The 72,089-nt window shown below is 37.8% G+C and overlaps 1 protein-coding gene across 1 annotated transcript; it reads left to right on the top strand.

Annotated features, from left to right (window-relative positions):
* The first annotated feature begins 12,933 nt into the window (after window positions 1-12,933).
* Window positions 12,934-41,861, top strand: LOC139713420 (protein maelstrom homolog). Its single transcript, XM_071625154.1, has 13 exons — window positions 12,934-13,068; window positions 16,340-16,456; window positions 18,118-18,202; window positions 19,192-19,377; window positions 20,453-20,583; window positions 21,270-21,324; window positions 27,591-27,735; window positions 30,389-30,457; window positions 33,511-33,757; window positions 34,774-34,828; window positions 37,461-37,532; window positions 39,140-39,247; window positions 41,409-41,861. The coding sequence occupies exons 1-13, from the start codon at window positions 12,934-12,936 to the stop codon at window positions 41,597-41,599; spliced, it is 1,596 nt and encodes a 531-aa protein (XP_071481255.1). The 3' UTR covers window positions 41,600-41,861.
* Window positions 41,862-72,089: the final 30,228 nt, after the last annotated feature.

Consider the following 72,089-nt stretch of genomic DNA (forward strand, 5'->3'; position numbering starts at 1 on the left):
GTATAAAATCAATGCTGCCAGAACCAGGGGTGCGAATTGTTTTTGCCGACGATTGTGTGTGTGTGTGTGTGTGTGTGTGTGTGTGTGTCCCTGGTGCAGACTGATTTTTTTTTTTTTTTTTTTTTTTTTAGGATCTGAAGGGGGGTGCGTTCGCACCCAACGCACCCCCCCTGGTGACGCCCATGGAATACGTTCAGTTGCATGAGACCCTTCTTTCTATAACTTGATAGCAGCTAGTGAATAAAAAGAAACAGATGATTAGCAACGTGCTCTTCCGATCAGTTCTTGTCTTCATAATATCGTGTCCCTCTCGTGGAAACATTGCGGCAACTGACTTAACTTAAAAATATTCTACGATATTGTTTATTTCTTCATCTCACACATATGATAATCACCAAGATAATAACATCGGGATATGTATGAACCCACACAAGAAAAATGAAGTACACTTGCATGTATAGGTGAGCTGGGGTATTGTGGCCCCTCAACATAAGATGTCTTCATACACCATCTTCTATCCCTTGAAATAGCCCGCTTGATAGCCGTACAAGGTCACTTCTTACCACTATATGCTCCAACATCCATTCATTTAGCAATTATAGCATCTATAGGGGGACCAGTTTTTAAAAGAACGCGCGATAAGAGCCACATCTATTCATTTTCAATTTATTTTTCATAAAGTCACTTGATGATAAAAACCTTGTCTGAAGTGGTTATGTATAGTGAAACAAATAATTAACAAGATATTTCTTTGACAGAAGGCCATTGTTTGAAGCATGATGCGCTTCGGGGCAATTATGCCCCCCCCCCCCCCTTAAAAAGTCTTGTTTTGCTAAGAACATCCATGGGTAAATATGCAAGAAAGAATACTAATTATTTAGTTTAAGTCGCAATTAACATGGTTCATTGCTGGCATATATCAAGTGGACGTATACAGTGCAATCATAATGAATTATCATTGCAGCTTTGTTTTGGATATTTTCAGCTGAAAGACTTCATTTCCCAAGGTCATCATGCAAAAAAAAAAAAAATAACGGCCAAACGTTACAAACAATAATAGACTCTGACTTACAGTTTTTTGTATTCACATAATTAAGATATGACAAGCTCTATCATTTGATATAGATTTGTCCATGTAACTCATATATTTTTTCAGCTTATTGCAGATTTTCACTTGTATATAGGAAAGTATCAGTTTTGTGGAATATTTTGCCTCAATTCAAATTCTCAAAAGATGCTCATGTACTTTTTTTTCATTGTTTTTCATATGCTCAGAGACCCGTCCATATTAGTTAATCATAATAAACTTTCTATAAAAGAAACAGGTGCCAAGTTTATGACAAATGATATGTTTAGAGACAATTATCACCCCATCGTAAGACTATTAATTGTTTTTTTTTTATTTCTATATATAAGAAGCAACGCAAGTTGGCTGCTTTTATTACCTCATTCAATGCAAAATGAAAATTGAGTGTAGATAAGTAGAGAACAGAAATAAGTTCGGTACTATATGGCACACCACAACCAATTATTAATTTTGGTCTCCATCCTGTAATTTTTGCTTTTTAATCCCTCGACGACAAACTTCTCCATTTCACCATATGCATGTCTTTAGGTGATATGCTCCTTGGACCTTATAGGATGTAAGCATGTAGGCCATATAGGTGGTATTACCAGGGAGGTGGGAAAACCGAGCACTTGTGTGACCTTTTGTAAATATTGATGTTGTTACATTCCTGATTCCGATTTATTGAATGGTGAATGTGGCAAAGAATGGTTCATCCCGATGACGATGTTGGCTATAGAGTATATGGGAAAGGTGGGATACGGAGGAAGAAGAGGAAATATTCGTTTTCTATCAATAATGCAATCCAAAATTCCAATTGTATTCCAGCGCTCTTCCCTTAAATTTCATTGCGTAATATTCTATATCTTAACAATAACAACACCGCATTTCGCTGAAAAATAAAACATATTTTATTTTCGGAATTACGAATTCTATTTCATCACCAGATTGACGCGCCTTTGGAATAACGACCCTTCATTCATTTTGCGATAAACGAAACTTTGGAATAAAGAACCCTATTAAGTTTTTCGGAATAAGGAACATTATTCAATATCATCTGATGATATTGAATAATGTTCGTCATTCCGAAAAACATGATCTGATCAACAAACCTTCTGAAGAATTACGACTCTGCATTCATTTTGGGATTAATCATAAATTTTTTAATTCACGAAACTTATTACATTTTAGCACTGACAAACTTTCGGAATAATGAACTTAATCATTCGCATTAGCGAACTTTGTTCGGAACGTAACGAATCATAACAATGAGAATTATACGTATGAAAGCATTGACAAAAATTGAAAGAATATGATATGTCCAATTCAGATACTTTTAGCTTGAATAATTTTTTTAAATATTTTTCCCGTGCACAGGCCATATTGAATCATAGCTCTTCTCCGAATATTAGCCTGCCTTATGCAATAATAATAGCTTGTCATCAACATATTTTACAGAGCATGTGGAAGCACTATGCTTTTCAGATGGAGAAATTGTGTGTGTTTTTGTAATGTATCTCATCATTCTGACTCTTAAGTATGAGTTTAACGTTATACGAACAAATACAGCGGAAGGCGTTGTGCATCAATCAATATCGCCACAATCAAGTCTATTATACTCGCAGGGTTTTGTTGTTGTTGTTGTTGTTGCTGTTTTGCTTTTTTAGAGGGCCTAGTCAATTTTTTCATCCACAAAGATGCCTGATTTTGAAACTCACAATTCCGGATACCTGATTTGGGAAACCTCTTTAGAGTTTTCATTATTTGTCGAAAATGATCATTGATATCATGAGAACAATAATTATATCTCTCTAAGATTTATAATGTTTGTTTTTTGTTAAGTGCTGTCTGGGGCAAATTATTTGTATCGGGCCCCATTTTCTCTCTCTCTCTTCTTTCGTTCTTTAAAACAACAACAACAACAACAACAACAACAATAATGTCTACATGAATTGTTAACTTGTTTCTCTCTGAAAAACCCCAAACCATCTCCCCTCCCCCCCCAAAAAAAAGCAACAAATTAAAATACTTCACTGTTGATGCTGTTCATTTGGATATTTGAGCACCAATTCGTACATTGATGAATGTCGGGAAGATTTGGGACTTCAGATAATGTTCATTTACATTGAGCTGATGATTGCATTCCACGTCTATAACACCTATAAAGGGACTGTACAGTACTTGTTGAGGTGGGCATTCATCTTTTGAACATTCCTAAGCGAGATAATGAAAAGCCTCTTCATATGAAATATGAAAGAGCTCAAAGAAGGATTCAATGTTTATTTGATGAAAATTGGTTTTCAAATGGCTGAGATATCCAAAAAAAAAGTGCTAATAATAAAAGGCGACATGCCACAACTTTATTAGGATCTCTTTGTTTCACCTTGTTTTTGGTTATCTCGGCCATTTCAAAACCGATTTTCATCGAATAAACTTTTGATACCCCTTATAGAACTTAGAAGGTTTCTGAATATCTCGCAAAACGTTCAGAGCTATATCCTCACCACAACCTGAACTGTACACACCCTTTAAGATTAAATCATTGAAGTGAACTCAATATCACATATAGAAAAAAAAAATGTGTATCTGAAATTGCCAGTTTCTATCAAAATATGCATCCATTTTGTGTTTTTTCATTGGTCAAAGATCCGTGAATTTTTGCTTTATTTGTAGGACTCAGTATACTAGTAGTCAAATTAGACCGGTTTTTACATTCATACTCATAAGGCCTACTAAAAAAAAAAAGGTAAAAAAAAAAGGTTGCTGGTTTTCCCCAAGTCGAGCCTACAAAAGAAATCCATTAGACAACATAGTGGAAACGAGAAAACGACCCAGATGGTTATGCATTAAAATACTGTGATTGAGATACTTTGCAAAGGAAGGAAGGGAAATGTGGTTCGCATTTACTGATTGTATTGCACTATAGGCCCTACATTAGTTGAAAAAAAAAACCCAGCACACATGAAGAAACAAAAAAAAATCTTCCTTGGACACCTATTCCTTATTGAGCTTATAACATAAATAACAAGGATATGTGATTTTTGATTTCGTCGATAGACACAATGGTCTGCTTTAATTTTATTGGAAACATAGTTCACTTGACCATTGTGCGCATCTATAGTAGTAAACAGGAAAAAACGTGAGTAACAATCAAAAACATAGCAAACTTTTAGGAATACACATCATGGAGTACACACTGTCTACGATTGCCGATTCTTCCATCCGACCTTACTTTCGATCTTAGAAAAGTCCGAATGTTCGTGTGCAGGGAGGTAGAATATACGCCTCCCTGAATGTGCCTGTATACCATCACCCTCATCCTGCATACTACAGTATACAGCATCCACACCATTGGTACACACACGCCGCAATGCCAACACACAGGTAGTAGGGAGAGTCCTCCACCACCCGGCTCTGATAACACGCTGAGCAGGATAATTCGAATTTCGCGCTTCAGAGGACGGGAGCGCTGACAGATTTATGGATTCCGCCCAAAATCGGGCGGAATCCATTAACTCCAAGACGAATGCTTCCAGACCCTCTGCGCGAGAAAATCAACTTAAACTATACTAATTTTCGACGTTGAGGGCGTCAATATCATGGATAGCGAAATAGTATGGGCAGAGGGTCTGGAAGCCAGACTACTAGGATGTATGCAAACTCGACGTCGTCATCAATATCTTGAAAGCGTAAATTGGAAATCTAATTGAAGCTTGGAATAAATCATAATCAAAGTATCATATATACGTAGCGACACGTAGCGGTACCTATATAGTGAAGCAACCTTCTTTGTCAAATTTGTAATCTGCTATTTACATGTAGATTAACGTCTGTATATCTTTTCATTTTACTCATGTTTGTATTCCAATATACACTATAATCTTGTATATCTTTTGTGTCATGTGTAATCTTTGAGTATTGTATTCACTGGTTTGTTATATTGTTATTTATACTCTTTGTTTGCTACTCTCATACCCCGAGAGGAGGTCGAAAGAGTCAATAAAATTCACAAAATTCACAAATATTTAGGTCTGCAGCGATTGCTATTGTTAACATTGATCATGTTTATTAAGCCCCACAAAATCAGATTCGAAGAGGGCATTTGGTCTTGGGTAACATGGATGAACTCCTGGGTTAATTTGGGTTTATCCTCCAACTTCACAATGATTCAGAAAGGCGTAGTATAGGCTCCTTTTTAGTTCAGGTTCATATAATTGTATCAAGGTATATGATTACATTTTCATGCAATAACATCCATGATGAAGATGGGGGAGGGAAGAGAAACTGCGGGAGGGGGAGCTAGTAATCATCGATTTTGATCGATGAAATCTCTCTATACATATTTTGATTTAATCAGCTTTAAAAAGGCATTTTGGATCGGCATTTAAAAATCAAAAGATGTGCTATTTCCATCAAAATCGATTCATTTTCCCAGTCCATACATGTGCAAACTATAGTATCACGGCTTGAATTGCTCTATCAATAAGTTTTTGATGTTCACTTTATCATTGCCAACCCTATCTATAGTCCGTCTAATCACTTACCATCGTCACCTCTGCCATCACGACTATCATTGAAGGAAACCAAAACCCAAAAAGAAATGTGGATTGAGTGAAAGCAGCAACATTAGTAGAACACATCGGTGAAAGTTTAAGGAAAATCGGGCAATCGATGCAAAAGTTATGAATTTTTAAAGTTTGGATGTTGGAACCACTGGATGCATGACATCATGTGTGGGCAACAACATAAAGACAATATAAAGAAAACAAACATGTTTTCACTTTTCTTGAGTAATGGAAGAGCATTTGATTAACCACTTTCAGAAAGTAGGGGGAATGATTACTACACTTAACATAAATTATGTCAGTGTCAATTAAGTTGATGGAATGTATAATTTTATCGATTTTTTTTGGTGGAATTCTCTTCATATCTTCTTTACATTGTTGCCCATCATGGTCTCTGTAGTCTCTTTATTCAGTGATTACAACACAAAGAATATAAAAACGAAAAACTTTGCATCGATTGCCCGATTTTTCCTCAACTTTCACTGATGTATAATCCTAATGTTGCTGCGTTCACTCACTCCATATTGATCTTTGGGTTTTGGTTTCCTTTAATATCAACCAATCATCACTACCATCATTGCTTTTATTAGATTACCATGCACGACCATAAACATCATAACTACTTGTATCATTTCACAACTGGATATCATCTTATCACCACGATTATCACTCGTATTACCATCGTATATCACCACAAGCAATATATCTTCCACCACTATCAATACTTTTTTCCATGTCATCAATCCATCAACAACAACTTCACGAAATCTCTATCAAAGTTTTCAGCATCATCATCATTATCATCAGTCTAAATAAGCATTGCGACTGGCAATATATTCATACTCGATCCCTCCCTCCAATGCGCACATGGCCTAGCACCTGTAATTGAAATGATGAAGAGAAACGATTGGATATTAAAACACTGATTTGTTTGTTTGTTTGTTTGTTTGTTTGTTTGTAAGAACACTAGCCGCATTCACACGTACAAAATAGCTTGTTATACTCGCAACTTTTAACTTCATGATCGATATATTATAGAAACAAACACCTGGCTTTAACTGGTATCAGATTCCCAGGTGGGTTCATGACTTTAAATGTGTATAAACCATTTATTGTCGACTGTCACCCAAAAAGGGAAGCCATGCGTGATTTGTTGTCTCGAAGTCGTGCAGTATCGTACACATAAAAAGTGATGAGATATTAGAGCTGTGATAGAAGTTTACCACAGTATATGAAGTTTATCAATATCAGCATAGCCATTATGTTCACTATGTGAGAGAGTAAAACACATTTGTAGAAGAGATTTGAAACGATCGTTTTATAATGTGTTATTTGGCACAAAATAATTTCACTTATTTACAATAATATTAATCGATAACCAAATGAAAATCAATTTGCCCGATATCAGCCAAATTTAAGATCTTTTCATTAAGTTGGAGCAACGAGATGGTTACAGTTCGTTATTGAGAAGGTTCTTTATTCCGAAGGTTCGTTATTCCGAAGTTTCGTTTTCCAGAGGTTCGTTAATCCGAAACTGAAACAAAGCTCGTTATTCCGAAGGTTCGTTTCGGACCCAATTTAATTGTCGGATCAATGAACCTTCGGAATAACGAACCCTATTTCATTTTCGAATAAACGAGCCTTCAGAAAGCGAACCCTATTTTTTCGGATAAACGAACCTTCGGAATAACTAACCTGCGGAATATCGCCACAAATGTTCGGAATAACATACCCTATTTGATTTTCGGATTAACGAACCTTCGGAATAACGAATATCCGAAACACACAAATTCCCTATATACTTACAGGTTTGTTAACCCTAAATTCAAGAAAGGTTCGTTAATCCGAACATTTGTGACGTTATTCCGAAGGTTCGTTAGTCCGAAAATAAAGCAGGGTTCGCTATTCCAAAAGGTCGTTTATTCGAAAATGAAATAGGGTTCGTTATTCCGAGATTGGTTAATCCCCAAATCAAGCAAGGTTCTGGAAGGGGTCATATGACTTTTTTTGAATGTTCTTAAAACGTTTTTAAATGTTCTAGAGGGTTTTCAAAAGTTATCTGGATGTCTATAACGTCCAAACGTTTTTCTGTCGGTCCTTAAAACGTTAGATTTTTTTTTTTAGTGTTATCTTACCGTTTAAAAAAAACGTTTCTATAACGTCCAATTGAAACGTTTAAATACGTCGAAAACCTTCCACAAGAAGACGTTCTGAAAAAGTTTTGACAAAACGTTCAAATAAACGAACTTGGAATGTTTCAAGAACGTTTAGAAAACGTCTTTGTGATAGCTGGGTAAAGACGTAAAATTCAAGTCAGTTTTGAGACGTATTTTTATCACTTCATATTTACGACGTATTAGTGAGATGAAATGTACTTTGCTTTGCAATCTATCTACCACGTCATATTAATGACGTGACGTTAAATTTACGTCAGTTTTGCGACGTCTTTTTGACTTCATATAATAAGGCCTACGAATTATAACTTTATAGAGTTATATCAGTTTGCGACATACTGTCGTCAGAACGACGACAATTTCACGTCAGTCAACTGTCAAAAATAAGATTCTTTTTTGCTCAAATGGAAGACATAGAGAGACGTCATTATCTAGACTTTAGAAAGGCGTAGTAACTGTCGTTTGTTTGCGGTAAATAAGCAAAGAAAAAAGAAGCTATTTGGACGTCTCAAACTGACGCCAATAAGTCGTATTGTTGTTTGAAGATATCTAAAAGACGTCATATTTGTGACGTCTTTCTGACGCCTGGTTGGTAATACGAAGACGTTGTAAAGACGTGTAGATTACTAATTTAAAGTCTTATAGACGAAGATAAACACAGATACTTGACATCATATAAACGTTTCAAACTGACGTGAATATGTCGTATTTTTCAAACTGACGTCAATATGTCGTATTTTTGTTCAAATGGAAGTTGTCCCAAAGATGTCATTAGTGGTCATTAGATTCGTCTAAATGACGTGTAAATCACAATTCTAAAGACAAGATTTACGTCAGAATAACGTCATGAGCACGTCATCTACACGTTAATTCATGCCTTTTTGATGTGTATTGGAAAAGAAAAAAAGGAAGACGTCTGAAACACGCCATTTTCACGAAAACTACGTAAACAAGAAAAATGGACGTGATTTTGACGTCATATTTAGATCGTGGGCGGTCAAGGTCTAATAAAGCGCACGTGAGTACCTCAAAGCACAACCATGATACAAATCTGGGTCCTAGCTGACATTTGGACGTTTCTAAACGTTCTTGAAACGTTCCAAGTTCGTTATTTGGACGTTTTGTCAAAACGTTTTCAGAACATCATTAAATTTTTCTGGAAGGTTTTCGACGTATTCAAAACGTTTCAATTGTACGTCATAAAAACGTTTTTTTAACGTTAAAATTACAAGAAACCTTTCTAATCTTTTAAGGACCGACAGAAAAACGTTTGGACGTTATAGACATCCAGATAACTTTTGAACAAAAAAGTCTTAGGCAGCCTATGACCCATTCCGGAACCCTGTTTGATTTTCGGACTAACGAACCTTCGGAATAACGTCACAAATTAATGTTCGGATTAACGAACCTTTCTTGAATTTAGGGTTAACAAACCTCTAAGTATAGGGAATTTGTGTGTTTCGGATATTCGTTATTCCTAAGGTTCGTTAATCCGAAAATCAAAAAGGGTATGTTAATCCGAACATTTGTGGCGTTATTCCGCAGGTTAGTTATTCCGAAGATTCGTTATCCGAAAAAATAGGGTTCGCTTTCTGAAGGCTCGTTTATTCGAAAATGAAATAGGGTTTGTTATTCCGAAGGTTCGCCAATCCGTAAATAACATAGGGTTCGTTATTCCAAAGGTTCATTGATCCGACAATGAAATAGGGTCCATAACGATCCTTCGGAATAACGAACCTTTGGAAAACGAACCTTCGGAATAACGAACCTTCTGAATAAAGAACCTTCGGAATAACGAATATTTGGAATAACGAACGTTCGGAATAAAGAACCTTTTGAATAACGAACCTTCTCAATAACGAAATGTAACCATGATATTTTGGGTGCTATCATCGTTCAAAGTTTCCTATGAATGTATTTCATAAAAACTCGAAAGTAGCCTCTGTGACTCTGAACTAATGCTCATTGCTCCAACTTAATGAAAAGATCTTACATTTGGCTAATATCGGGCAAATTGATTTTTATTTGGTTATCGATTAATATTAAAAATATCGATTTTATTTGGGTGTATATTGATGTGTTAAATATTCTTTTTTTTTTCTTATGAAGCACTGTTATGCTGAAAGTACAGCTCCATTTAATATAAATATTCTTTTTTTATGAATGCACTGTCATGCTTATAAGGACAGCTCCATTTGATTTTAATGAAAGTAAGTAAGCAGTGTATGTTTTGTTTTTATTTTTGTTTTTCGGTGCATTGTATATTCTTTACGAATGCACTGTTTCTGCTGAAAGTAGAGCTTGGTTTGATTTCATTATAATTGTGTTTTGTTGAATCGTGGATTCTGTAATACATGTGATTCGATTTATTATGAAATTGTATTGAATATGGAATCAATAAAAGATTATGGAAAAAAAATAAGTGAAATTATTTTGTGCCAAATAACACACTATAAAACGATCGTTTCAAATCTCTTCTACAAACGTGTTTTACTTGAGAATCGGAGCTGTGGGTTAGATTTTTTTTTCTCTCTCTCTCTCACACATAGTAAACATATGGCTATGCTGATATTGATAAACTTCATATTATACTGTGGTAAACTTCTATCACAGCTCTAATATCTCATCATTTTTTATGTGTACGATACTGCACGACTTCAAGACAACAAATCACGCATGGCTTCCCTTTTTGGGTGTCAGTGGACAACAAATGGTTTATACACATTTAAAGTCATGAACCCACATGGGAATCTGATACCAGTTAAAGCCAGGTGTTTGTTTCTATAATATATCGATCATGAAGTTAAAAGTTGCGAGTATAACAAGAACTCTCGAGTTTTGGAGCGCGCTCGGTAACCAGCTATTCTGTACGTGTGAATGCGGCTAGTGTTCTTACAAACAAACAAACAAACAAACAAACAAATCAGTGTTTTAATATTCAATCGTTTCTCTTCATCATTTCAATTACATGTGCTAGGCCATGTGCGCATTGGAGGGAGGGATCGAGTATGAATATATTGCCAGTCCCAATGCTTATTTAGACTGATGATAATGATGATGATGCTGAAAACTTTGATAGAGATTTCGTGAAGTTGTTGTTGATGGATTGATGACATGGAAAAAAGTATTGATAGTGGTGGAAGATATATTGCTTGTGGTGATATACGATGGTAATACGAGTGATAATCGTGGTGATAAGATGATATCCAGTTGTGAAATGATACAAGTAGTAATGATGTTTATGGTCGTGCATGGTAATCTAATAAAAGCAATGATGGTAGTGATGATTGGTTGATATTAAAGGAAACCAAAACCCAAAGATCAATATGGAGTGAGTGAACGCAGCAACATTAGGATTATACATCAGTGAAAGTTGAGGAAAAATCGGGCAATCGATGCAAAGTTTTTCGTTTTTATATTCTTTGTGTTGTAATCACTGAATAAAGAGACTACAGAGACCATGATGGGCAACAATGTAAAGAAGATATGAAGAGAATTCCACCAAAAAAAAAAAAAAATCGATAAAATTATACATTCCATCAACTTAATTGACACTAACATAATTCATGTTAAGTGGAAGTAATCATTCCCCCTACTTTCTGAAAGTGGTTAATCAAATGCTCTTCCATTACTCAAGAAAAGTGAAAACATGTTTGTTCTCTTTATATTTTCTTTATGTTAGTTGCCTTACAAATTTAATAAACTTTAAAAATTCATAACTTTTGCATCGATTGCCCAATAAACTTACAAAATTCATAACTTTTTGCATTGATTGCCCCAATTTTCCTTAAACTTTCACTGATGTGTTCTACTAGTGTTGCTGCTTTCACTCAATCCACATTTCTTTTGGGGTTTTTGGTTTCCTTCAATGATGGTCGTGATGGTAGAGGTGACGATGGTAAGTGATGAGACGGACCTATAGGGTTGGCAATGATAAAGTGAACATCAAAAACTTATTGATAGAGCAATTCAAACCGTGATACTAGAGCAATTTTGCACATGTATGGACTGGGAAAATGAACTGATTATGATGGAAATAGCACATCTTTTGATTTTTTAAATGCCGATCCAAAATGCCTTTTTTAAAGCTGATTAAATTAAAATATGTATAGAGAGATTTCATAGATCAAAATCGATGATTAGCTCCCCCCTCCCGCAGTTTCTCTTCCCTCCCCCATCTTCATCATGGATGTTATTGCATGAGAATGTAATCATATACCTTGATACAATTATATGAACCTGAACTAAAAAGGAGCCTTTTCTGAATCATTGTGAAGTTGGAGGATAAACCCAAATTAACCCAGGAGTTCATCCATGTTACCCAAGACCAAATGCCCTCTTCGAATCTGATTTTGTGGGGCTTAATAAACATGATCAATGTTAACAATAGCAATCGCTGCAGACCTAAATATTTGTGAATTTTGTGAATTTTATTGACTTTCATCTTCCAACCAAAATTCAGTTTGTAGAGGAATTCATACTCAAATATCTACAGCTATTCAGTTTTTTGCCAAACTACATCATTGATTTTTATTTAATTTTTTTCTTCATTTATTTTGGTATCTTTGGTACGAATTTGTGAAGGGGTCTGGGACAGTCCATTTTTATTTACATGTGTGAGCCCAGTAACGCAAGTCTCGCGAGACGCCAGGAAAAGTGTCAGCAGACGGCTAACAAATCTACAGAAATACCACCTAAGGCAAAGCCGAACGCGATGGCGATGGCATGTGAAGTGGAAACACACCACACACACACACACACACACACACACACACACACACACACTCACACACACGCGCATTCACATACCCATACACACAAACCCGCTGTTATGTTTCTGTTTTGAAGGACGGCGTCCCATTCTCACATTGTAATCTGATTCTTGTGGTTAGCAGACGACCATGCCAATGGTACTCTGTATATGTGCATGGGTCCATGATACTGTGTAACAGTACGAACTCAACGCCTAAACTGCCAAGTCCACGCACATGCGTACAAAAACCAACTTGTACACTGATAGTCTTTGCTCAAGTGACACAATTGGCAATTTCGACGCGTTAGGGTTACGGAAAAAAAAAAATCGCCTCCGGCTGTGTACGAGCTGCGAGGGTGACCAAACGCAACGAAAATGCCTCCCAAGAAGAAAAAGCAACAATACAATGGATTTTATATGTTTATGCTGGAAATGCAAGCCCAGATGAAGAAGCAAGGGCAGAAGATAAGCATGGCCAATATGGTACCGATTGCACATCCAAAATGGAAAGTAAGTAACAAATTCAACCCAAATAAGCATGCCACCATAACACGAGCACGTCGTCATCTCTGTACCCTCAGTCCCATACGTTCGATTTTGTACACGTATTGTGACCTGTAATCAATGTAGGCTTCTATAGAAGTAGGTAGCCTACGTAGTGGTTGTACTTGTAGTATTAATGTGTTAGAAAACTGAAATTGCTTGTTCTCATGCTTTGGTGGTCCTGACATATTATTGGAGATGGAAAATTTTGCTCTAAAACGGAATGACATTTCAATTTTATGAAATTGATTAATAATGAATGTGAAGCAGTCTATCTAGAGCTAGACCCTATTTTTAGTATTAAGTTTTAACGTTAAGGTATTATGGTACGGGCGTATGATGTAGATACCTAACAATTACTGAGTGGCTAACGGGACTTGAAGCTGAAGGCACCACCAGCAGGAGTGGTAGACGACTGTATGACAGTAGTGTAAATGCACCAGGGCACCCGTAGTATAATACCTAACCGTTACATTGGTGACCCCGACGTGATATTAAATAATATGGACTAACTCCGAATGCACTTTGGGTGTCCGAAGACGACAGTGTCCCATTTAAATATGTACAAATGATCCAGCGACAGCGTGGAGTAGCCTCCGGGTGCCGCGGCTAGCACAAGCGAGGGTAGAATCCACCGCTGGAGCGCTGGGTCGAAGAACTGCGAGGTCCCTGATAGAGTCTGCACACCACCGGCAGCACGCTAGCAGGACCGATGCAGCGATGTAACGACGCGAATCGCGTTGAATGCAGCTATGTAGAAAGTCCCCAGGTTGGAGTGTAGAGCCTGAAGAAGGGGCGAGTCGCGATACAAAAAGGAGCGAATATCGCGAGAGTATAAAATCCGAGGAAATGTAATATTCCGTATTGAGTATATAAATCCGTAAGAAGTGACAGTCCACGGCGCGAGGTATCGTCCGCGAGAAAAGACGTGGAAAGTAATGTAATGTACGGACGTGATATACGGACGTGAGTGACTCCAACGATTAGGACGTGCTCTCAGGATGAAAGCTAATCGTGAAGTGAGGAAGCGTGGAAAGTAAAACAGCGTGGTCGGAGAAGACGTGTCACGGACAGGAGCTTTGAGAGTGGTAATTGGCTGATGAAGGTGTACAGCTCGCCACTAATTGGTAGGTTTGTTTCCGTGACAGCAAAACAAGGGTGTGTTTATGAAGATCCGACTACTGTTGGAATGTGAAACTACGCATACCTCGGCTCGATAACAAAGGCGAAGAATGTAGTGCGCACCTGTCCGTGTGCCGGCGCACAAAGAAAGTTCGCGTGGATGTTGACAGAATGCTGGGTTGTCAGACAGCATAATTGACAGCAGCCAGACAGTAGAAATACAAAGATATTGGAAACCGCTACATCGTTAATAAAGTTAGAGTAGAATCCTATTTTAGCTAATACAAAAAATCATCAAATTCAAATGACTAAATTTAAACTTAATTTTAAACATTGTTGAATGCAGTCACTGCTTGAATAGTGCTGTGTTTTTGTATTGAAATTTTAAACTTTATGGAAATACAAACCTTTGGTTTTTATGGCAAAATCGTGAAATCCAATTGTAGATCTACTTGTAGGCGCTTAGGCCCCACCGCAGTGCGCGTGCACCTGTGCGTTAGCAAGCAAGCTTCAAGGTAGGTCCTACATAGGGTTAGGGTTTAGGGTTAGGTTGTATTTATGGTTAAATTGGGTGTTGAATTTAATAGTCGAGGGACATTAGGGAGTCCTTCCGAGAATATTAAAAAAGTTGAAGACGAAAGCAAAAAAGCGGGAGAAAGGGAGGACGAAAGATCTGCTGTGGAAATCGGCCCCACTGCTGTTTCAATCTCGCGTGTTAACACTGTTTGGTGGGGCCGCATTCACGAGTATTAATAATGCTATTATTATACCGTGGAACTGGAAGGAAGCCCCACTGCCGTGCTTACCTACCGATGAACACCACACGGTGGGACTGAATTCACGAGTATAGACACTTACAGGCGAGCCACAAGCTGTAGTATTAGTACGGACACGCAGTGGTGGGGCCTATTTCACGAGTACCAGTATGCCAAGTTTACACTGTTGTATTAGTAGGGCCTATTACAGTGTAGATCTACAAACAAAGGGTCGAGCTCCCATGCCAAAATTTAATCGCAAGCAAAAGCTCAATTTAAGCATGTAGGTTGACACACGACCAGAAATGGGGGTTGAATTTTGGATGGAGTTTTGGTCGAATTATGGGCGGCTTGCTTTAGATGTTTAACTTGTCCTTGAAAGCAGAACCAGACACTCCAACTCTCCCGTTTTCGACGGGAGATCTCCCGCCGAAAACCCATTTTTACAAAATCTCCCGTTCTCCCGTTTGAGATTTAATTTCTCCCGTCCTGGCTCTGTGTCTACCGTTGGAAAGGATTTCTTACTTATTGCTACTGTATGTTGAAAAAATAAGCCTTAGATAGCACCAGAGAGCATCTAGAATCCTAGGAACTTTGCACTTCGCACACATCAACTCGGAGTCTCCCGTTTGCTAGGGGCTTCAGGCGGGAGAATCTCCCGATCAGAAGGTGCTTGGGGTTGGAGTCTCTGCAGAACAACGGAAAAGTTTAGATGCAATTGTAGAATCTACATTAGAAACCCCCCCCCAAAAAAAAAAAAAAAAAAAAAAAATGGCATAGTAATAAAAAGTTAACAATATGTAGGCAAATACCCAGTCCTCTATATTTTTTTTAATCTCTACTTCTATACAGATGCATGTACATGTCATGCATTCTGTAGCATAAAGACAGCTATGAGTATTGTACTGTTTATTCATTCGAAAGGTAGTCATTTGTGAGATCACTTTAACCAAATTTCTGCAAGTAGACTAGATGTACAGATCAGGGTCACCCATTCTTCTTTTTTCTCAGGAATATGTTACAATTACTGAATATGAAACATGCGTGACCACTTGTTATTCTTTGCTCGAGTTCAAGACGAATACTGAAAAAAAGTGATGCTGGATTTTCTGATGACCATTGATTGCGCTGTATCATTGACATGAAATTTTAAATGTCCATGACAAGTTAACTCCAATGTACCAGGTTCCTACTCACACTTTTCTCTATCTCTCTCTCTCTCCCCTTTCTACCAATCTACACTTTGTACAATATCTACATTGTACCTGTCTGTCTGTCCGACTGTTTGTCCGTCTGTCTATCTGGATGTCTATCCATTCATTCATCCGTAATTCTGAATAATGCTACAACAACTACGAAAGGCTCTAACTGAAGATGAAAGAGAAGATTACAACAAGCTGGCTAAGCAGAAAAAGAAAGAAGACAAGGAGCATCTAGGATATGAAGGCAAGATGGACTGCACCGGTCAGCTGATCACGGTAAGATGTGGTCAAGGCTCAGTTTCAGGCCACACTCCACGTTGGCTTAATAATGAATATCTTGAGTAATATCCTGGAGACAGAGTGGTGGAGGCTTTGTCGATACCAGACCCGCAATTTTATTGAGGTTATAGAAGTGTACCAATCCAAATTTTGTAGATTCACAGTTTCTATGAAATCAGTTGTTTTAATAACAAGCTTACATTGTATACATTCAAACTTGATGAAGCGATATTGTCAGGGTCTCAGAATATTCCTTCTGACATGCAGCCCAATTCTATTTTTTTTTTTTGTGTTTCTTTTTGATTTGCAGTCAGAAGTGACATTTTGTTTGAAATCTCTGTTGTGTACGGTAGATATTAAAACTTTTGTATGGATGAACAGGAGCAAAATTATGACATTATTTCAAGAGAGAAGGTCTTTTACAAACCCAGGTTCTTGGACTAATACCATAGAATAAATGACAAGATTTTATAGAAAATAATATCAAGGGCTCTCAACAGAGACGAGGTTTAGGCTTCCACAATATACATGTATGTGACTCTGCACCTCAAAACAAACAAAAAGTCACCAGACATGAATTTTTAGTTAAGACCACATTCTGAAAGAGCAGACTTTAAGCTTTAAAATGATGTATAACTCAAATCAAATGGACTCTCCTAATCTAAATATTGGAAAGAAAGCACAAACTCAGGAAAAGTGTGAACTGAGAAAAGAGGCTCTAAAGTACAGTGTCTATTCAAGTGCTTTAATCTTTACCAAACCGTGCTGGCTGTGTGATGAATGGGACAAAAAATGGGAAGTAAACCACCAGAGTAACAACAATGAAGGGATTATCAGATTAAACTGAAATTAAGCATGCCTTGCCAACTTTCCAAGCAGTTTTAGCACTATCCTTTCAAAAGTTATTAGAGTTGAAAGTGAAGAGTGTGGACAAGGTTTTTCAGAAATGAAAAAGGAATTCTAAAGACACACATAATCACACTATTCTACCAAAAATGTTCAAGATAAACTGCCAAAAAACACACTTTCCTGCCCGTTTTATAATACTAAATTTTAGCATAATGTAAAAGAAGACCCGCTCTTTCAGGAAGTATGAAAAAGTCAAGTTCGGCTAGGTTGACCCAGTTCACTTATTTTCAGTCCTCACGCAAAATCAGTGTGTGCGACTTTATGTTCGTTTTGAGGTGCACGGTCACATATTGTAGCACAAAATTGTCAACTTGACAGATCTGCCTTTGTAATGAATGCTCTCTTGCAAAGAAGACACAAATTGCTGGAACCATCAGGGAAGGGAATTGTGTTGAATTCTATCAAGTTTGTACATGCCGGTACGTGTATATAGATACATGTACATTGTAAGTGAGTTGTGACACACACAATTTGCAGATACTGTAAAATTTTCTCAAGGTTTTATTTACACCAATTTTATGATTTACTGTTGAGCCATGAATTTAACAGCATAGGATAATATTGCCACATTAGGTATACAGTGTATGGAGTGAATGGACAGACAACAATGAATAATAGCCTCAGTGTAAGATCGCAAAAACAACATTTCAAAAAATGTATGTAAAATCCTCATTTGTGAAGATATCTGTTTGAAAAAATGATGGCTTTAATTACTGTAGCCTACATTGTACTTTCTTTTGCCCACTCAGAATCGCTTCTCCGTGAGTGAATACTTGGACAAAAGGCGTAGAACAGAAGTCTTGGCTATGCTCAGTACTTGGCCAGCAGGGAGTGGTAAGTAAATGTGTGTGTGTGTGTGGGGGGGGGGGGGGGGGGGGGGAGGGGGGAGGTAATCTGCAGCCCCCAAGTATCTTCACCCATTCTATACTGACTTCTGACATGCCCATAGACTTAATACATATTAGGCCACCAGGTTCCTGTACGGAACGATTAACTGGCTAACGTGTGGCTGTGGTGTGGGAGTGGAGTAATACTGTACACAATGTATACATGTACATGTACATTGTATGTAGAGGACAACGTGTTGAATCATAAGAATACTTTGCACATTCATGTAATATAATATCTGTTTTTAATACTTTACAACTACAGTACATTGCTCTACCACGTACATTTCTGCCTGCACCAATATGAGCTTCAATGGCAACAATGGACAATAATAGAAAAAAGATGTCACTGTGTCTAACAATCATATTTGCTACAATGAGTTTTGTAACCTATTTGTAGTTTTGTAACTTACAATGTGATATTCTCTTTGCAATTTGCCAGTCAGAACTTTTATTTATTGGTAATATATCTTTATCAAAGAAGCTTTTAGTCATACATTGTAGCATATTCTAAATTTTTAGAAGTTAATATCAAGGATGTGCCTATATTCGTTTCTCTACAGTTTGTATGTTTGCAGTGATCTCATGCAACTGACATGACTACCTGTTTGCGCTTTCTTTCCAGGGATTTTTCAAATCTTTCAGATTGGGTGAGAACTTTGTGTACAAGATTTCCAACATTGAACTTTTTGTTTGTGTGTGTACACTATTACACTTATACTAACTGTACATACCTCAACAGTGTAAACAGGTACTACATAGAAGTATGACAACTGCGACGTCTAGTTTGCAATAGGCATGTGCTACATTTATACCTACAACTGCAGATATTTACTATACTCTGGCATTAAAACAAAACAAAACAAAAACAACAACAACTGAAACCTCTGCTTGCAGTCTATTGCCACTGTTAATTGTTCCCTTCTTGCCTGAAAGATATCATCTTTCAGCCGTTTTACATGGTCGGCGTCAAGACGCTGTGCAAGCTCTCCGATGACACATACCTCCCCTGTGAGCTGGCCTGTGTGGAGTACACCTTGAGTGCTGGTGTAACCAAGAGATTCCACTGCTTCCCAGACCCTGGACCTTTACCCCTCGGCTCACGTTTTGCTTGCAAGGAAGGTAAAGCTCCTGACTGCTAGCTCTTGTCAGTACAGTGTACTTTCCATTATGACGAACAGAGTTTAAACAAAACAATTGTTACCAAGAAATAAAGATTCAGGTACCAAAATTATCATCTCTATCTCTTCACATACTTCACTGTTCGACTGTAACAAAATTTAATCTTGATCCCAGTGGAATCCCATTTTCTGTGCTCATTTTTCCACTAATAAGTTATACTATTCATTTTTAGACAGTTTTCTTCTTTTTGCGTTTGTTACATACTCATGAAAAAAGCTGCATCACTTCGGTGATTCCTCGCATTTATCCCCCAGTTGAATTATCATTTGGGTTTATGCCAGGTTTTAAGTGTGTGAGTATGTGTTACACACAAACACACTGCTATAGCTTTTGACCATCCGAGCATTGAGAGTTCAGGGTTTCTAGGACGAACACTGAACTAGGACTTTCTACAGTATAGCTCAGTCGGTAGAACACACTGCTAGCAATCTGGATGTCTCGGGTTTGGATCCCGATGGAATCCCATTTGCTTTGCTCATTTTTCCCCTAAACAATTTGATGTAACAAAAGAAAAACGTGGGTCCCAAGGTCTTTGGTACAACGGGGCGTACTTGTCCAGTATGAAGGCCCTTGTGACAATGACATTGTTAGCGCTAGTTGTGAGTGAAGCGAGTCAAACAGAAAAAGCCAGGGGTGTTTGCGTTAGAGCCTTTTGAGGTTGGCATGTCGACATTTAGAATTTTGTTTTTGTTTTTACATTTTTTTTTTGTCTACTGAGTGAAAGTTATTGTCACTACCAGAAACTGGTAGCGAAATTCTGTGATTCTACAGGGTAATTCAATTCATTCATTCAGCAGGTAGAGTTAATTGAGAATAAACTTTTGATTGATTTGATATTTTGAGCACTCAGCAAGATTTTCATGTTTCTTGACTCGAACATTTGTGTATAAAGGCATAGGAAAATTCATTTGAGTACTAGTTCTAGAAAGTAGGTATGTAACACATGTCCAGAATTAAAAAAACGACAAACAAGCAAACAAACTTTTCTATATTTTTTCTTTATTTGTGTTCACAGGAGAAGAACGGCACAAGATTCCATCAGAGGGATTTCCCGAGTACAATTCGGAGTACAAGCAAATCTGGAGAGACCTGTGTGCCTTCGTCAACCCAAACAGAGCAGCCGCAATGCCTCCTCTCTTCTGCGAGGTAAATTCTAACCTCTATTCAGAAGTCATGGGTAAAGAGGAAATAAAGAGAAATTAGATATTTGTTTGAAAATCTAGAGTTTGACAAATTTCCTTTGTCAATTCCAAATTTCAAAGTCCTGAGTGTTTTGGAAGTCAACAGTTTGAATTTCATGAAATATGTTACAATTTTGATTGCTTTGAATGGACATATTTAGAGTGAATGTCAAGTCTCCAGTGTGTTTTAAAGCAACTAAACTTTGAAGCTAAGTTACAACAATAGAGAAAAGAATATTTGCCTGTTTTTACTACATTCTCATTTCTTTTATGTATATATATTCATATATATAGCAATAATAATGTCACAACAGAGGAATGCATTAAATGCCAATCTTGATTTTAATTAAAAATCTGAATTTTCGAGGGTCAGATTTTTCATTTTTCATGTTTTGTTCATAGATAATCTTCAAATATGTAATTTACTCCTGCAAAGCCCAGAGTCTGGAGAATTCAAAAATGCCAAGTCAGGATAGTAATATTCTGTAACTCCAGCATGTTGCCATGGTGACAGGTCATGGTCACAGTAGGTTAAGAGAACCGTTAGTGAAAGTCTGTTCAGTATTGCAATATTGTGGCTCCTCTGTATAATGCGTGCTGGTATCTGCCCTTTCTCCCCTTTGCCACTGCTGTCTTGCCGTTGCTGTACAGTTGAGACGCAGAGAGGAAGTGGAGTTCACACTTGAGTGGCTGGCTCGTAATGCAGGTAGTCTGTCATATCATATTTCTAGATGAGTTAGCGGTACATACAGAGACACAATTTACCCACAAACCTTTTTCTTTTGTTAATTTGTTTCTGTTTTTCTAGTTGCACTGATTACCTGTGGGCTGTATCACATCATTATTACCATTTTTGTGGTATTTTCCCCCTTTTTGATTATTTAATAGCTCGGCCGTAATCTGCCAGAACTCCCTAAGTCGATTTTGGTCGATTTTCAGGTTTTGAGTGTTTTGTGTGTTTTTTCTCATGCTCTTTCAAGTGGGCCAAAAAATAAGTTGTGAATCGGTACAGAAAGTTATTTTTAGAAAGTGATTTTGGCAAAATTCCTGAGGAGAGAGGGCGATTAATCTGGCAGAACTGCGTAAGTCGAGATTCGAAATGAATTTTCCGATGTTAATCAGACAGAACTGCGTAAGTCGACTTACGACAACGCTTGGACCAAGGTGTTCCTGCATCCCGCACGGACATGGTATATCTTAACACGCGCGTGCGCGACCTTGGTAGTGACGAACGCGCTGCGCGTTCAGGCTAGCAGTGCCTAGCTAGCTAGCTAGACACGTCGTACGGCTACGTGTATTGTACACGACGACAGTCACGCTAAAGCAATAACCCTCGTTACTCTTGGGGGAAATTGCCACTTTCTTTCCCTTCATAGACTGGCAGGCTTCAAAACAGGTCAATATGCGGTATACCTTACTATTAAGTTTTGCTACAATCTAGTGTTTTTTAAGCCTAGAGCATTTCTAGATCTAACAAACGTTATACAGTCAAACTCGGATACCTCGAATTCGTCGGGACTGAAGAAAATGGTTCGACGTACGCGAATTTCGAGGTACGCGTACGTCGAATTTTCTTCGACTTATCCGATGTTTATCGATGTTCGACGTTTATCGATGTTCAACATGGTGTCTGTTATAGTGCCTACTGATTGTTTGCATGCTTGTCAATTTGAATTGAATCAACTTTTATATGAATGAATTGAGTGAAAATCGGAAATGAAATCAAAATTTCAGAAATAAAGATTTTGGTGGCCCGATCGCGCCACCAAAAAAAAAAGTCGGATGTTTGCCTTTACTTTTGAAAATGAACAGCGGTAACAATCGGCTACGTAAGATGCTAAAATAAATGTCAGAGTTTTGCGTTTATTTGTGGAAATGAATGACGGTAACATTCGACTCGGTATGATACTAAAATAAATGTCGGTGGTTTGCTCATACTTTTGGAAATGAATAACGATAAGACGATAAAGCTCCGTATGGTGCTAAAACTGTTAGATATTTGATTTTGCGTTCGGAAATGAATAAGGATAACATTCGGCTCCGGAAAACGCTGAAATAAATGTCGAATTTTTGCTATGACATTCGGAAATGAAAAACAATAACATTCAACTCCGTACGATGGTTAAATAAATGTCGGATGTTTCCTTATACTTTCGAAAGTAAATAGCAATAGCATTCGGCTCCGGAAAGATGCTAAAATAGATGTCAGATGATCGTTTTTATGTTCAGAAGAAAATAGCGGTAATATTCTGCTCCATCATGTCCATATGATGCTAAAATAAGTGTCTCATGTTTGCTTTTAAATTTCGAAATGAATAACAGCAACATTCAGCTGCGTTTGATGGTAAAATCAATGTTTGATGTTTGCTTTGACGTTCGGAAAAGAGTAACAATAATATTCAACTCCTGACAATGATGAAATAAATGCTGGATGTTTGCTTTTATGTTCGAAAGTAAATTGCAATAACATTTAGTTCCGGAAGATGCTAAAATAAATGTCGAATGTTTGCTTTGATGTTCTGAAGTGAATAACAATAATATTCAACTCCGTACGCTGATAAAATAAATGCCGGATGTGTGCTTTTACGTTCGAAAGTAAATGTCAATAGCATTAAGCTCCGGAAGATGCTAAAATACATGTCGAATGATTGCTTTTACGTTTGGCATGTTTGGAAGTGAACAGCAGTAACATTCTGCCCCATACGATGATAAAAAAAAAAATATTGGATATTTGCTACGGTACATTTCAAAATAAATATCAGTAACATTCAGCTATACGTTTCATGGTCCAAAATGTCTGATGTCTGCCTTGACGTTCAAAAATGAAAAACAGTAACATTCGGCTCCGTGCGATGATAAAATAATTGTCAGATGATTTATTTCACTTTTGGAAGTGGACAGTGCCCAGTAACATTCGGCTCCGTTCGATAATGAAATAAATGTCGGATGTTTGAAATGAATAACGGTAATATTCTGCTCCGTACGATGCAAAAATAAATAACAGATTGTTGCTTTAACATTTGGAAATGATTAATGGTATTAATCCGCTCAGTTAGATGCTAAAACAAATAGCGGATGTTTGCTTTCACGTTTGGAAATGGATTAGGATAGTATTCAGCTCCGTAAGATCTAAAATGAATGTCGATCGTTTGCTTTTACATTTAAAAATGAATAACGGTAACTTTCGGCTTTTTACAATGCTAAAACAAATGTCGGATGCTAACAAATGTCAGCAAATGCTCCCATTTTCTCATTTCAAACGTAAGTTTAGACCTCAATATATGGGCATCAACTTTTATAATAACAGCTACGCCTACATGTATTTGTCAAATCTTTAAACACAGAGTAAGATGATTGAATTTTCTATTCATTTGTTTTAGACATGGACATCTGTATCACTTCAATAATGTTTAATATTAATTTGTCTATGTTTAGTAGGACCGATTTAGTTTTTCTAATGTTTTTCCTGATTTTTTTTTTGTCACCAGATTTTACTTTCGACCTCCAGAAAATAAAAATCAATGATATTGGTGGCCCGATAAAACTTAGTGCGGAGCCCTGTGAATTCTATTCTTCATTGGGATCGGCCTACACTTCCAGATTTTCATAATCGCATTGCTGGGAAAAAAAAAAAAGTTTCAGTGCTTGCGTTCTCGGGGAAGTAAACTTCGTGAAAGGCAAAAAAAAAAAAAAAAATAGTTTAGAAAAAGGCACTACGAGGGAGATTGATGTTTTGACAGTGGAGCGTGATTAATGACAAAGATATAACTGTCAACGTAAGCAGGTGCGCCCCGACGGTTGAGAAATCTACGCGCACGGTATGACTGTCTCGATCAAAAATCAAAACACAGTGGTTAAAGAAAAGCAAATGATGGGGCAGCGCGTAGTGCTATCGTAAAGCACTCCATTGGCACGGGTGCTATGTGCATACCATGTACGTGTGTTGGTAGGTGTTGGGGATTTTCCTTGTCAGCTGTGTATCGGGTATTTCTTCTTGGGCGCGCGATTGTTCTGGTCTCAGAATTTTTACAATCGAGCGTGAAAACATTTGTGACATGTCTTCGCTGTCCACGCGCGCTTAATCGGAGATGCTGAGTGATGTTTACAATTTCGATTCGAGCAACATGCTGGGAAAAACAATAAGTTAATGAAGATCGGGACATTAGATTTCCCTTCGAGGTAACCGAACTTCGAGTTATCTTTTTCGAGCTACGCGAATTTTAATACACGGAAACTCCATAGGAACAATCGGGACTTTCATTTTGCCCCCGAGGTAAGTGATATTCGGCTTATCCGACGTCGAGGTATCCGAGTTTGACTGTAGTTTGCATCTTGTCTGACATCACGCTCCAGTCAACTTTAGGCCTACTTAGTACTGCTGCAGCACTTGTCCATTGTTAGTGTACGTGAAATCAATGTACTGTGCGGTAGCGTAGGTCACGCGAACAACAATATCTGTAATCCATTGACCATAGCTTCTTATTTTATTTTTCATTGTAATAAGCGGTTAGTGGGCTTGGATCTATGGGATTGATCTCGAGAAGTTTAATGAATATATAGGATACCGTCCATAACGATGGCATTTTCGATCCAATCCTACAGACGTCAGAAATTGACCAATACTAACACTTAAATTACAGTTTACTTTTTAATACCGGTACCGTACCGGTACTCCCAGTAGAGTTGTGCAGTAGGGGCCTACTACTAGTACATGAGTAGACTACTGGGGCCTACCGTTACTTAACTTAGGCTGAATCGCCGGTTATTCTGTCTTTACTCGGTTTTCTATTTTTCTAGATTTGATTCGGCCAGACATTCTTGAAGTCTGTAATATGAAGAATCTAGAATCTACAGGTTAAACGCTAAATTATAAACATTTAGCCCTAGAAATAGATCTGAAACTTAGATTTAGATCTGTGTTCTATACATTACTACTAGTACTACTACAGTACTAGACATTATAGGCTATAGACTTTATACACTTACCGTTAGTCATTATAGATAGGCAGGTTAGGCTTTACGTTGTTCTTAGATCTACTATAACATTAGTACCTTCTAGGCCTAGATCCCCAATAAACAGTCTAGCTGTAACGCTAGATTTAGCCCCTACCTGGATATAGAGTCTAGCGTTAGATCTAGAGTCTAGACTAGAAAATCTAGAAACTAATTTTCATTGATCTACTAGTCTGTTATAATGACGCCCCAAAATAGACGTCTGGATGTTACATAGACCTAGACAATCGAGTAGACAGAGTTCGAGAGTTCTCGTACGTTTTTAATAGGCCTGCGTAGATAGTAACGGTTAGAACACTACTACCCTAACGTTAGTACTGTAGCGACAATAAGGCCTACAGTAGGAGTCGACACAAACGAGAACTAGGGTCTATTTTTTTATTTTCTAATAAAGCTGTAAATAAACTTTTAGTCAGGCCTAGCTCCTAGTATTCTTTAGTTTAAATAGAGTTTAGGCCTTCAGCCAAAAGGGTCTAGGCTTACTCTTACTTTGGGCATAGAGTAAGAATACTAGGATAATGATGAGATCAGTAGGCCTATCGTATGCAGATTCCTACGTAGCGCTCTACTACTCTCTAGATGTCTAGTGTATCGTTAGGCCTGAATAGACTACGGTCTAGACGGTCTACAGTGTAGTTCCTGTAGTCTTGATGAACAATATAGCTTAACATCTAGAATCTACTCTAATATTATTCTTAATCCAAATGCAATGCTTCACGAGATCGACAATAACCCAAGCAGCAGCCAGGCTTTTGATGTAGCAGTACTTCTTGTGCCGCTAAATAATACTGAAACATGAACACAGACTGACAACATTTGGGGAAAGCAAGTTATTTTCCTCATACAAATGAATGGATAAAATGAAATTAAATGTGAATCAATAATGATGACTTTATACAATACAAACATTTCAAGAAAATTGTACTCAATCTAAAATATTCATTGTTTTGACACTGCATCCGCTGAATAGTAAGAGGGTGGATGGTAAAATACGATAGATAACCCGCAGAAAATAGACCGAGATACGTAGTTCTGGTTGATAAACCACGTGTTTATCAGCCAGAACTGCGTATCTCTAGGAGATACGCAGTTCTGGCTGATAAGCACGTGGTTGACGACGAAAAGAGATACGTAGTTCTGCCTGATGAAACACGTGCTTATCAGGCAGAACTGCGTATCTCCTAGAGATACGCAGTTCTGCCTGAAAAACCCCCCGCATGGCCAAAAACTTACGCAGTTCTGGCTGATCAACCCGGGCACGTGACCAGAGATACGCAGTTCTGCCAGATTACGATCGCAAAAATTTGGCGACGATTAATCTGGCAGAACTGCGTAAGTTTTTTAAATTGGTAATTTTTACTACTTAAAAAGGTCAAATTGTCATTTTTTTGCTGGAAATAAATTCTTTAGACCAATTATGACCGAGAAAAGAGGACAAATGCAACTCATCGTATCTCAGTTTAGAAAGGTGTAACATTGAATCTTTAAACCCGATTTCTGGCGTAATGTGTTAAAGGAGATACGCAGTTCTGCCAGATTACGGCCGAGCTGCCTGCAGTTTTTTGGAATAGTTGTACTATTTGTATGGTTGCAGTTCATAAAATCGTCAGGCTATGATGTTCAACAACTGTCATTTCTCAGCTCATTGTTTTTAAATAGCAATGGCATGTAATTAGCTAAAACTTCAGTGCTTTTATGCATATGAAATCCTTTCACCTTGATTAAAGGGCCTGGACAGGGGAGGGGGGGGGGGGGGGGGGGGCTGGTTGGCTGGCTCTCTTAGTCCCATTTGGAGTTTTCCGCTGCCTCACAAAAGTTGATACAGCTTTCATTACTTCTTAGTTGTCTGTAATGTTTCCCACATTATTCAATGTGGTCATAGATCAGGTATTTCAGTCTAGGTGTCGTGCTGAAAACCTGTCGGTACTATGTGAGTGATTACCTTATTTCTGTATACAGGCATGTCCCACAACCTGAGCAAGGTCTACGAGATGGAAGTCCTCATTCTGGAACTCTTCAAGCATGCAGATGAGATTGTTCCCTCCAAGAGTCAGGTGGCTGCCCTCTTGGCTTCCTGTGCCTGGGATTACATCTGGAATACAAGGTTCGTACACCTGGCCACCTGCTGTACAAAAAAAACCCAGAACAAAACTAAACTAAACTAAATTAAACTAAACTGAACCAAACTAATATAAACTAAATTAAACTAAACTAAAGTAAACTACATCTAGAATACAAGGTTCGTACACCTGGCCACCTGCTGTACAAAAAAACAAAACAAAAAAAACCAAAACAAAACAAAACAAAACAAAACAAAATTAAGCTAAAGTGAATTGAACTAAACTGAACTAAACTAATGTAAACTAAGCTAAACTAAACTACTGTAAAAAACAAAACAAAACAAAACTAAACTAAACTAAACTGAAATAAGATAAACTAAACTAACCAATTAACTAACTAACTAAATAACAAAACAAAACAAAACACAATAAAGCAAAGAAAACAACCAAAACAAACAACAAACACCCAAATTCTGTCAAATGATGTCATTTTTTTTTTCAAATGATTTCACCTAGTATGCCTGTGCAATTAAAGTTTACTCTAAATACACTGAAATGACTGTGACCCCTAGGCCTTACCACCCAAAATATCAGCTAGTTTTTTTTTTTCTGCATTTGACAACTTCTCCAGGATACCTCCCTACTCTTTATATGTTTATTCTGTGTGTGTTGTTATGTTTGTGTGTGTGTTGTTATGTTTGTGTGTGTGTTGTTATGTTTGTGTGTGTGTTTATGTTTGCATGTGTGTGTGTGTCTTTTTCTCTCTCTGTCTCTATTTGTCTTTCAAGCATCTGACAAACGTTTGTCTCACCAACCTCTTGTAGTCCCATATTGATGCAATTTAAAGAGCTTTTAGCTGTTGAAGAGCGGGTAAAGGCAGAGACTCCAACTCTCCCGCTGAAAGCCCATTTTTGCAAAATCTCCCATTCTTCCCGTTCTCCCGCTAGAGATCTAATTTCTCCCGCCCTGGCTCTGTGTCTCCCGCTTGAAATGATTTCTTGCTGAGTGTCATTGTATGTTTAAAAATAAGCATGAGATGGCACAAGAGAGCACATAAAACCCTAGAGTGGGACTCCAGCCGCCGAGGAACTACGTGCTTTGCGCTCGTGATGTGCGCCTCACGCACATCAAAGTTGGAGTCTCCCGTTTGCTAGGGATTTCAGGCGGGAGAATCTCCAGATCAGAAGGTGCTTGGGGTTAGAGTCTCTGGTAAAGGGTTTCCAAGAAATGAAATGGAGCCTCTGAGACAAACCTAATAACACTTCTCCAAAGTGCTCTGGAAAAACTAAAAAAAAAAAAAGCAAAAAAAAAGCAAAAAAAAAAGCCGCAACTTTTTATTCATTTTATGTACCTAAACCTAAGAATTATGTATAAGAGAGATTGCACTTTCAGAAAACACCAAAGCTAAAAAGTGACAAGATACTGGCTGACCTATTTCACTCATTTTTGTTCCCGCCGAACGAGTTCGAGCAGGGGACTATGAAACGGGCTCCGTACGTGTGTGTGTCCGTGTGTCCGTCCGTCCGTGTGTCCGTCCGTCCGTCCGTCCGTGTGTCCGTGTGTCCGTGTGTGCGTCCGTGTGTGATCAAAATCTTCAATTTGCTACTTCTCTGTCATTTATGAGCCAATTTTGATTCTGTTTGCTTTATATGATAGCACTACATGGGAGCTTTGAAACTTCTACACAGAATTTCAGTTGTGACCTTTGACCTTGACCTTTGACCTATATTGTACATTTTGCTACAAAATGCTACTCCTTCGCCATTTCTAACCCGATTTCGATTCCGTTTGCTTTATGTGATGGCACTAGGTGAGGGCTTCAAAACTTCTACACAGAATTTTGACCTTTGACTTCTTTGACCTTTGACCTTGATTTTTTGACCTATATTGTACATTTTGCTACAAAATGCTACTCCTTCGCCATTTCTAACCCGATTTCGATTCCGTTTGCTTTATGTGATGGCACTAGGTGAGGGCTTCAAAACTTCTATACAGAATTTTGACCTTTGACTTCTTTGACCTTTGACCTTGATTTTTGACCTATATTGTACATTTTGCTACGAAATGCTACTCCTTCGCCATTTTTAACCCGATTTCGATTCCGTTTGCTTTATATGATGGCACTAGTTGAGGGCTTCAAAACTTCTACACAGAATTTTGACCTTTGACTTCTTTGACCTTTGACCTTGATTTTTGACCTATATTGTGCATTTTGCTACAGAATGCTACTCCTTCGCCATTTCTAACCCGATTTCGATTCCGTTTGCTTTATGTGATAGCACTAGGTGAGGGCTTCAAAACTTCTACACAGAATTTTGACCTTTGTCTTCTTTGACCTTTGACCTTGATTTTTGACCTATATTGTACATTGGCTACAAAATGCTACTCCTTCGCCATTTCTAACCCAATTTCGATTCCATTTGCTTTATGTGATGGCACTAGGTGAGGGCTTCAAAACTTCTACACAGAATTTTGACCTTTGACTTCTTTGACCTTTGACCTTGATTTTTTACCTATATTGCACATTTTGTTACAAAATGCTACTTCCGGCGGGGACATATGTTACGCACCGCGTAATTTCTACTTTTCCTTGTTAGTCCTTGCATCAAATCTTGACATGCCACTCTTTGTTTGTTCTGTGATGCATGGTCACAGTGTGCATTGCCTGAGTAATTGTGTATTCTTACTTCATTGCAGATGTGCCTTTCATGAGGAGAATGAAGTCACACTAGAGAACTGTGCCCTGGGTACTTGCAACAAATACTGGTGAGTTTCCCTCTGAAACAGAGCTCTTTGAACTCTTTATGTGCCACGGTCACACGCCCGACTCAGTCGTCGGCATGCTAAGTTCGCATATTCTGCTCAGATGCACACACCTGCCCAAACCGATTTAATGAATAGCCAAATGCCTCAGAACAATAGAGCCATTTCTCACGATTCCATTCCTGTCACATGCAGCTTGCATTTTACGTTGTGATTATCCATATTACGTTGTGACTTTTTAGCGGTGTTTCCGACTTGATTTGCGAGAATGTTCTATTAAAGTTTCTGTCACTCTTTTTTGTGCAAAAGTCGTGCCTCTACAATGATGATCATGTTTCTATTGGTCATTTGAAAGAAAAACAGTCATAGATTTGTCATATAATTTACATCAAAGCAAAGCTTGACATTTTCTCTGCAACTTTTCTCAAAACATGTCCAAGGTAACAAATATCTAGTGTAAGAGTTACATAGATTAGAAAAGCAGAATGTTTTTCCAAAGCGTTACTACGTTGGCGTCTCAGAATAATGTGGCACACAGGGGGTTTACACCATGGCACATAAAGAGTTAAAGACCCAGTAGCATGGGTGAATGTGATAGCCTAATGGAATCAATCTTTATTTGCTGCCCTCTGGAGTTTGTCAAGTACTCGTGGTGGGGTCAAGGGTCAATTAATACCACATTCCATGGCAACAGCTAGAAATCATGAAAACCATCAGCTGTCCATTGCAGTGGCTGAGGCAATTAACCCGTTCCTTACGGGAACCTGGTATACCAGGTTCCCGTGGGAGCAACTGATATACGGGAACCTAGTATACCAGGTTCCCAAAATGAAGACAAGAGTGCCTGCTTTCATGACCTAAATTCATGTTTCTTAGTGCTAAAATGCTAAGAAAAGTGGGTTTGATAAAAAGATCAGAGTTTATGCTATCAGCATATTTGTTCTCCTTCTGCTTGAAAAATCTGTATTTCACAGTATTATTTACCTTTTTCCTGATTTATCTTTTGCTTGTTCTGCTGTAAACCCGTCCGAACATGTACATACCAATCATGGCTGAGATCAGATAGATTTCTGTGTTCGCTGACCCCAGTCACCCTGGTCAGGTGCCTGGTTTAGTGTAGAACAAAAGATTCTGTAAGCACATCAGCGCTCGCTCTATTCATACCACCCACCCTATCGATATCTCCATTGTTCACTGGCACATGTAGTTGACCATGGGGAGGGGGATACAATGTACCGCTTGACTGCCTTCACACAGGTGGATTTCCAACCTGTCTGCCTCTCTGTGGACGGACAAAAAGAATCTCGTTTGGGGGTATTAAAGGCACTCGGAGAACTGTGGAAGGAACCGATTAAAAGAACTGATTTTTTTAGTGCTTTAGTAGCACCCATGATAAAAAATAAATGAATGAATAAAAAAATCATGGGCATACATACATACTCAGGTTGGACATGAACCAATGACCTCCTGATTGCTAGACAGGCGTCATAACCTCTAGACTACCAAGCTGCCGCCTGATAGCCAGTGATGTTTCTGGTCCTTTAAAGTAGCGGGTGATACATATTTTTTATGCCTCTGCAACGAAGTGGCCGGAGGCATTATGTTTTCGGGTCGTCCGTCCGTCCGTCCGTCCGTCCGTCCGTCCGTCCGTCCGTCCGTCCCGTTTTGTTTTTGTTGATATCTCAAGAACCGTGTGGTGGTTTTACATCAAACTTGGTATGAGGGTATATCCTTGGGGGATAATACTTTGGGTGGATTTTAGGGTCACAGGGTCAAAGGTCAAAGGTCACAGGTTATTTTGTGAAAAAAAAATGAAATTTTATGTTTTTCTCCGTATCTCGCAAATGGTTCAAGGTATCTTCATGGAACTTAGTATATATGCTTGTACCGATGAGCAGTGATTATCTAGGGAAGTTGGGGGTCATGGGTCAAAGGTCAGGGGGGTCAAAGGTCAAGGTCAACTCCTCATAATATCACTACTTTCCTTAAAATGCAATATGCCTGAAGGGTTTTTTTTTTAACTTGATGTATGGCATGTATTACCCAATATACATTTTTGGGGAAGTTTCTTGCCTAAAGGTCAAAGGTCAAAAGGTAAAAGATCAAGTTAAAGTGCTAAATTGCACTTTTTCCTCCATATCTCGAAAGTAACTCAAGGTATCATCATGAAACTTACATATATTTATGCATGTTCTACCTAACAGTGATTCTCTGTGGAACTGTGAGGTCAAAGGTCAAACGAAAGGTTTAGATAATGCTATTTTCCCATTTGATACTGAAATTATACTTTTTCTCAATACCTTGAAAATTACTCAATGCATAAACTTATAAAAGGGTCAAAAGTCAAGTAAAAATCATCAGTTCCCCAAATACCTGCACTCTGACATTTTAATCATTCATCCAATTGAACCTAGTTCTAGGAAAGTGAACATTCAGCACATTTGTGTCAAACCTGTCATTTTAATATTTTGCCAATTGTTTGAAACTGTCATCACACATTGTCAAGACATTGTACTATAGACCTATTAGGAGAACCATGCATTATGGCGGAGGCATATCAATCGCCGTAGCGATATATCTAGTTTCAAATTATGATTCTGATATCAAGTTGTTCTTATTGCAATCTGAGTGTGTTTGCCCATGATTTCCTATCATGGCTACTACTGTGACAATGAATAATCATGTTTATTTATGTCTGTGTCAGAACACTCCAGCTTTTTCCTCACCAAGAGAATGTGAAAGTCTTCTACGTACAGTGTATCATGCAATAACTTTTGTCCAATGGAGGACAAGAATTTGACCAAACCACTAAATTAAAGTGTAATATTGCCTATGGGAGACAAATTCGATGGCCACCATATGCAAAGACTTAATAGCAAATAATGTTTGTCTTTCCTTGGGAAGTTTGTTGTGGCTGCTTCCAATCAAGTGGCAGCTATTACATAAGATTGTGTGACGGTAGCTCTGTAGGAAAGGTGTAGCACACCTGTCCACATATCCACTTCCAATCATGGGCACTGACCTGTATGTTTGCTCTGAATTGGCCAATTCCCCAGCTATTGCCTGAGTGATGCGGTGTGCCCGCGCTTCGACGTCGAGCTCACACCCAGCCACATTCCGGAGGCGGAGAACGCTGCTGCCATCGTCTACCCTGCCGAGGTGAAGGAGGTCACCCTCCCCAACAGGACCCGCACCCCGCCCAGGGAACAGGGGAGGTATCCTGGCAGCAGGGTCTCCCCACCAAGAAGAACAGATGGCCCCAAGAGCATGGGTCAACCTCCAGGCGTCAACGCAGGAGGAGAGGTTAGATCATTAGCCAGTAGCGGCATTCTCAATATAGAATGGAACCATAGATTAACACATTCCTTGTGTAATTGAAGACGGGCTAATTGTGCTATGACATGCCATTCCCATAGACACCTGCACAAGTATACTCAGGACTAGTCTTCAACGGGTTAAAATCTTCAGTGTCCCCAAACAAGCTTTGATTTTTTGCTCGCCGACAAAGAAAGGACAGGATGGTAATCCACATGTACATATTAAAGCAGTCAAACGGCACATGTATCCTCTTCCCACGGTCAACTGCATGTGGCATCGAACAATGGCACATGCAGTCTCTACATCCAAATAAACTCCAACTAAGTAATGCAAAATATAGGTTGAATGTGAATAGGGCATGCAGTGGGCCTACAAACTCTCGTGTATACACTGTAAAGGGCAGAGTTATGAACAGGGTCATTGAAAGTCAAAATCTACAATGTAGTGACCTCAGCCTTGATTGCTACTTACGTCTTTCTACGAGTTTTATAGCAAGACAAGTGCTGTACTACCTTGCAAAAGGTAAATTAGACTAGAATACATGCAATTTTGATTCTCTAAAAGAAAAGATATTGTCTGTAGAAACTCTAATCTTTCAGTCGGAGTCATTTTTTTCCAGTCAGCATAACTCAAACATGAAACTATGCCACAAATGCAGACACTCTTGTCAACATTTTTGGAAGCTGGTATACCAGGTTCCCACATGTAAGTTGACGTGATGGGAACCTGGTATATGCCAGGTTCCCATAAGGAATGGGTTAACCCTTAAGATCCTTCAAATTCTTAGAAGTCATGATAAGATTTTACATTTCTACTGTTTAAATCATGTTGTACAACATTCTGGAGAGGATAAATTAAGAGTTTTCTGAAACAAAATTGATTTTTGATAAATTTCAAATACAAATTCCAAATATAAAATTTCCTATTGAAAAAAAAAAATCAAAAAAAGTATGAAAAATTATTATATTTATGTAATTTTATGGTAATCTGTTGTAATACAGGGACCAAGGACAGCGATGTATGAAGACAAGCCAATGAGACAGCCTTCAACAATAGGTGAGTATACAGTCTGCTTGAATGAGTACACCTCGTCTCACCTCATTCCCCCCCCCCCCTCCTACCGCCAAACACACACGCATCAAAACACACTTTTTTCATAATTAAATTCTTTATTTCCATCAAAATAGCACCAAAGAGTAATTAAAAAACTTGTAATACTGTACAGCATAACAAAGTTTTGGCAGTGGTCACCAAAGCATAACGCATTTCCCTCAATGTGTGATATTTGTGCATATGAACACACACACACACACACACACACACACACAGAAAAATACCACATAGCATGCAAGATCGCAGTTGAAGTTTTTTAGGTTGAGTCCACAACTTGATTGTCTTTTGTTATACAAACATGTCTTCTTTTGCTTCAACTTTGATTTGTAAACATCTAAACAACAAACAGGCTTTCATTGTCCATTTTATTTTATAATACATTTAGGTGCGCTTTTTGTAATGAATATGGTTATGATGAGGTTTCAAGGAAACAAAGTAAAAGATCAGGTCCCAAAATCATTGCTAAAGTTTATAGCAAAAATTTGTAACAATGATCACCGCTGATGGGAAATAATATTTTGCCAAAAAAATTGTGATCATGGGTAGATGAAGAGATGTAAAAGCAATACGGTATATGTACCATAATGATATGGTGGAAATCTCTCAGTAAATGAAATAATGAAATCAACTCTGAAGAGCCCCATAGCAATTGGTTTGTAAACAAATGCTCAATGTGTATTCAGTTCATTTTGCTTTTTTTTCTGTTTAATGCTCTCGAAAGTGTTCCTGTGAATACAGTTGTTGTGGTCTCTGAGTGTGAAATTAAAGGACAAGTCCACCTTCATATACATGTGGATTGAGTGAATGCAGCAATATTGGTAAAACATATCAGTGAAAGCTTGGGGAAAATCAGACAATCCGTTCAAAAGTTATGGATTTTTAAAGTATCTGCGTAGTCACTGCTGGATGAGAAGACTACTATAGTGTATGATGTCATATGCGTACAACCATATAAAGAAAATAAAAAGAGAATTTCACAAAACTTTACTTTTTGAATTAAGTGCACATTTCTTCGACTTGTTACTGACATATGTTAAGGGTAATATTATTCCCCCTGCCTTCTGAAAGAGAGAAGTCAAGTGTTCTTTTGTTATGCGAGAAAAGTGAGAATATGTTGAATTTTCTTTATTCTTTCTTTATATCGTTGTACTCATGTGACATCACAAGCTATAGTAGTCTTCTCATCCAGCCTTGAGTGAGCAGAAACTTCAATAATTCATAACTTTTGAACGGATTGTCAGATTTTCCTCAAACTCTCAATGATGTGCTCCACTAATATCGCTGCATTTACTCAACCCACATGTCTATTAAGGTGAACTTGTCCTTTAACAGACATCTAGGTGACATTAAAATCAAAGAAATATACATAGCAGCATCGAAGTGCCCATTATTTCATCACCCCTTTTCAATCATTTGCATAACAGATGTAGTATACACAAGACTTCTGTGCTTTCAATGTATGTTGTGGTTAATAGCTTTATGTAAAACATTTTGATTTCAGAGAATATGGTGCTAGTCCAAAAGATTTCAAATTAATGGGAGCTTCCTGTATTTACAAGGGAAATTGGATGTTGACACACCATAGCATGGCAGTGCGCTTGAAAGGTTTTACACTAAATGCATTTGCTGCTTACTATTCAACTGCTGTCTTACATTTCTCTTTCTTTTTGTATTCTTGATCCCATGACTCAGTGTTGAAATGGAGATAGTTATTAAAGGGATCGCACAGTTATGGTTGAGACCTAATTTCAGGTTTCTAACATTTTTTTTTTGTGTGTGTGTGTGAGATAATGAGAAACCTTTTATAGAATGTGAAAGAGCATGTAGTTCTATGAGGAATTCAGCGTTTATTTGATGGAAATTGGTTCTGAAATGGCTGAGATATAAAAAAAGAGCATTTCTAATAAAGTGTGGGACCCACACTTTATTACGATCGCTTTGTTTTATTTTGTTTTTGGATGTTTCAGTCATTCCAAACCATATTTTCGTCAAATAAACTTTGAATTCCTCTTAAAATGGTATGTTGTGTACTATATCATAAGTGTTTTCTTGGTATCTCGCAAAAAGTTAAAAGCCCAATTTTCATCTCTACCAAAACTGTACCATCCCTTTAAACAGAGCTGAGACACAATGACACATTTCTGTTGAGAAGTATTTTAAAGGGTGTGTACAGTTCTGGTCTAGGTGAGGATTTAGCATTTAACATTTGCGAGATATTCAGAAACCACTCTATGAGATGTCAAAGAGCATGCATTTCTCAGGGGCATCAAAAATTTATTTGATGAAAATCGGTTTTGAAATGGCTGAGATATCCAAAAACAAGGTGAAACAAAGATCCTAATAAAAGGCGTGGCCTTTTTGGATATCTCGGCCATTTCAAAACCAATTTTCATCAAATAAACGTTGAATCCTTCTTAAAATTGCATGCTCTTTCATATTTCATAAGAGGTTTCTCATTATCTTACTTAAGAATGTTCAAAACATGAATCCCCACCTCAACCAGTACTGTACAGTCCCTTTAATGCTTTCCTTACTTTCTCCCCCTTTTCTCCCTCCAAACTTCATTTTTGTTCAGGTATCGCCCACATGGTGTCTCGCCCCTGGTCAAATGGAGAAGTGAATGACTCTGAACATGGTGCCAGTCAAGGTATGTATACATTTGAAAGGGTTGGTACAGTATTGATGGAGATCAGGAGTGAGCTTTTAATGTTTTGGAAGATACCAAGAAACCACTTATGAAATAGTATAGATCATGCCATTCTAAGAGGAATTCAAAGTTTATTTGATGAAGATCGGTTTCGGAATGACTGAGACATAAAAAAAAAAAATAAAGTAAAACAAAGCGATCGCAATAGAAGGTTCGTCCCACATTTTATTAGGATCGCCCTGTGTTGGATGTCTCAGCCATTTCGGAACCAATTTTCATCAAATAAACATTGATTTCCTCATAGAATTACATGCTCTTCCACATTTCATAAGAGGTTTCTCATTATCTCAACAAAAAGTGTTAGAAACCTGAAGTTAGGTCTGAACCAAAACTATACAATCCCTTCATTTGTCACAACAACAAAAAGGAAACGACAGGTTTTTTCTTCAGACACTTCTGTCAATGATGCCAGAGCAATATTAGTCTACAGTTCTGTTGATTTTAGTCAAAAGGGTAAAATAAACATAAACAACTACCTTAACTGATAATTGTGAGGGATCAAAGGTCAAGTTCAAAAGACTTATGCACAAAATATGATTTTCCAGCAATGGCATTAACTATTACTGTCCAGTGCTCGTGTAGATTTTTATTAGAAAGAATAGATAGTTGGACAGGGGTGAAAGATGAAAGCTTAGGGTTCAAAGGTCCTCAAACTATTAGCCTTTAGCTGATAATTTGTTGTTGCTTTTTTTTCTGTCTGTAACTTTTAGTAGGTAAGTCAAATGATAATATGATTGGATGTGATGTATTGAGCAGAGAGTAGAAAAATTATCCTTTGTGCATAGAGGCTGAAAGGTCTCTCTAACGGTGGTCAGGATCAATTGATTTTATCAAAGTGAAAGTGAGGGGCCATGTGCTCATAATTCAGTGACTGCATGAGAAAAGATTCTCAGTTGACTGTGCAATACATTTGAATGACTGTCATAAATACATAGTTCTTAAATAAAGTCGGTTATTGAGATGCAAGGTTAATGCCGCATGAAGCAACAACCCTACTTTGGATGGTAATTATAAGAGGAAAGTCTAACACAAAAAAAAAAAAAAAAGAAAAGAAAAAGAGAAAAAGCAAGTTGTAAGACAAGTTGTAAACACAGAGCTGTTCTACTGTCAGATTGTATGTTTTGTTATGAACATTAATTGTGAGCACCTAAAGTACCCCTGAGTGGATATATTGTGTGTTATAAATATCTATTAATTATTATTTATATTTGATGAGTACATGTCACATATGTAGCATACATGGGACCATAAATCTAATATCCTGACTTATACCAGTTACTTTTTGTCAGCAGTATCTTGAAACACCTTCATTTGTGTAATTGTATTTGTATTTATATTCATATTGCCAAAAAAAAAAATCATTAGCAGTGACAGTGGAGCAAATTCAGGACTCCTTTTGATACATTGACCCGCACAATTTGTGAACCTAGGTGAGGTTGATTTGTACAAGGTTTACTGCACAGGACAAAGTAGTGATGTAAGCTCGAGTAAGAATTCGTGAGTGGCAATCTGTGAATGCGGATTTGCTCCTTGTCTCTCCCAAGCAGGTGCACCTAGTCGCTATGCAGGGCCTGCAGAGGCACCCCCTCCAACAGAAGTTCCCCTTCCCACCGCTGCCTGGCAACCAGTCACAACCATTCCACGTCAAAATCCAGGTAACCCTGGTTCCCTCTTCCCCCTTGAATTTGTTCTCATGTTGCATTTGTTTTTGATGTGTCACCTTTCTACTGTAAAAGTGGATATTTTCACGCGACTAATTTTTCACGCTCGGCAGGGTAAGAAGAGTTTAACGTGTTTTTAATTCTGCGGAATCGAGTCATTAACTGCTGGAATGTATGGCAAACAAAAATATTTACATGCTTTTATTTTCGCGCTAGTTTCAGTTTGCGCGAAATGTGCGAAAATTTCAACACCGCAAAAATTTCCACTTTTACAGTATTAACCCTAACCAGGCCGGGCTTTTTTGGGTGTTCTGTGGCCGGGGAGGGGTTGATTCAACCCCCCCCCCCCCCCCCCCCCCCCCCCCCCCCCCCCCCGAGATCTCGGCCGTCGCTCACGCAATCGCCATGAAAATTGGCACATGCATTACCTGTGGCGTAATCTACCAAACTATTAAAAAAAAAAATGGAAATTTTCGTCATAATGATTAATTATGTTAATATATGCATAAAATCATACTCTTTGCTCTAAATCAGAAATTAAAGCTCCTAGCATCCTAATTTTTGGTGATAACATTCTTTGTAGCATTCCTAACAATGTACATGAAAAAAAAATCTGGTATCAAAATCAATTTCTTATGCATTTTATTGTTTTATGAATTTCTTATGTATTTCCTTCTTTTTTCGACCTTTTGTTTTGACATTTTTTTTCCTCAAAATTTATGACAGAACCTATTTCAAGCATAATTATGCTAAAATCAATTAGTTTCAGCCCATGAAAGTGAAAATAATCATATCTTTATGAATAAGAAGAGAAAACTCCATTTGCATAGACTTTATACACAAAATCACGTTTTTGAGCCATTTTCGGTCTGACAGGCATGTATTAAAGGTCGCGCAGCGTCGTAACGGTATGCGCGATTTTCGCGAAAATGGTGTCAAAAGATGCGCGAGACTTGAAAGTAAAAAGTCAGCGAACGGCGCGGTCAAAAAATTTTGCGCGGCGGAGTAGTCGCGAAAAATGTCGAGGGGGGGGTTGATTCAACCCACCCCCCCCCCCCCCCCGGCCTTTTTAGGGTTAAACCCTTTGTGTGCTGTGAGTGTGAAAATCACATGAACTCGTACACACTGTGTAATGTCCATGACACAGAAAGGGTTAAAAAAGTTGTTTGTATTTCAACCTGTTGTCATTGACACAAGATTTCAAAAGTTTGAGCTTCAAACCTGGACTGCATTTTTATGCCTCCACCTTGAAGTGGCACCAGAAGCATTCTGTTTTCAGTATTGTCCGCCCATCCTTCTGTCCGTTATCGATTTTGTGGACAGTGTAACATGAGAACTGTTTGAGGTATCCAAATGAGACTTGGCACATGTATGTATGAGTAGGCAAAGCTGTGCCTATCAACTGTTTGGTGCACATGCTCGAGGTTACATGTCAAAGATAATGGACAATTCTTAAGATTTCAATATTAACCCCATATCTCTGCAATGCCTGAAGGTACATGTATTTTCTAGAAACTTTAGTGTATACATGTCATTCTACATAAAAATTCTCTGGGGAAAGTTTTGGGCTATGGGGTCAAAGGCAGAGAGAAAACTAAACAACTAAACTGTTAAATGTTTTCCCCCTATGAAAAAAAAAAGAAAAAAAAAGCTTGAATGCCACAAAGGTTAGATATTACCAAATAGTGATTATTTGAAGAAAGTTGTAGGCTATGGGGTCAAAGGGCAAGGGTCAAAGATCAATTAAAAATGCACAAATTCGGGAGTACTTGCTCTCTAAAGCCATGTACCCCTCCAAATACAACATGGTTTAATGAATGTGAACATTCATCACATTTGTGGTTGTGCCAAACATTCAGACACATCATTTAAATTTTTTCCCAATCATATGAAATTGTCATCTCACATTGTCAAGATAGTTGTACTATACACCTATTTGGAGATCCATGTGATATGGCAAAGGCATACCAGTTGCCATAGCAATATTTCTAGTTTCAAACTTATTTCAATCACTTCGTGCATAGATTTCTTATGGTCCCTAAAGAATAAATTTTCCCACTGAAATACTACAATATGCTTCTACTGTAGCTGCCTAAACGTATTTTCATTCATCATATTATTTTCCCTCCCCATTGTGTTTACATTAACTTTTTAGGTGCAGTGAGACAGGAGGTGTCCATGGAGGAGCTGACCAAACAAATGGGGGCCGTCCCCCTGGGATCCGGAAGGGGGGCCCCCCAGCCAGCTGTGGGGCGTGGTATAGGGCGTGGTCTTGGGCGGGGTCTGGGTAGGGGCCTGGGCAGGGGCTTAGGTAGGGGTGCAGTAGCTCCGCCCCCTGGATTTTAACGCTCTTCTGGAGGAGGGCCTCAGAGACAATGTAAGGCTGAAGTCAACCATATATCCAGTTGAGATATGGTAATCTCAGGTTGAGTCCAGGACTTTCAAAGTATGTGTCAAAGTCCCAAATTCTGTTTGAGATTCACCCTGGGTCCTCCCTTCATTATGTTGTTTTTAATTTCTCATGTTGCTGACCATGATCCTCTTTGCCTGTGATCATGAAGACAGGAAATGTTCCTCCTGTAATTCAGCTGCCGAACGAAGTGGTAGATGGGATACCGTGTGCCTCTGTCTCTTGATATCGCAAAGAAACTTCATCGGCGGTATGGAAGAGGAGAAGCAATCATTCACAATGTCAAACTTGTTTTATTCTTAGCTGTCAACCAAAGCATAGCAAAGTAAGTCTTATCCTTTCTTGTTCATCCAAACTGATCTGAAAAGTAGAGGAAAGGGAAGAAGGAGATGGAAGTGAAGAAAAAAAAAAGAGGAAGAAAAGACTTCAAGCATGTGATAACTTCGTAATGACGCAACCTCTAGAAAAGGCCTTCTGGGAAGTTAATTGTACGTTTTGCTGAAAGAAGGTTTTTTAAAGTAAGTGTTATATACCTGTACCTTGCATGTGACATCTTGATATGAGTACTGTTTTTAACCTTTTTATGTATGACTGCATCTGGTACTGTGGAAAATGTTAAGAGAAACTAGAAATGTCGCTATGGCGACTGATGCCTCCGCCATAATGCATGATTCTCCCAATAGGCGTATATTACAATGTCTTCACAATGTGTGATCCATGACAGTTTCACATAAATGGCAAAACATTGAAATGACAGGTTTGTCAGAAATGTCTTGAACTGGGTTTGCTATAATTTTCTAAGAGTGCAGGTACACGTATTTGGGGAATTTTGGGGAAGTTTATACATTGAGTAATTTCCAAGGTATGAAGAAAGAGTGTGATGATGGTACAAAATAGATTTTTTTTTTTTTTTTTTTTTTTGGGGGGGGGGGGGTGTATTGAAACCTGGCCTTTGACCCTTAACCTTTGACCTTTGACGTTCTGGGGGCATTTCATCAACGAGTTCGTCGGAGGTTTTCACCGACAAATTTGCAATCAGCCAATCAGGGGGGCGTTTCATCAACGAGTTCGTCGGAGTTTTCACCGACAAATTTGCTATCAGCCAATCAGACCAAGGATTTCATTAGCTTTTGACAGTTGTCAGTATAAATCCTTCCGTCTGATTGGCTGATAGCAAATTCGTCGGTGAAAACTCCGACGAACTCGTTGATGAAACGCCCCCCAGATGCAAGGATTTCAGTAGCTTTTCAAATTTGTCGGTGAAAACCTCCTACGAACTCCTTGATGAAACACCCCCCTGGCTGGAAATTTCCCGGAGAATCTCCATTAGGTAATGCATGTATTAAGTTTTGAAACTAATAATGCAAGCATTGCGTATACTAGAATATGAGGAAAGTAGTAAAATTTTGAGTTGACCTTGACCTTTGACCCCTGACTATTGACCCATGACCCCTAAATTCCCTAGATAATCCCTGCCAGACAGTACATGTGTATGTACCAAGTTCCACGAATCTATACATTGAACCATTTGTGAGAAAAGTGATATTGCAACATTTTCATCTAACCTTTGACCTTTTGACCTTTGACCTTATGACATGAAACTCTCTGGAGAATCTTTACGCAGTAGTACATGTCCACACCAAGTTTCAAGAAAATACCTTCGGGCATTGCATAGATAGAAATTGTATCCGTTTACGCGATAACTCAAGACTGGGTGGAGCAAATTTCACCAAACTTTGTTGGAGGATGATGTATGATGGGACAATTACTTGATTAGTTTTTCAGTGAAATCGGACAGAGGTCAAAGGTCAAAGATCAAGGTCAAATCCTAAAATTTATCTGTTTACGTGATAACTCAAAACTGGATGAAGCAACTTTCACCAAACTTGGTCCAAGGATGATGTATGATGGGACAATTAGTTGAATAGATTTTAGTGACATTGGCAGAGGTCAAAGGTCAAAAGGTCAAGGTCAAATGCTACAAATGTTGCAATTTCCCCCATATCTATGCAATGCCCGAAGGTATTTTCTTGAAACTTGGTGTGGACATGTACTACTGCGTAAAGATTCTCCAGAGAGAGTTTCATGTCATAAGGTCAAAGGTCAAAAGGTCAAAGGTTAGGTGAAAATGTTGCAATATCACTTCTCACAAATGGTTCAATGTATAGATTCGTGGAACTTAGTACATACGCATGTACTGTCTGGCAGGGATTATCTAGGGAATTTAGGGGTCATGGGTCAATAGTCAGGGGTCAAAGGTCAAGGTCAACTCCTCAAAATTTTACTGTTTCCCTCATATACTAATATATGCAATGCTTGCATTATTAGTTTCAAAACTTAATACATGCATTACCTAATGGAGATTCTTCGGGAAATTTCCAGCCAGAAGGTCAAAGGTCAAATGTTAAGGGTCAAAGACCAGGTTTCAATACCACCCCCCCCCCAAAAAAAAAAAAAAAAAAAAAAAAATCTATTTTGTACCGTCATCACACTCTTTCTTCATACCTTGGAAATTACTCAATGTATAATCTTCCCAAAAATTCTCCAAATATGTGTACCTGCACTCTTAGAAAATTATAGCAAACCCAGTTCAAGACATTTCTGACAAACCTGTCATTTCAATATTTTGCCAGTTATGTGAAACTGTCATGGATCACACATTGTGAAGACATTGTGCTATACGCCTATTGGGAGAATCATGCATTATGGCGGAGGCACCAGTCGCCATAGCGACATTTCTAGTTTTTTAGTGACTCTTAATTGTTTACTATTCATTTTTTTTTTTTTCATGGTGCTGACATTGAAGTATTCTGCTATGGCATTTACAACACATGTGTAGTAAATAGTTTCAGTTTCACTTTTGTTCTGGTCATGTAAAGTATTGTACAAACAGATATCTATACAAATGTATCATATTTTGATATAGAAGACGAATGCTGTGTAGAATGTGATTTCATAGCCCAACGTTGTAAAACTGTCATATGGGGGTGACATTGAGTGGTACTCAATTACTGTATAGCTGAAATTTTCGCAGTGGTTTTATTTTCGCACATTTTGCGAATCGCCTTTGAACCGCAAAAATAACAACACACGAAAATAACAACTTGCGTATACGTTAGTTCAGTTGAACCCTCGCAACTGCAAAATTAACAACACGCGAAAATGTCCTCCAAGTGGCAAGTTGGGAAAATATCTGTACGCGAAAATTTCAGCTTGTACAGTATTGTCTGCATACTGAGTAATGCTTACAGTGATGTTCAGGTTTATGCTATGAATACATGCCCCAGAATGAGAGTACAAAAGAATGTACAATTGTGTTTATCCAAAAGTGCACAATTGCGTCACAGTAGGAGAATTGCTGAATACTCCATAGCAATATGGCTCATGTCATGATAAACTACGACCCAGAATATGGAGAACTTCTCATAAAACATTGAAACAATGTAGATGCACCCACAGACTAGAAATCATTGTTTAGATGAGATTTCACTACGGTATTATATGTGGTAAGGTCGTATGCCCATACCAAGGTGGGCTAGCCCACCATACCCATCATACCAGCTCAAGCTGGCACATCCTATCGATCAGGGCCATTGTGTTCGAAGAAAGCAACAACTACAAAAAAGAGGGGAAAAAACTCAACAACAAAAACCTTAATTGCAATGTCTTGATGACCAGTTTGCAAAACAAAGTATTCGTGACAATTTTTGGAGTAGATATCTGTTTTGTTTTGTTTTGTTTTGTTTTGTTTTGTTTTGTTTTAGGAGGGAGTATGAAAGAAAGCGCATCTGTCCTGTGCTTGTGGTATAATCTGCATACACAGTCTGCTTACAAATGCAACTTTTACATGTCCCACCGATCCAATGCCATTTTATTGCCAATTGTTTCATTGTGTATGCGAGTTTAATACATTGCACTCCTGTTACGACGATAACACGGTACTAAGGGAATTCTGATTACAGAGAAGTAAAAATTCAGGCCCCTAAATTATCTGCTCAGGGTTTTCATTTTTAATTGTTTATTTGTTTGGTTATCACAAAATTTCGATACAACAGTAGAAAACTGGTGATCCCGGGGTCTTCGTTTTAACGGGAGTCGATTGTATATATGTATATATCCATTTATGTTAATACCACTTTACGTATTATATTGTTTGCATGCATTCTGAGATCATCACACGAGTATCCGCCTGATATGGCAAAATTAGATCTTGATGTGTGAACACTTTGGGCCACCTGGTCATGGTGAAAAACACTTGGGACTCTCACTGGAGGTTTAGAGTTCAAATCCCCTCAGATGAGCATGCACACATCCTCCAACATGATAAAAACTTTGTCGTGCCCAGAGATATATACCCAACAAGGGAGTAATTCAAGGTTCAGCCCTGAAGAACTATTACACCGATCAAACGAACAAGGCATTGTAGATAGGAGTACATAAATATTGTTATATTTCATGAGGATTTTTATGATCACTGCCACGTAGATACAAATTTTGGACATATATCAGGATGAGAATGATTACGCACCCAAACATGATATAAAATAGACAAAAATGATAACAACAACAACAACAACAACAACAGCAACAACAACAACAACAAAATAACATTCATTCATTTAGTTGACAGACTATACACATTCTGACAGCAGCAGCTGGTAAATGATACTTGTACTTGTATTTCCATTGTTAGGCCTCTGCTGCCTGGACTACAGCACAAAATGATAGCTCAGTGGTGTATAAGATGGTTTTGAGGCATGGCTCTCCAGTAAAAGCCATAGTTAAACAATAGGCCATGTCCAGTGACTGGCATAAGCCGCATGTTAGTTGAGGCTCTATACATTGTTCAAAGTGAAATAAACACGGATCTCAAATTTGCCATCTAATAATGCCATACGTAGGTAAGTAATTTTTTTTTCTTCTTTCCTTTGTCATAAGTGCTCGCTGAGAATAAGAACATTTTTATTGGGATCTACAAATTTAGTTGAAAAATAAATGTCACTTTCACTATAAACTCTCCTTGATATCATTGTTTGTTAATGAATATGTTTACTGCACGAGTACATTGTTTTGGAAAATGTGTGCTTGGATGTACCATTTGTAATGTAACAGTGGGTGATGATATGACATTTTTGCATACTGTAAAGATTCATAAAGTCATAACTGGCTTGTGAGCACTTCAGGAGGAGAGTGTGTGTGCATGTACATGCCTGCATGTAATATGTATGTTTTCGCTCATAAATTATTTCTCGAATTTTATATGTTTATGTCTGTTGTTGGTTCTTGCTCAATCATATACAGTGTACTCCCACAGAAGAACAAGGTTAAAACAACTTTCTCGTCACAATGAAGTAAAAATTTAGGTCCCAAAATTATCATCCAATTATCTTTCCGAATGTTATTCGGCAGATCATTCAAGAGCAGCATGTTAAATCATCATGATAATCGTTTTTTTTTTTTTTTCGTTTTTTTTTTTTTTCAGCAGTAGTGCCAGAGACACTGAACATTTTCGTTGATTTATTTTTGAAAATGTCAAATTTGGCTGTAGTGGTATGCGCATGATGAAGAATCAATATGGTCCTATACCTATAGGCCCTACATGCGTTTGACAATCAGTTGGAAGGTAGGCCTATATGACCTATAGTCATCATACCGGGATAAACAATTTCCAAAATGGTATGCTCTTCATGACAAATTCATTACACTTACCGGTATGCATGGGAACACTTTTTGGAGTCAGCCCGGTGATTCTCAGATATTTTCTCTTTTACAATACCAAAACGATGGCTGTCATTTCCTTAGAGTTTGGGCTTTACCATCACAAACTACAGTCATTGTAACGTATAGGCCTATATACTAGGATATACTAGGAATCATTGCTAAATGATACTGTTACTGGGAAAATAACTAATTGCACTTCTGATTAGAAGATCACAATCATAAATACACGATGTAGGACTAATACAATAATCTTAAGTCATTGAAAACTGATTGTACAGAAGTCCAACACTGAAAGAAAACCAGGAACACAAAACTAACGTAAGAGCAGATTCTGCAATAGCATCATTAAAAGAGCCGGGGGGGGGGGGGGGGGGGGGGGGGGGGCTGGGGGCGGCGACAGGTCTCCCCCCCCCCCCCCCCCCCACCCCAAACTGGTAGCGGTAGGCCTATATCAGACTATTCAGTCTATTCCTGAAGAGAGCCGCAGAAGACGTACATCGTAGTTTAGAAACAAACGCCATCTGCGGTATGATCGATGCAGCACAGGCTTAGCGTTGTCTTTGTCATACTCGTCATGTACTGTTTTTGGGTGTCTTTTGCAGTGGCGGATCCAGAGTGGGGCGCACCAGGCGCGCCCCTCTCTATCTTTTGTTAAAACAGAAGAAATTAAAAAAAGAAAAAAATTGGGGGGGGGGGGGGGGGGACGCGCGCTCTCTTTGATTTTGTAAAGGCGCCTCCCCTTCACGGAATTCCTGGATCCTCCCCTGTTTTGTATGTGTAGTATGTGGCCGTGTGTGTGTGTATGTGCGCGCGCGCGCGCGTGTGTGTTTGTGTTTTGTTCTGTTCTCTTTTTATTTGTTTGTTGTTTTTAATTACGAGAGTCCCGTGTCATGTTAGTACGTTGTATTGAAAAAAGAGAGAAGCTATCATGCTGCATCGAGAATTCTCAGAACTCTTATAGTTGCAAGATTTACAATGACATAATATTTTGAAGAATCCTTTACACTTTTTTTTTAAACAGTCGATCATCAGAATGAGTGCAGTATAAATACTGAATTAAATCATTTAAAAACAATAGAACCTCACGATTATAGGTCCTACATACCTCAGGCATTACGATCCGAAAAAGCTCCACAGGTCAGATAGAAAATTATTTCCGAAGGACGTTATGAATTCGGCTGTTTCATTTCACAAAATACCTGCCTAAAGTTAAAATTGGTAAATTATCCTATACGAACGTTAGGATTGCCTTGTTACAAGTCCTTGAGACTACCCAAAACAGGCCCAATGGAACAGAGATAAAAAAAAGAGAGGCGATAAAAAAAAAGCAATAAGGTGGAGAAGGAAAACGAAGGAGGCTATGGTGAAGAATAAGAAGAATAAAGGTAAAATCACAAAGAATCAAACTATTGACATTAATGATTTGCATGATTAAAATAACAAAATCACAGAACATCAAAAGGAACGTTAGTGGAGGAAAAAAAAGATTAAAGTGAGAAAGAAAAAATGGTAAAAAGAATACAACTGAGAAAGAAAAAAAAAGAAACCACACACACACACACACACACACACACACACACACACACACACACACACACATACACACACACACACACACACACACACACAGATCCTACCCTGAATTGAATTGTCAATGAATTGATACCACAAGAAAAGAATAAAGGTACATTGTAGGAGAATCAAAGACAAGGTGAAAGTACGGATTTGACATGGGTGGTTCCATGACATTTGCTCCTGCGACAATTACTCCCATGATATATCTGCATGCTAAGCCAAAGGTAAATTCAACCCATAAACATGACCCTAACCCTAATCCTAATTCTCACATCAAACTAAACCTAAAACCCTATCACAACCCTAACCCTAACCCTAAGTCCTTAGAGAAAATAAGACTGGAGCAATTGTCGCAGGAGCAAATGTCGTGTCACCGACATGGGTATCTATGAACTTTTAAGAATGGTTTAGAGGAAAATGAAGACTGAAAAAACGGGGGGAGGGGGGGGGGGGGGGTTGGACCAAGAAGAACAAGACAACAGGGACCTCCCTTTGCCAATTTGGCTAGAATGACTATGACGCACTTGTGACTCGAACATTATCTACACTATAATTTATTATTATGCACAAAGACGACAATGGCATCACCTTCTACAATGCGGTGTGCATGTTGTGTCAAAATCTATTATAGAGGTAAATATTGGGATTCCCGCCTCTTTACACTTTGATGGGATGAAGCCAAATTGATTTCGCTCAAACTTTCTGCTCAGATACTTCCTTTCTTGTGCCAATGAGTCAAAAAATAAAAAGAAATGTGCAAAAATTTCACATACAAACCTGCTACAGACAGTGAAGAACAGGTGTATGATATTATATCTCGTTAATATACTCGTAGGTTGTGCCTACAGGGCGGGTTTTGGCGCCCATCGAGCAAATCGCAAGGACAATACAATGTTTTCCGAAGCCATGCACATCCAGACACTGAGACATCGCAATAAACGCTAGAGTGTATATGCACGGACGACAGGGTAATTTGGTACCCCAAACGATTTCAACGTCACCGTGTCTGTGTGTATGGAAAGGTTAGGCCTACCGTTTCCGTGATCAACAAATTAATGGCATTGGATTTGTAAAGGAATGTGTATTCCAAACTCTGCTGAATAATGCTGTCGATGTTCATGCATGACATATCCGAATGTTTGCTAATTGCAGAAATGCTTCTGGCAGATTTATTTAACACGATTTAAAGATCATAATAATATTATCAATTGCAGTGATTGCCGACATTCACTACTTTGCAACACAAAAGCCCCGTAGAGTTAAGTCCTCATCTTTTCATAACGTGTTTGATAGTGTTTGGTATATAAATTTACATGACATAACTTTAGCTGAATGATAAAAAAATGATAATGTTTTCTTTAACACGTCCTCCCTCTGCAACTTTCACATTTTGAATGATGTTCGTCATTTGCCACACCATACAGTATGATCTGGCATATTATTGTATATGGGGAAGCAATGTAATCATCTTTAAAGCCCCTTTTACACTTTCACGGATTGCTTCACGGATGACCACGGATCGTCATCCGTGGTGTTCCGGCATGCAAAATATCGATTTTCCTCTCAATGCCGACTCGAATACGATCCCAACTAGGTATCTACACGGACAAGTACGGAGGCTACACAGACAAGTACGGTGCCTACACGGACAGGCAAGGAACGAACGTGGACCAAAGCGGAAACGATACGGAGCTAACACGGATATCAAGGAAGAACACGGATGCAACTGGGTCCCTTCGCGGTCTTTACACGGATATCCCGAAAATGTTGACAGATTACATTTACTTTTGCTTTTGATACTTTATCATTCTCGGGCAACATGCCTCCATAGCTAATAATAATTACACCAGAAAATCTACAGCAGCCCATTGACATACGCCTCGGCTTTTCATCAGGCCAATCTCTTGTTGCAAATTCTCATTTTGCGGGGACATCATGACATGAACAAATCAAAATAAAACGAAACAAATGAAAAAAAAAACACGCAACAAAAACAACATCAAAGAAATGTGTGTGGGTCACTGAAACTTCTCAGGCGACCATTATACGAACAGTATGAGGGCCGTGTTGCTGGCTGTACTGATGGGGAAGATGTGAACAAATGTAATGGACTTTATAAGCTTGTATTGGCAAAATACACGAATTTTTCATCCCGGATGGCACCGATGCTAATACGGACGTCCCGATATCGCCACGGATTGTCCCGGAATGAGTACGGAGGTAACACGGAATAGCCGGTGCCTACAAGGAAGGAATACGGAAGCAACACGGAGTAGACGGTGCCAACAAGGAAGAGTTCGTATTGATTTTCATCCGTGATGCCCGGGATGAAAAATTCAGCAAACTTATTTTTTTTTTTTCTGCGGACATCACGGATGATCAAGGATAATGCCGGAGGACTTCACGGACTCAACACCGTCATGCCGGAAACAGTACGGATGATCCCGGATCGACGATCCGTGGTCATCCGTGATGCGATCCGTGAAAGTGTAAAAGGGGCTTTAACCATTTCTGTGCCAATGATACAACGGTACGTAAATTTCACACACAAACCTAAGGTACATTAATCTTTTATCGCAGTGTGGCACGTAATGAGTTAATGATGATAAGAGTATCGTCCTTTTTTATGTGAATTAGAGAGACTTTATTCCTGTTCTAAATACAATGAATTGGATGTATTTACATCTTTTTGTGTTCATGTTCTCATAATGTCGGGGTCCCCATGTTCCACCACCGTCTATAATTGGTTGCAGGGACTATACTCTGCGTGGGGAACAGATGCAGTATGTGCCTCTATTGCTAAAAGCAATGCCATTTCCGTGTTCATTATAAATCAAAAGTAGAACACATTATGATATGAACGAGCACGGCAGAAAATGACGACGTGTCGTATAAAGAAGGATGCGCCTAGCTGTGAAACTAAAACTAGGAGACTTTCGCACGGCGATCTGGCCCCACAATCTGAGTCACGTTCCATATGGAAGCCGCTTGCAGGAAGAACCATTTTACCCTCACCTCAAACCCCTCGCAGGAATCGAATCCCCCTCCTTGCACGGGCCAGACTCCAGCGCGAGTTCGAAACAAGGGAGGTCAGGAGGGGGGAATCCCCCCTTAGCCAGTAGACAATGATCCTCCTTACAGTGTGACACGTTCTGTGTACAGCTTTAAAGTCATAATTATTTACCAAGATCATTCGTCTTTTCCTGCACCTAACACCTTTGCGTATACACGTTAGATCGCTGGATTACAAGAAATCACTCTCGATTCTTCTTCAACAATCATCTATGAAGTACCTTACGCGTTTGTACAGGGCAGTCCCGGACCAGTTAAAAGAGTTAGTTTGAAAAGAAAAAAAGACAGAGAAAGAAACACAATCCTATAGACCGTCAAAGCAATGAAAATTGGATCAAAAACGCATTAAAAATGGGAAGAGTTATGCACTGTGAAGTTTCGCTGATTTTTTGCAAAGTAGTTCTAAAAATAGTTCAATCATTTGCATATTCATAATTATGATTATGCATTTGAATGAACTGATGATGTCATCATTTTCTATTCAATTCTTCATTTATCGCGTATACAAAAAAGAAAAGAAAAGAAAATCAAATTTTTAGGTCATAAAAGTGTAACACATAATTATATTCTCGGCTGAAACTTAAAATAATATTCAAACTATAATTGATTAGTCAAATATCATAATTAGGAATTGAGACAGAGACGTAATTGTCTTTGAGCAAAACAAGTGTGGATTGTGTTTACAAACTATCATTAAAAGTCAGCGAAAGTACGGTCGTCAACGCTCGTTACAATTTCAATGTGGTATTTAACTCAACAGTGGAATGAATAAAACACTAATTCCATGGCGGGCACAGATAATTCTTGTCAATAACAAATAATTATTGGCCATTGTTTCGCTGATAGAAAGATATAGTCCTAAAAAGTTACCTGGCGCTCTACTCCATATGAGGTTTAAGATGTGACCATTTAAACGTTTTCAGACCTTTCATTGCCAAATACCCTCAAAATACATCATAAATGAATCGCTTGCAAAATGTCTTTAAATCAGCTATTGCACACGGCATGCAGATCAACTGAAAAGACACTACCGAAATTCCAAAGAGAATAACAAAAATCTGTAGCAACACTTTGATTAGACTCTGCTTGATTTTCTTTAGACTACCTGAGATGTCTCAATTGAAAATTCTAGTATTTCTAATTGCTTCTTCTTACATCATGTCTTACTTTGTTTTTATGTAGGTTTTGCACCCCACACCCAAAGAATAACAACAAAAACATTTAACATAAGTAGGCCTATGTGCATGCAATGAAATGTAGCATGCGCTTCTCTCTACAGAAGACGGAACGTATTTGCGAAAGTTCTCCACTTAACAGCAGGAGTGATAACTAAACTTTCTTAAATCATGTAGGCTGTAACTTGTAATATACCGACTAGTTAAAATATGACTCCATATAAAGCAAAAATCTTGAGAAGAAATGCGTCTAAGATAATCATTTTAAATGCACATCGCGCATGCGTGCGTAGAAATGAATATAGATATAGGCCTATTCATGCAATATGAAAAATTCAGTGTGCAAAAGCAAAGCAACGAACGATGTATATAGGCCCTATGCTTGATAGAAGTATGTAACCCATCCCATGCTCCAAAAATGTTATCCAGATCGTTAATTGATTTAGGTCATAATCGTAAGACTGATATTTAGTTTAGCGACAGTGATGAGAAAAAAGAAAGAAGAAGAAAGTTTTGAATCCTGGTCTGAAATATAAGACTAATGACCCGACCAACCAGGAAATGTCGACTTAGAGCCTTTGGTTAACCCCCTCCCTTACACCCCGGCTCCCCCCTCTCCCATCGGCGGAAGCTGCCTGTCTTGCTTCACCCCGAAGAACGCAAGTCTCGCTTTTTTTTCGCGTCAATACGTTCATGCACCACCCTCAGACGAACTGCGTGTATGTTTCAGTTGCCTTCATCACTGTGCATTGTTTGCTGCCAATGGGAGGATATATACACTGACTTCCATTCTGATTGTGTGAAATGTTCCACCCTGTCTTATTGGACTTAACATATTGCCCGAAGCCATGGCTGATGTCTCTAGAAAGTGGAGTACTTACGGGATCTTACTTTTTTCTCTGGCCGTCCTCCAAGGTAAGGACCAGTAAAAAACTTACATTCCTAAAATGCGAATAAACGCTATGTAATTATAATTTTTATGAATGTCTCATGCGATCGGATAGTAACTTTATGGAGTGAGGTGACAAGAATCATTGCTTGTTCGTGGGAGATTTTCGCTTAAATTCATATCATAGAGTTTATCAAAAACACACAAACACGTTGTTTTGCTAGTAATTCAGGTGGCTTCCTCTGTTGTACTCGCAAACAATAGATTAATCACGTCATAGTATAAGCAGCAGCACAACGAAAATCGGAGCAGAAAATGTCATTGACAGATGGGTAAAGAAAGTGAAAGCCATTGTTACTTGGCAGTTATCTTTCACTTTGAAAACAAAACAAAACAAAAACTCGTGTAGACATTCCTCATAGCCTTTATTATTCTACACTGAATTGTAGTTTTGTGAGCATTATTTTATTGGTATAATATAAGTCTGTGAATAAGATACTTAACTGTTGATGAGATAGAAAACGCGAAAACTCGAGTTCAAACCGTTCACTCTTTGAAACCAGCTGTTCGTGTTCAAAGCTACTATACATAGATAGTTCATATGACCAGCAGAGACCATGGTAGCTCATCGCACACGGTATGGACAAACCCTCTACATGATACAGGAAAAGGCCAATTGCAGAAACTAAATCCAGCTCCCTTATTTATTTCCTCCGTATCCACTTGCCGATCAGTGACAGTGTTAGCCCACGCAGTATCATGTGGTCATCAGCGTGTAATCTCAAAGGCGGCAAGACCAGAACGGATAGAAAACTAATACGCGGTATCATTTCATAACACGATCAATATCTTGACTTTCCGCTGAAATTACTCGTAGAAATAGCCCAACGCACCAACACGGCTATTAATATTAATTCTATCTTTAAGAAGAAGTGAAGAGAATTTAGGCAAAACATAAACAGGATATAGGCTACTTTACCTCGACGGCAATCACAGGTTTTGATTTACAGTAGTTCTTTTCACACGTATGGTATGTTGCAACGTACATCCCAATAAAGTAGATTATGGTCAAGAAAGTAAAATTTCCAGCAAAAGAAAATTAGGCGCAGGATGGAGATTTTTTCTTCCCCCTTCATTCCTCCCTATGAAAAAAAAAAAACACCTTTTGATATTTGAATAGGTAACTATGAGAATGACTGACCATGGTCCTGTCTATTCAATATATTGCGCGTGTTTTACTACAGGGTGTGACAAATGACGCAGCCTCTTATGTGTCTTATATCAAATAGTAACCGTCGACTCACTTGAACGTGACCGCGTGGCACGCTGCTGTCCAGCAGATCAAGTCATGTGATCGGGAACAAGGCCATGTTGTCCGAGAGCTAGGACCCTGACATATGGACTGACCACGGCTGGAATCTGGGTCGAAATCCAATTTTGTTAGTTGAAACACAACTGCGTTATATTATAAGCTTTACGGAGGGCACCGCGGTGTAGTGGTCACGATCCTGATCTTGTAAATTGTCGGTTTTAGGTTCTATAATTCCATCCCGTAAGTTCATCCCCGCAATGTTGGGGTTTGCACCCTAGTATGGCGGGGGCCTTTGGGAAGGCAGTTCTGTCACCGAAGAAGTGTTCCTATTGGTATTTGACCACATCATGATAGGATTGTGGATCATTGTACCTTTATTGTCAGAATGATTATCAGTACTATCAACAAAAAATAAATAAATAAATAACGGGACTATCATAGGAGACCGACACCCATGAGTCAAACGGCATACGAGTTTGACATTAAAACACGGGGCTTAATGTGTTGGTCTCGTGGGCCTTGTTTGCTTAGTGTCGAAGTCATGGGCTGTATGATTCCTGTACTGTATAACTCGTGGGCTGTATGACTCATGGACTATAAGACTCGTGGGCTGTACGTATGATTCGTGGTTGTCGAACTCATGACGTGCACCAAAAATAACTTCCATTGTTATATGCATTGTTATTATCATCATACTCTTATTATTATCTCTACTGGTACTAGCAAAATCACACACATATCAAATCTGACATAGATACTCTTTCCATGACAAAGCAACAACGAATAAAGCGGAATCATTTTCCTCTTGTAATTTAAAGCCTTTGCTATGCAAATAGAAAAAAAAATGGGGAAAGAAATCATAACATAACATTTACACCGGATTGAGGACATTGCAAACAACATCACAGATTTTACTGTTGAATCCGGAATCGTTTTAACTATTACCTATTGCAAACAGGTATTGGAAAACTAGAGGCACAAATGAACATGTAACGCGATTAAAATAATTTCTTCATTAGTGTAGTTTTATATGAAGGAATAGGTAAACTGTATATGCCTTTGTGAAAGTGGTTAGTGTTAAAAAAACAACAACTGACAAAATAAATTATTCAACTTTTCGCCCCCGCGTGTAAACCTCTGTAATTTTTTCCAACATGTACACGAGTTGTCATACCATCTTCTAGAAAAGTGTTAATATTCAAGAGGCTGAACCCTAGGTGGCTAAGGCCACATTAAATTGCTATTACTGTATTTTTCTTGTTATCGTTATCATTGTTATCATCACTTTTATCTTAAGTTATATCATACTGACGATAACCTTCACAACTATCAGATGTAGTAATACAGTTGTTGACGCACAAGGCTAAAAATAGTTGTGATCGTGCGAAAGGATGAGGAGACCTCATAACTTGAACCCCAGATGAGGAATACGTTTGTTTCAATGACGTCAAAGATAACGTAAAGCTATAGTCATAACTGAAATCCTGTGTTCCGCTGGTAACACCATTTTCAACCTTCTAGACTATGGAGAAACTTCCAAGTGTTCAATTGGTGTAAAAGCGAGGTAAAGAACGGAAAACACCTCTTAACTTCGGCATTTCTGAGCAATGGTATCAGCGAACCTTTGGCGCGAAACCGCCAATTGTTTTATCGTGCACTTAATCACAGTATGTCTGGAAGTACCTGGGTATTTTGTTTTGTGGAAAAAAATTAATCATCCCTGGATGTATTGTCATGTTGCCAAGCTGTGTTACGTTGAAGCCAACGATTACGAATAGGGGGGAACCAGAGCAGAAAAAGGACAGCACCTAGTTACAGCTCGTGTTGGAAACTTGAGAGAGAGAGAGAGAGAGAGAGAGAGAGAGAGAGAGAGAGAAGGAGACAGACAGACAGGCTGGCAGGCAGACAGAGGATGCATACCACTTAGCTGCCTCATTATACACCCACAAGGAGGAAATATGTTACTTACATTTCAATTCTTCCGATACAGTTGTCGCTGGCATTTTTAACTTCAGGTATAATTGTATGGCATATGCAGACATGTGTGCCCTCCATCATAATCCTAAATGAATGATATCTGCGAAGACACCAGTTAGGAGAGAAGGAAATATATTATTGTTTTCTACTATATCATAGTACATTTTACATGTTATTTTATTGATATATTAGTTTTCTCAATGATTATATATCTCTGAATTTGAATTGATGCTTTTCATTGGCATGATAACGTAAGCCAGGAGAGAGATGCATAAACACAAGCCATACTCACACACACACACACACACACACACACACTCACACACACACACATACACACACACATCCTTAGTCTCTCTGTCCTGACAATTCGCTTCTTCGTTATTAATAATGATGATGATGTTTATGATGAAAGTTAGTGCCAGATTTTCCCCTGCAATAATTAAACCTAATTATGGTTAAAACTTCCCGTGAGGTTAATCTCATTCATTTTCTAATGTGTTGTTAGAGTTGCAGTTGATAGTAACATATTAAGCGTCCTTTTGATATCATTATGTTGAATATGATGCATATGAGTATGAATTAACATACATAAATAATCTCTTTTCAACGATAGATATATATATATATATATATTCCGTTTGCAGTAGCTGTACTGTCATTAACCTTCATCGTCAATTCTTTCCTGATGTTAAATGTTTTTTAAAAAAACCTCACACCGCACTTCATTTGATTTTTATACGTAGAGATTTCTAAAACAGGCTACACCGAAATAATTTTTTTAATGACAATCTTACAAGGGTCACTCCCTCAACCCTAATCATAGATATTGCTCATAACACATAGAGCTTCAATAAGAAGATGATGTCATCTACTGCCTTGCACAGCAGTGTTCATTAACCGTTTCGTCGAGAAGATTCCGCGATTAAATGCGTTGTACCGTATGTCCCAAAAGATTACACTTTAAGAATAAAAAATCAATCCAAATAAAATTTCAGGGTATGACATTATGACTTATTACCCACATCTTACAGAAAATCCCATCCGATTTGCTGCAGTGGTCAAAGAGAAATGAGGAATTTTGTAGAGCAATTCAGGAATCCCTTCCCTCCAAGTTCCCTCCATTGTGTTGACACACTATGCAATTCCAAGAGCATCCAAGTGCTTAACTTAGAAGAATCAGGCCCATTAATATGCGTTACAACAATCCTCATTTCTCTGTACCACCTTACCAAACTTAAGGGGTTTTCTGCGAAATAAAGCTGAGATGTTAAACTTTAAGACCCTGAAGTATATCAGCATTTAGACAGTTTGATCATATTGATAGTTTTCTATCAATCTATCGCTTTATTCATATATTAACAAAGATGTAATCGCATCTACTTCTCATTTTCATTATGTACCTTGTCAAATTATGTTCTGCAAGTATTACAAATATCCTGTGCATATGCAATGTATATGATTTCTTTGTTTATTTGATGGAAGTGAAAATAAAGCTGAATTTGAATCTTGAATCTTTTCAATACAAAAATCTGATTGTAATTTTTTAAGGGGGACATACAATACTGTATATACAGTTGTAAAAATTCAGCATTAAAGTAAGTAATTCTACTTTTGACAGTGGTGCTTCCGTTTGATGAATTATTGACAGAAATGTCAGTAATTACAGAGATGGGAACCGATTACATCAGTGCATCATCTAGTTGCCATGTGCAATCATGCCCGCCATCACTGATTCGCAAAACCACGTGTCTTATCCTTATTGTTGATTTTAACTTTTGGTCGAATCTTTACGTAGTTTCACTTGTTCTGTTCTGTTGATTTTACTCTTCTTATCAAGGTCCTCCTGGACATAGAGCGGAGTTTTCATGTTATGGGCATTGTGACTACAGTCCTGCCTTTAAAGTTTTACAGTTTCCGTTTAGACATTACTTTTGTTTGTCTGCAAGTGAGACTTACGTTGAGCTTAGATAGACAGTGGCATGCAGGCCTTATAACGTTGTAATGCATTTCAATGCTCTTCACAAAGACAAATGTAACTTACTTGTGCCAATTCGCCATTGTAAAGACAGGAAGTTTGCTTTAATTTACAGTATAGGACCTATCCAAAGACTGGAAGCTTTCCAAAGAATTGTTTTGGTTTGTGTCACTATGAATTGCCCTTTGTGTATACATTGGGAAAGGCAAATCAAGATGCTGAGCTGTTTATTTTTATTGTTTTTAATTTAATACGTTTCTCCTCTTTCGTTTGAAATTAAAGATATGCTCTTGGTCGGGAAGACATGCAATTAATTCTATATTCTGTTCCAAGGCACTGATGATTGTTTCGTCTCTGTGGGTTCGTTTTAAAGATCATAATTTCAACCACGAATGATTTTAGTTTTCTGTTTTGCTTTAATTTGAGATCAAGAATGATGAACCTATTGATTATTGAATAACGTGTGATAAGAGGAACTTACTTAAAAGCAGAAGCTCTTAGAATAGTTCCGTAGTTTTGTTTTTTAAAATGTATTTTGCAATATATTAATGACGAAAAATGAAAGCATGTAGAAATCAACATGTCGGTAATGTAATATAATAAGGTTACGCAATGCATTGAAATATCATAGAGTGTTCATTATGTTCATAATTTAACCTAAAGGTTACGAAGCTTAGTAACTATTAACTTGTTCAAACAAATTTAGTAGCCTCATAGAGACTTATTGTGAACACACTTCTTTGAAAGGATGGTACAGTTTCGGTGGAGATTGGGCTTCAGGTTTCCTGATGCTGTTTTTTGAAATGATGAAAACGTTGTTTTTGAAATATAAAGCATACGTTTCCAAAAAGGAATTCAAATAAATGTTTATTCGATGGAAATTTGGTTTTTAACGGCTAAAATATCCAAAACAAAGCGACCCTAATATAAGATGGGACTCACCTTTTAATAGAATTGCTTTGTTTTAGTTTGTTTTTGGATATCTCGATGATTTCAAAACCTATTTACATAAAAAAAACCCTGTATATTTATCTTGAAATAAATTGTATGGTCTTTAACATTCATAAAAGTGATTTGTAAATATTTCGCAAAAACCAGTACCATGCCATCAGTCAAAAGAAAACGACATGGAGCTATGGAGTACATCACATGTTGGCAGGCTATTCTGTTAATTTTAATGCATGTAGGGAAACTCAAAGCATACTACCTATAAATTTCTATAGGTTTTGTTATTTTTTCTTCCTGTATCATAATAATGTTGTAAATACAATCAGTATAAACGTAACACCTGCCACTATCAAAGATCAAGGATGAAGAGAACATTTTTTGATAAATTTACATTATTTTGATTAATTTTTATTCCCCTGGGTTTATTTAATTAAAGAAAAATGCTCACAATTTCTTCAACGAGATGAAATGATAATAATCGTTTCATCTTATTTTCTTCTTTCTTAACAGATTAGATGATTTTGAAATTATGTTTGAAATTTCTGTTTATGTTAGAATTCCAAAAACGACCTTTAAAGAAGACTTGCTTAGTGCTTATGATACGTTAATAGATAATTATCAGCATTACTATTATTATTCTCATATATTATTCTCTTATGAGTATCTCGTTTTATAGTTTAAATATCAGTTTTATTGATATACCACAGAAAATCATGCAGAATAAATTTTTGCTTACTGTTATGATGATAATGATGGTAATGATGGGATTTATTTGATATCCTTATTAAATCGGGATAGACCTACCAAGTAGGTCTATCCCGATTTACTCTCTAAAAAAATCGAGTGAAAATTTTCACTCTAAAAAGAGTGAATACAAAAAAGAGTGAATTTCGAGTGAAATTGGAGTGAATTTTGAGTGAAAATGCTCATTTTCACTCATTTTGGAGTGACGTCAGGGATCACTCGAAGATTTTGGAGTGATCCCTGACGTCACTCCAAAATGAGTGAAAATGAGCATTTTCACTCAAAATTCACTCCAATTTCACTCGAAATTCACTCTTTTTTGTATTCACTCTTTTTAGAGTGAAAATTTTCACTCGATTGTTTTTTTTAGAGAGTACCCATTGGGTATGATCGAATGACTTCGATGACAGGATATCTTGTCTGAGGTTGTCAGTACTGGACAGGATTTGAATTCCTGATCTCCTACAGTTCTGAGCGCCAAAGCATAAAATTAGCCATCATTCCACTTCTCTCACTCGTACTATACTTTGTGTATACGTTTAGTGACTCCAAACGGCCTGACACCAATTATAGGTTCCAGAGGCTCTCAATTCACCTGATCCAGAGCCTGCCAAACTTTGCTGTACAAGCTAACATGGTTGCTATTGCATTTTGAGGGAACCGAATTTAGCTCTGGCTGTAACACGTGTTGGATGACTTGACAGGATACTAAGTTTGTTCCCAACGTTGGCTGGTTTTTGGCAGGGTTAAAATCCTCCACCTTTCAAGTGATAGGATTTATAAATCTCTGGTACAGTGAACTGCACGCAAAGATTTCAAGCAGGTCGTACCGATTACATGATTGAAACACTGTTATGTAATACATTGTATGTAAAAAGCGGACATACAAAACAAACTAACTACGACGTGGAAACATATCGTAACTAACCCTAAACAAACCCATCCCTAAACCAACACCCACGAGTCCTACACCCACGAGTTCGACACCAGGCAAATACAGCCCATAAGACCGACACCAGGTAAAAACAGCACACGAGTTCCACCGATACAACATGGGGTTTAATGTGTCGGTCTCGTGGGCCTTGTTTGCTTAGTGTCGAACTCATGGACTGTATGATTCGTTGGCTGTATAACTCGTAGGCTGTATTCCTCGTCAGTCACGCAAATACCCTAGACAAGTCCCAACACTAAGTCGTTGTCACGCAGTAGAGAAGGAAGAGAGAAAGAGAGAGAGAGAGGAAGAGACAGAGAGGGAGACAGGTAGAGAGAGGGAGAGAATGAGTGAAAGAAACTGATTGAGTGGTCTGAAGATAAAAATATTCAATTAATAGTCGGAGCCGCTGAGTAATTGCTTAATTCTAAAGGAAAATAAAGTTTTATGCTCACATTGTTTCTCAGTCATAAAAGAATCTGCAAAATTGAACGATTTCATAATGTTCATAATAGCTTTGATGATAAGGCTCAGATAAATTATTGATAATTTTTGATAATATATGTATATATATATATATACATATATATATATATATATATATATATACATATATATATCATCATCATCATCATCATCATCAAGTAGACCAAGTGATAGATCACCTATGAATAATATATATATATATATATATATATATATATATATACATATACATATACACTAAAAAAAAAATTCAAACTGGAATGGACAGGGAATTTTATTACTCATAACATGAATGGCATGTCATTGCCACCAGATATCATTATTGGTGTGAAAAGATGCATTTTATGTCAAAGTGCATGAAAAAAGTTGCACTTTAGTGATTTGCATTGACTTTTACACAAATCAAACAATCACTTATGATTCTGAACTTTTAAGCATGGTTTATTGCATATTTCTCTATCTCTTTCTTTTCATGAGCATACAGTGAAGTATTCAAAAATTGATATGTCCACCATCCGCTTCAATGACCAGCCGGCATCTCTTCCTCATACTGTTAACTAAAGTTTGTACTTGGTGCTGCTCAATGTTGACCCATGCTTATCTGCAAAATATAATGGGAATTAAAAAGCACATGGCTTCGACCAACATTTTCATATTCAAAAGGCCTATTGTTTATAATGCATAACATCTGTTTGATAGGGAAACACATTGTACCTGAAGAAATTCCTGAGAATTACATAACAATAAAAAGGTAATTTGCTTACTTGCATAGGAAATGTACACAATAGGCTTCATATAACCTTCAGTGCAACTTTTTTCCCATGCATGTTGACATAAAATGCATTTTTTCACATCAATAATGATATCTGGTGGCAATGATATGCCATTTATGTTATGAGTGATAAAACTCCCTATCCATTCGCCTTTGAATTATGAAAATCGGTTAAATACTTTTTGAGATATATCCAAAAATGCTAGGGGGAACTTATACTGTTTTGGTTGAGTGTATACAATATATACTTATATATAGGTGATCTATCACTTGGTTTACTCCTACTTCATCTAACATCCATTTAGTCTCAATCCACATGGTTCCCTTTCCGTCTACAACCAGTTCGTCTAATGACCATTTGGTCCAATTGTCACTTAGCCTCATTACCAGTTGGTTTACTTCCAGATGGGCTATGACAATTTCGTCTAATACCCACAGTTTAAAAGACAAACTGGGGAAAAAATCCAGCGAGGCAAAATCGCAATTAGACTATCTGGACATTAGACGAAACGATAATTAGCCAAACTGGGCAATAATTAGACCCAGTGAAGAATAGACCAAACGGGCATTAGACGAAACTGATACTAGACCAAATGAGTTTAACCGTAGGGATGGTAGACGAACTGGGAAGTGGGCCATCTGATTTTTGACCAAATGGTAATAAACTATATATATATAATTCTTCAAATTAATTTTAAAGAAATTTGACTTTATTTTTAACTATCACAGAGATTCTTCAAAATTTTTGACCCAGCAAATTTTACTGTAGATAGAGTGAAAATTGTCCTAGTTTGGCGCAAATGGTTTTCATTAGAGTGACAAGTTGGGTATTTATGGAAGAAATACATTTTTTTTTTTCGCAAAAATGCTAGGGACTTTGGATGGTAATGAGTCATTGCTGAGTTTTTACATGTATTGACCAAGCTGATAATGATTATTAAAGATCAGATATCTGTAAAATCTGGTTTATAGAGGATAAAACATCGGTGTAAGATCTCCAGGCTACGTTGCAATTTATATGAAGGGAAAAAAGTTGAATGAGTGCTTCCCCAAGCTAATATAATACCAGGGTTAACATGGTTAAAGCTGAGTATAACGTTTAAAGTGTAACATAAAATTCACCTTTGTTAACGTTAATAAAACTAATGTTACGAGATATTGTATGAGAAACATTACATAATCAACAAAAGCCACGAAAGTTTATCAACGATTATCAAACCTAGAAACTTCATTGATGTAACTTTATCTGTAAATATATTGTCTAATACTACAAAGTATTCGTAGGGAGACTCTTTGAAGTGTTATACTAAGTAATGTACACTTAATTCTTAGAACGTTTCAGGACAATTTCTTTAGCCTTATCAAATAGAGCATATTTTAAAGTTCAGAAGTTACGGTATCTCCAACATAGTGTGGAGATCTGGATGCAAAGAAACACTTTCGAGTAATCTGCAAGCAGTAGAAACGATAACATATTATTTTTAGAAGTATTCTTTTTTAGATCATTTATGTACGATATGTACATAAGGGATCCCAGTAAACTGCCTTCAGGAACACCGCAGTTGACAGATTGCCTGCTAAAGTTCTGACCAGATAAAGAAACATATTTTTGCGATCGGCAAGGTATAGCTCCTGAACCAATTCAAGGCCCTATCACGGATACAATGGTGACACCATTTTATGAAATGTTATTTTATGATCAATGGTGTCGAAGGCCTTGAGAAGTCTAGGAAGACACCTACTGTGTGATGAAACCTGTCTACCAGCTGCTCTATAATTAGCGACTTTTTCACCAAACACAAGGAGAGAATTGCTCTGCAAAGTCCAATTTGCGAAATCAGGAAAGGATAGGGGTACCATTGTGACCTCCTCCCCCTTTCGGCCCGCAGCTTCCAACACCCCTCGAAGTGATATAGTCATGCTAGTAGTGGAATTGAAACATATTTACTGTAGCATAGAAATAGAAAGGTTGTCATCAAGAACATAATTGTATACCCCTTGGCATCTTAGCGTAAACCCATCCAGCAGTTTGGTTTATTATAACATTTCCCGAGACGACAATTACGCATAAAATCTACTTCAAGGATTTAATAAACTCACTTTAAACATACAACCCCCCTTTTTTTTCTTCTTAAAGCCTTGAAACGAGCATAATGTTGTTTTTCGACATCACAGTTGTGTCACTGTTTGCATGAACCATTTCATGGAATTAAAAGAAACGAACAATGTGGACACCCCCCACGCATGCACACATACACAGACACAGACACACACACACACACACACACTTGCGCATACACATTCGCTCATGTACACATACACACATACCGCAAAACACACGTAAAATGCGTCATAATGTGCAGGGTCTAATACGCAAAGCGGAAGTTGTAGTAAGGTTGGCCAAAGAGATTAGAATCCATATTCGCAGAATATCATCTTAAGTATAAGTTATCATACTATTAAAACTATAAGATGAATATTTCGTTGCATTAATTCTAGGTTGTCTAATTATTGTTTTCCCAGCGTCTGAGTCGTGCAGTGACTGCTCCCTTCAGGCACGTCGATTATAGTGCGATGCATGTAATAGCAGTGACGAGGAGGAGTCCTGATATACTGCCACACATGAGTTGTATACGGGCTGTCGAATAGCGAATCATATCCTGCTTTGCTTTAAATAGCGTCATCCCTCCCTATTTTCAAAAGCTCGCGGGGCCTCTCTAGAAATCCAAGGGTCTCTCCCTTTTACTCGGGAACATCGAAAGTTCGACCTCGCTTATTTTGTGCCGATTAATCGCCCAGCAATATCGTGTCTTGTCGCGGAAATCGAGCTTCGATCCTGTGCCAAGGTATACTACAGGTATTATACATCACGAATGATTATTTTAAGGAAATATCCAGCGATCAATTTCCAACATAAACTTGCTCGTAAGCAAATGAAGACGGGACTAATTAAAATTTCTACAGAAAACGAAGCCTATATTCTAACATTATTAATTAGTGTTATTACACTTAATCCTAACTGTAACATTTCATAGAAAAAAAAAGGAAAATGACCTCAGGGTCTCATGGATGCCTGTAGTGGTGCTTACAGCGTCAAAAATAATAATAATGATAATGATAATAATAGTGATAATATTAATACTACTACTAATGATAATAATAATAATAATAATGATAATAATAATAACAATAATGATAATAATAATAATAATAATAATAATAATAATAACGGAGCTCTGGTGTAAAGTCACGTAAAGGACGCCAAATATCAATTTTATTCCTCTTCGAATTTGCATTTTCATGAATGCAAATCTCTTTCCACGTCTTGCAGATTTGTATCAAACTTCCGATAATTCTTGTTTGACTTTGGCGATAAAATTAAACAACTGATATAAAACAAAATAAAAACAAAACAAAAACGAAAACAAATCCTGTAAGTCTGATCCTAAGTACAAAAATTTTATTCATTTCGTTGATTTGCAGTTCGGCGAAGGTAATTATTTCACATTAAAGGTATTGTTTACCATTGTGAGCAGTGATTAAAAAATGTTCAAGTTATTCCATTTTGATGCATATGTGAAGGTCGGTTGTATCGCAAAACATCTTTACATTTAAATATTTCGCAATGAAGCCTAAAACATAGGGAGATATCACTTTTTTTTCTCAACAAACTATAACTGCAGACGTTTTATTCTAGAAACAATGTCATTATAACTATTGTTAACATTTTGTATGTTTGACAATACTTAACATTGATTATACTGAATGAACATTTTACATTGGTTGTTTCTATCCCTAACTGACACTTTAGAACTATTTTGAAGCACTCAAGCTGGATTTTTGATTCATCTGCAGACGGTAAACAATGGCTTTAGAGATGAACTGAACAATATTGGTTATTGACACACAGTTTGGAATCTAAGGCTTTCAGAACTTATTTAACATTAATTTCGTTATTTTTCGTTCAAAATGTTTGTGTGTATAATAAATGCGTATGTGTGTGTGTGTGTGTGTGTGTGTGTGTGTGTTTGTCAGCGTCTGTGTGTGAGTTTTGTTTTTGCGTATTGTCATATTTAGTTCTCGTGGAGGAATAGCTAAGGGATTCATTCAACAAGACGAAACCCTTGCCTTTTATTATGTCTGCTGACTAACGTTTCACAACCTCCGAGTCTTGCGGGGAAACAAGGCAGGTGTCCCTCGATACCCGTTCATGTTATTCAGGTCGCACCCTCGGGGGAGATATATTAGTCATATGACCGCCCGCTAGTCATTAATGCCATATCCATCGCATATAATACAAAGAGAAATCATGTCCGTCGTCGGCATTTGCAAGAGTTCCGGATGTTGTGTTTTGTCTGTTTTGTTTTCTTTTGTTTTTGAAAATGGTGGAATGTGTGACGGATGTATGTGTACAGCGAACAACATAACAAAGAGAAAAAGTATGATAACATCAGGTCCTTATTCGATTGAGTCAGATACATATAGTCCTGATGGTAATGATGACAACCATAAAAATGAGAATTGATAAAAGATAATACAACGATTTGTAATAGAGTGTAAGCTCCGTCAAACCTCGTTAAACATGATATTACTAGAAGTCGTAGTCTCTATTTTTGTTGATCTTTTCCTATGTTTTGGTCGATCTTCAATTTCTTTGCTCTTGAGAGCACCTTTCTTTTAAAGAAGCAACAACTAAAGAATTATTGCGTCATTTCCATTGAACAGGTCGGATATGTCGATGTTTAAAACTCATTTGCAGATTCAGTTTGATATCAATATTACATAACGAACGATGCAATTGTATTCCCTTCTTTATTACTGTCATTTTCTCATCTATGGGGATTAACTCATATATGATCAGAATGCACATAATGGACTACAAAAATGAATTACAATGAATGCAATGGAAATCTGGGATGATATTCCCTGGTGGATTTGGGGTATATGTCTTACTTGATATCATAACATATAACTTCAAAACACAGTATAGCCTTTTCAGACTACATGTATAATATACTTGTGTTTAGACACGGGACAAAAACACCTGCCCTCTGTCCTAGTCCCACCTGTTGAGTTTCAGTGGGGGCAGATTGGGATTTTAATTGGATTAAGCACTGACTTCCTAAGTTCAACTCAACTCATACCCTATATGATGTAGGCTTGGTCCGTCTTCCGCTCGGAAGAGCCTCTTCGTTAATGAATTACTCAAAGGAGTGTGGTTGAAGGGACCCGTAGTGAGGCAGCTCCCATCATTTCAAATTGGGTTATTTGTGTCACACAGCCAACAGCGTGCCATAAATAACATGTCCGCCATGATTATTCGCTTCTTACCATCGTCATAAAGTGCAATTATGCTATTGCTTCTGATTCTATTTCGGTATTACGACAATGATTTAAAATATGAAGACGTTAGTATTGGTAGCAACCGATTCTAATTAAGAACGCATCATTTGCTCAAAGAAGTATCACTCGCCTATAAACCTTTAGCTTTGTCTGTTAATTTGTCTGTTTTTCTTTGAGGCATCACTTGTGATTCTACTTTAAAAAAAAAATCAAACTCATCGAATCAAAATATCTGTCTGTCCTTTTATCTTTTTCGTCTTCCTGTCTGAATTGATAATGAATCCCAAGAACTTTGATACGAGAGAAGAAAATACTTAACAGATAAAAGGGCCAGGCGAAACGCCCCGAATCCAGTTGCATATCTTGAAGCCAAAAATATTATGCTCCAAGAAGGTTAGCGCTTAAAAACTCGGGCCCACTCGAATGTGTATGTGCAAGTGTATGTGTGCAGGGCCCACATGTCCCTTTTCGAGCATATATATTTCTCATCATGTAGCTGGAAAGACTTCGTTATGGCATGTGTAAATTAATCAAGCATAGGTATCCATTGGCAAAAGCTGTTTAGCTTATTTTGTTTCTGTTCTTGCTTGTAATGTTTAAATGGCGGGATTGAAAGTAACGTGTAGTCTGTATGTTACCTGACTAGTATACGATGTGTGGACACGCAGTTTTTTCACACAGCACGAGGTATAGAACGGTCTTTTGAATATCATCGTTCATAATAGAACTGTAATCATGAATAAAATGCGATGGAAATATAAGGTATGAACTAGTGGCGACGCTTAAGATGTTGCAGGCTTATCTAAACTTGGATACACTTTCAATTTCTAGGAAAAGTGTTGCTATGAAAGGAACTACTGTTGTATTGTTATCACTCTTATCAGAGATATGTTCTTCCCTTTAATGTGGCAGCTTGGTTGCGTTACGACAGGTCTACTCTATTACATCATGAACTTAACCCTGACAACACAAATGACACTTTTGTCCAAGTTAAACAATGCTGTTTGTGTACACGCGTTTGTTTTCTTTCATGTTTTTGTAGTTTGTTCTTCAGTGATAAACTCTCCTTTAAAATGCTTTCAGTCACATTCGCTTCTCTCTTCAAAACGAATGGTAACCAATAAACTGGCAAAAGTCAGGTTGTCCTTTTATACGGCACTATTTCAAGAAAGAGAAAAATTGTGTTCTTATGATTATTTGCTATACACCAAATCTTATACTGATACACACTGTTACCATGGGTGCTATATGTATTTATTAGTTAATCATCCTTATATAGAGTTGCAGTGAACATGGCATTGATATACGAGTGGGATCTGCATTAATAAAAGTTCATAAAAAGTGTGCGTACAAGTGTAAGAGTGTGTATGTGTGTGTGTGTGTGTGTGTGTGACAGAGAAAGAGGGTGATTGGGAGAGATTTACTTACAGACTATTCGAACGTGATGATTGTTTTATTCTTTACATGCTTCTAAAGTGTGTCAGGAAGTTATCTGCATAACTCAGATGCCACGCTGACACATAGATCATCGGAGTCATCGTGAAATCCGTACCCTTCCTGCCCCCCCCCCCCCCACACACACTCCCCTCCCCCTCTCGCCTCCCTCTTCCCCTCCCCATCCTTCAATTTCTGCCTTCTCCCAAGGTAACGTGATTGTGGTTTTCATGTGTTCCGGGGAGGGGTGTCTGCTTCCCCGTAATGCATCACTCTTCTCGACTTTCTCGTTCCTATGTTCAACTCTTTTTGTACATGCATCTAGAAACTCTAACACACTAAAAACGGCTCTCTGATGTCGTTTAGTTCACTCCAGAAGTGAAAGGGATGGCTACTATACATTTCAATAAACGGGGCTAACCTTCCTCAGGTATAGCCCTATGTGGATGACTATAGAACGGTTGCCCAAGAACTGCTCACACAGACAGAGACAGAATGAACCAAAGCAACTCTAAACAAAATCCGCTATCCAGTGAAATTGTCCACGTAAACGTAAGACAGCAAAATAAGTTCTTATGAGGAGTACGTAATCACATATTTCTTCTTCTCCTCCCCCTCCTACAGCTCCTCCTTCTCCTCCTCCTCCTCCTCCTTCTTCTTCTTCTTCCTCTTCCTCTTCTTCTTTCTTGGTAACTTATTACTTCAGCTCAACATTTATTTTCTTTCTCTCTCCCTCTCTCCCTCTCTCTCTCAAAATTTCTTTGTGTCACTTACTGTAACATCTCTAGTACAAAGCTACGAGAAGCTAATCTCTTTAGGCTTCGGGTAATATTTCAAGCTGAGAGATCAAAATAATTATTATGATTTCAATTAACGTTCAAGTAAGTGCCGGACATAGCCCTTAGGCTACCATGGTCAAAAAGGGGGAAAGGATGTATTTCTGACGGCTAATCAACATTCATGACGCGATCTCTTCATCCGTTCGATGTTTATGAGATAAAAATGAATCGCAAAAAGGAAATTGATGATTTGATGAATATGATATTCACCATAAAGTAGAAACAGAGTTTGTTTCTTTCCTTGTTATCTAGTTTTATCTTTTAAAATGACAGTTAGCATGCTGATTAAATACTTTTACAACAACTTGCTTTGGACGCTGTGCACTGCACTTATGGCAATTTTTTGTATCATTCTGTGTACTAGCATTAGATTTGGGTTCCTTCTTCTTGGTTCATCAACGGCTAAAAACATGAAGTATGTTAAATGAACTCTCTCTCTCCCTCGAATGGTGCAGAGTACTTAATGAGGCAGATATTCAGAAGGGGAATAAAAACTCACACTCTTAAAAGCTAAGAAGTCAGAACTTCATGTTACAGTTATTTCCTGATTTCAAGATTGTGTTTTTTTTTAATCATTTTATACCAGGAAATGCTGGATAATTTGGAATCTGCAGTCGAGGAACCATCAATTCCTTGTGATTCTACCCACTTCCACCCAAGCTATTAAGATTCTATTACGATTAAAGAGCATTTTGTTTTCAACCTTACAATGGTTAATCGAATGTGGGACGTAATTACTGTTTATGATCTAGTTAATGCCCTTGGTCCAATAATGTTCAGCAAGATAAAATTCAAATAACTCAGAGATAACTTGATTACATGGAGTTGATTTTTTTTTCTCATTACAAATGTAACAGCAGTCGTCATGTGAAAAGAGGAGAGCGTTGCTCTTTCTTCAGATCTATAGGCTCCTTGTTTTGTTTGTTTTCCTTCTCTTTTCATTAAGGGTAAGGATATTTTGATCTCTTTCTTTAGTGACAATTTCCGTTAATCCTTATCATCCATCCGTATTTCAGTTATGCTGAAAATGATCTGCAGTCTTATTTGTGTGATGTCGTGAGTTAGGGTCGTTGAACCGCTTCAAAGGGAAATTATCATTGGAGCAATACATAAATTAGTGTAAGGAGGGCTCTGCTAAATTGCTACTTCCAATACATCCTAAATCATTTTTTTTTTTAATGAGTCACATGGACAAAATTATATATAGATCAAACGTCGTCAAAACCGGAA

This window comes from Diadema antillarum, unplaced genomic scaffold, assembly GCF_040938485.1.
Source record: "Diadema antillarum isolate AM-2024a unplaced genomic scaffold, OU_Dant_1.0 seq00001959_RagTag, whole genome shotgun sequence".
Taxonomy (NCBI): Eukaryota; Metazoa; Echinodermata; class Echinoidea; order Diadematoida; family Diadematidae; genus Diadema; species Diadema antillarum.

Bases quoted from the DNA above. Each gene is read 5' to 3' on its own strand.
- LOC139713420 (XM_071625154.1), top strand. From the start codon at position 12,934: ATGCCTCCCAAGAAGAAAAAGCAACAATACAATGGATTTTATATGTTT. The intron at 18,203-19,191 runs GTAAGTAAATGT...CTTGCCTGAAAG, and splicing joins TACTTGGCCAGCAGGGAGTG to ATATCATCTTTCAGCCGTTT. The intron at 27,736-30,388 runs GTTCGTACACCT...ACTTCATTGCAG, and splicing joins GATTACATCTGGAATACAAG to ATGTGCCTTTCATGAGGAGA.